Here is a 72,089-nt window from a genome sequence, read left to right on the forward strand (position 1 = left end):
TTTCAAGTTCTGGGTGAGATTATTCTAAAGCCTGTGCTCCTCATCCTGGCTGACAAAGCCCTTGCTATGATCTTGCTTCTTTCTTACCTCTCTACCCTCCCCTCACATCATGTGCCCCGGGGCTCCGATCAACTGTCCTCTTTCTGGGACTGAGTGTGCAAGCAGGGATGCCAAGCTGTGCTCTCCCTCTGCCCAGGCCCTCGTGTGGTTGGCTCCTTCTCATCTTTCTCCTCTCTGTTCAGATGTCACCTCCTCAGCGAGGCTGTTCTGCTCTCTTCTCTGAAAGACCCTCTACCAAACGCTCTTGGCTCTATTCCTTGTTTTTTCTTCATTGCTCTTCTAGTATCAGAAATTAGTTTATGTGGTTGATCATTAGCTGCCTCCTATGGATAAATGTGTGACCCCAAATTCATATGTTGAAGCCCCACTCTCCAGTGTGATGATATTGGAGGTGGTGCCTTTGAGGGGTAGTTAGGTCATGAAGGTAGAGCCCTCATGATGGGATTTGTGTCCTTCTAAAAAGAGATGAGAGAAATGATTTCTCTCTCTCTCTCTCTCTTTCTCTCTCTCTCTGCCTCTCTGCTGTCTGAAGACATAGCAATAAGATGTCTGTCTGTAAACCAGAAAGAGCTCTCACTAGAACTCAACCATGCTGCAACCCTGACCTTGGACTTCCAGCTTCCAGAACTGAGAAACAAACATCTGTTGTCTAAGCCCCACTGTGGTGTTTATTAGAGCAGCCTGACTAAGAGGCTCTGTCCTCACCAGACTGTGAGGTCCAGGAGAGCAGACCTGAGTTGGCCTTGTTCCTGCTCTTTTCCTCAGCATCTAGAACGATGCATAGCACATAATACATGCTCAAAATGATTTACCGGCTGCATTGTGAATGGCGAAGAGTTCCAAGTCTCAGTCAGGATGCCCCTTCATTCCCTTCACATTTAAATCCCTCCTGGTAACAAGTTGGACCTCCCTATCACTCCCGACCAGTCTGTGTTGCCAAATCGTTCACCTCAAAGGCTCAGCCAAATTAATGACCCTTCTGATGGTGGCTTAGGGTCTTGAAGAAAACCATTGGGAAATTATAAAAGAAAACTCAAAGAACATTTGGAGAAGGAAACTGTGAGATAAATATTTGAATTTTAATATTTATAAAATGACAGGTGTACAAAGGGTGGGTGGGGATATAGGGAGGTGAGGACCGATCATTTGTTATGGTCAGGACTTGTCCCTGTGTTGGACCCATGCTGTGACGCTGCACCCATGTTGTGAAGTGAGAATTTGTATGACTTTACAGAGAAGCAAACTGTAACACAAATTTGTCAGGATCATACAAAGCGAATGTGCAGAAGCCTGGTTTGGGCGGAGGTCCCGCTGACTCCAAGCCTGTGTGTGTTTGTTTCCCCCTCCCACACCCTTGCCTTGCCCTCTCTGGTCTGAGGACAGGGCAGGGAAGATGGGGTGCCGACATGACACAGGTGTTAAAAGACCCATGGGAAACCAGACTGAAGAACGGCCCCGGTGCTCTCACCATCTATATTGATTTCAAATACCCTTTAGAAGCACCTGAGTCAGAACCACCTCCTCAATTTTGAAACAAAGGGTCTAATTCACTGTCATTTTTACACAATAGAGACCTCCATAAATTATAGCTTTGGTCTTTCAGCCACAAAGGAAACAGAGATGGTAACTGGGCCATCAATAATCCCCACCTCACCCCACTCCCGGTGCAGAGGAGGCCGACTATAAGCAGCAGCAGGTGTCTGAGATTTCACAACTTGATTGCTTCCCGAGTAATCTTTACTTGGCTGCGTTAAATGTAAGTGTTGTCATGCCCGTGGCTTCAGCCCATTTTGAAAATGAGATAATGCATCTTCAGCGTAGAGAGAGAGTCCTTTGCCCGCCCCCCCCCACCCCGTCGTATTTTACATAATAACAACAGAGGCTTTACAGGGAGGCCGGAGCTGACGGGGAGGGTGGGGGGGGGCACTCAGAGTTGCTGCTTTCTTTTTGAAGTAGCAAACTGTCCAAGCCACACGCTGCCTCCAGTGCCCCTTCTAAAATGCTAGGGGATGAGCTACTGGCAGAAGCAGCTCAGGGTCCCTTAAAATCAAGAGCTCTTGTCATATCCAGGTGGGGCTCTGTAAACTGCCAGTGTCACTTCCCGGGTTAGAAGCCATTTAGCTCCGTGGTACCTTCCCTATTAGAGCCTGAGCCACGGTAGGAGGTGCTTACCAGGCATCCTTGTTGGTGGATGCCCTAGAGAGAAAATTACATGGCCACGAACATGGAATAAAAGCTCCTAGCTAGACAATGATCCCAACATACGGGAACACACAAGGAAGTTTTTGGTTTTTGAATTATATATGCATCCCTGCTTTTTACATGTCAGGGAGAAAACAGATGCATATTGCACTTTTTTGCTGAAAAAAGATCTTGAATGGGGCTGGTGTTTGTGTGCCCACTTCGCCTGGAAACCCCATTACTAATTCAGGGAAAGATGCCAACCCCCTTCCACAAAAGAAAGGGGGTGCAATTAATAGAAGGCACCAGAAACAGGAAAGGAAAGGAAGGAGACAGGTATACGCCTTAATGTGAAGAGGCAAATGGGGATAAAAACAGCTTTAGCGTCAGCACCCTAAGATTCTGCTGCCACCTGTTGCTGGCTGCTTTCTCTAGAACATTGCAAGGCACTTCGGACAAACATATCTTCTGTTTCCGCCCAGAGTCATTTTTCCTTTGTAGATCAGAGAAGTCTGAGAGCTAGAAAAGAACTGATAATCCTCCTATCTAGTGTTTCCTAAATTCTCCTGTAGGGCAGTCATCTGGGAGGTCCATTCTGGACTCTGCCAGCATTTCTGGAGCACTGGCTGGGCTCTGTCTGTTGAACAAACTCCCTTCTTATCCTTTAGCTTCCGCCAGTCTGGTGACCTGCCTAGCGCAAGTCTGAATTTTACAAAGGAGGACGCTGAGGCCCGCAGAAATGACACACCCAAGGGCACAGCAGAGCCAGGACTGAGCTCAGGTCTTAGGCACATTAGAACTTAATCTCACTTAATTTCCATAGTAAATAGGCACAGATCTCACAGGGTAGACCTCAGGGCTGTAGAGTTGAAGATTTGGGGTTATTTAGGGCTGGAGGCAATTTGGATCAACGCCCCTTCCTGTTCAATCTGCAGCAAGAAGTTCTTTACCAAGCTCCTAACAGAAAACATCTCTGAAAATTCCTGTTAGTACCTCAGCTGAGGTGACTTGAACTTTAGCTCATAACTCTATTGAATATAACAGTTCTCTGTTCTATTGATCACTGTGTCTGACTCACCACTGATATATATATATATATATATATATATATTTCTTAATATTTATTATTTATTTTTGAGAGAGAGCGAGAGCATGAGCAGGGGAGGGCAGAGAGAGAAGGAGACACAGAATATGAAGCAGGCTCCAGGCTGTGAACTGTCAGCACAGAACCCGATGCGGGGCTCCAACTCTCAAATGGTGAGATCATGACCTGAGCCAACGTCAGATGCTTAACCGACTGAGCCACCCTGGTGCCCCTCTCACCAGTGATATTTTTGGGCCATTATATGAAGTACACTTGAAGTGAAGGGGGATCTAGGGAGAAGAGAGTTTGTGGTCCTACAATATCATGGTATACTACCCATCTGGGGGATGCTTTAGGAGTCCACCAGAGGATATATTTTTAAAAAATACAATGTGGCAGGCTTTTTGTGGAAATTGATACCAAAGGTAATTCAGAAGCAGCCTCAAGACCTAGACAGGGACCTGTAAAGTTAGTTCAGAGCTTCCTTGCCTGAAGTTGTGGAGACAGCAGGATGCTACAGAAACTGCAAAAAAGGAAAGGAAGTATGATTTATCTTTAAAGGGGCCCTTTTGGGTCCCTTCAATGATGATTTGTGATTTGTGATGGAGAAAAAGTTGTAGACTTCGTTATGTGTTTTCTGCCTAATGTGTTAAAGATACTCATTCCCTTTTTTCTTTGTTTTTTCCTTTCTCCTCTCTTTCTTTCTTTCTTTCCTTTTTTTTTTTTTTTTTTTTTTTTTATAAACTTTTTTTTTTTTTTTTTTTTTTTTTTTTTTTTTTTTTTTTTTCCTCACTTTTTTTTTTTTTTTTTTTTTTTTTTTTTTTTTTTTTTTTCATAGATAATATTCCTTTTGCGGTTTTGAGGTGAGGTCAAGAGGCTGTTCTGAAGTCAGAGAGAGTGGGTTTCAAAACTATGAACCCACTGGGAACNCTCATTCCCTTTTTTCTTTGTTTTTTCCTTTCTCCTCTCTTTCTTTCTTTCTTTCCTTTTTTTTTTTTTTTTTTTTTTGGTATAAACCTATGGTTTCTTCATTTATCCTTAGTAGATCCATAAAAGAATCCTCACACTTGCCAAACTTAAATTAATGTTAACTTATATTTGTGCACATAGATAATATTCCTTTTGCGGTTTTGAGGTGAGGTCAAGAGGCTGTTCTGAAGTCAGAGAGAGTGGGTTTCAAAACTATGAACCCACTGGGAACACATAAAGAGTAAGACAAAAGAGACAAGCAAATCCCCAGTTTACAGAGGACTTTTGCTTTTTGCCGAGGCCATGACATTTCATGAGGAGAGATTTGTGTGAGGCTGGAAAGCCCTCCAAACACACACTGATGCCTTAAACTCAAACTGATTTTTTTTCTTTATGGTTAAACACTCTGAGCTCCTCCTTGGCAATTCCATTAACACCTGAGAGAGGAACACAGCCTTTAGCTACACTGAGTCTGTTTCTCAGGCAGAGAGAGAGTAGAGGCAGGAACCAGCATGGGTTGACTTCTATTTCGTGCCTGGAAGAGATGTGAAGTTTCCAGCATATTATCTCAATTGGTCCTCTCAACAACTCAACAACAGTGAAGTAGGTGGGATTATCACCCCTTTACAGATTTTCTCCTGGCACAGGAAGGTGAACAAATTGCCCTGAGTTGCACAGCTAGAAGGTGGCATCATTTTAGTCAGCTGAGGCTGCTATAACAAATACCATAGACTGGGGAGCTGAAACAACACACATTTATTTCTCAGCTTTCTGGAGTTTGGGAAGGCCACGATCAAGGTGACAGCAGATTTGGTTCCTGGCGCAGGCCTAGTTCCTTGTTTACAGACCGCTATCTTCTAACTGTCTCCTCACAGGCCCAGGGGAGAGGAAGCACACTCTGGTCTCTCTTCCTCTTATAAGGACACTAATCTTTCCTACAGATGCCACCCTCATGACCTCATGTAAACCTCATCACCACCCAAAGGTCCCACCCGTAAGTACCGTCACATTGGAGATTGGGGCTTCAACATGTTAATTTGGGGGGATAAAAACCTTTAATTCATAGCAGGTGTCCTCACTTCCAGCCCCCTCAGGTGGTTGAACCATGGCATGGATGAAGAAGTGCTGTAGAAAGGACTGGATGGGTAGGGAATCTGAGAACACTGGTTTTGCGATGGAGAGGCCACGAGTTGTAGGAGCCTGGTGCCCAAGGACGAGGTGCAGTCTTGAGGACAAAGAAAGTTTCTTTTCTTTCTTTTTTTTTTTTTTTTTTGGTACACCTAAGTCACTGTGTAAATTTGACACCAGAACATACACACACTCACATTCACACATACACACACGAACAGAGATATCGAGAAATCAAATTAGAGGCTACTGAGAGCCTAGATGGGGAAATTATGAGTTATGTTCTCTTTTTTCATTCAGTTGTAGTATTTATATAATTTATACCAAAAGTCCTCCCAATATATCTTTTCACAAGATGTCGGTTGTTTTTCAAAGGTCACTTGTATTGTGTTGGCACATCACACAGTGAGTTGTAAAGTCAGGCATTTAATGTTAACTCTTTTTGTTGTTCTTCTCAAATCGACGGAAGATTTGTTGTTCTTGCTTATTTGTTCTTTGTCCAGAACTGACTCGTTCTTTTGATATCCTGTAGGTACAACCTAAGTAATATAACTCAGTTAAGTTGGCAAATAAGTGTTTTTCTGACAATTTCCCCTAGCCTTTCAACAACATGAGATTTATTGCCTTTATAGTGACCAGACAGAACTGACGGTTTTTTATTGAAACTCTCATTAGAAAAATAAAGTCCCACTGAGGCTTCCCACTCTCCCCATTCCATAGATGAGTGCTTCATCATTACCGTTTCCAAAGAAAAGCCATTTATTTATTCATCAAAGTTTTAAAATAAAAAGGAAATGAAGCTAGATTTCTTTTTGTTGGAGGTAGGATTTGGGAAGAAAGACTTTAAAAGCCAGGAAAACAAAAGCCTTTAATGAGTCTTTGTAATATTTAAGACTTATATAAAGCAACTCAGGACCAGTGGGAGCCGAAACTAATTAGAAATCAAAATTATATTCACTTCATCAATATTAAATCTGAGAGAAAACAAAGAGCTTTTGTAATTAAACTTAATTTAGTGTAGTAATCTTCGTTCCTGCCATTTGCCACCATGGGAGTTTTCTTTAAGAGAATGCTTAAAGATGTATTTTGTAAAGAGTCAATAGCTTGCTAAATTTTGTGTACAACTGAGTTGATTCAAAAGAGAGAGAACAGAGAGCATCAGAACAGAGAGACGAGGTGAGATCCACGCTGTGGCTCAAGACCTGCGTCGTTGGTGGCATGACTCAGGGAAGCCAGGCAAGAAGCCGGACATCGGCTGGGTCCTTAGGGTCAGGCTTCCACTCTCCTCTTCTCAGCTGTGTTGCTGGGCAGACTTTAGTCTCCCTCAAGGGACCACAGAAGAAGAGAATGTGCTCCTAGTGGGGTGTTTCCCTGACAGGAGTAGTGAAGCAGGGAGAATCCTACCTACAGAGTGTCGGTCAGCCTCTTCCAGAAGTAGTGGAACAAGCTTGGGGGGTGGGGATCTTTCCCTGGACAACCTGAAGGCACCTCAGAGCACTGAATAGCTGCGGAACTGATCCTATCTGGACAGCATGAGCCTTGGTATGTAACGACGCACCCTCTCGCACACCCCAGGCAATATCGCCGCCGACAGCAAGGAGCAGCTCCCTGTCAGGGAGGCGGTACTGCCACCTCCTGAACTTTTGCTGCACGCCAGACCCTGTGTTACACCCTTCTCAAACAGCTCATTTGATGTTCACAACCTTGGAGAAGAGGAATTGTTATCCCCATTTTTAAATAATACAGCTTGTCAATTCTCATTTCTTCATGGCCACATCTTTCTTTTTACTGTGGTAAAATATACATCAAATGAAATCTACCACTTTTAACCACTTTTAAGGATACAATTCAGCAGTACTACAAACATTCCCATTGTTTTACGACCATCACCCCCATCCATTTCCTGAACTTTTTCATCATCCCAAGCAGAAACTCTATACCCATTAAACGAAAAACTTCCTTCCCTCCCCTCAGCCCCAGTTAACCACTATTCTACTTTCTGTCTCTATGAATTTGCCTATTCTAGGTACCTCATATAAGCAAAATCCTACAATGCTTGTCATTTTTATGTCTGGCTTATTTTCCTTAGCATAGTGTTTTCAAGGTTCATCTATGTTGTAGTATCCCTGTTTTGTTTTGTTTTGCTATGTAATGTTATTTATTTATGTTGCCCACCCCACTAAATCATCATCTTTGCATTTTTGTTTATTTATTTTTTAGTTTTTTTTAAAAATGTCTGTTATTTTGAGAGAGAGAAAGAAGAACAGCAAGACTGAGGGAGGAGCAGAGAGAGAGGGAGACACAGAACCCAAAGCAGGCTCCAGGCTCTGAGCTGTCAGCACACAGCCTGACACGGTGCTCAAACTCACAAACCTTGAGATCATGACCTGGGCCAAACTCAGATGCTTAACGGACTAAGCCACCCAGGTGCCTAATCTTTGTATTTTTTTTTAAATTTTTTTTAATGTTTTATTTATTTCTAGGAGAGAGAGAGAGACAGCGTGAGCAGGGGAGGGTCAGAGAGAGAGGGAGTCACAGACTGAAACAGGCTCCAGGCTCTGAGCTGGCAGTCAGCACAGAGCCCGACGCGGGGCTCAAACCCACAAACGGCGAGATCATGACCCAAGCGAAAGTCGGACGCTTAACCGACTAAGCCACCCAGGCGCCCCTAATCTTTGTATTTTTAACAAGATCCTGAGTTGATTCTCATGTAAAACTAAAGTTTGAGTATTACTTCATGTTTCTTTTATTTTTTTAATGTTTACTCATTTTTGAGAGAGAGAGAGAAAGAGAGAGACAGAGACAGAGCAGAGATAGAGAGGGAGACACAGAATCCGGAGCACACTCTGGGCTCTGAGCTGTCAGCACAGCGCCCAAAGCAGGGCTCAAACCCACAAACCGCAAGATCATGGCCTGAGCCAAACGCCCAACCGACTGAGCCACCCAGCCACCCTACTTCATATTTCTTTATTGAAAGTCCAACTGAGAAATGACTGTAGCAGAAAAAACAAATGCCCAGTAACAAACTCAAGAGTAGGTGATCTCACTAAATGGAAGAAATGAATAAACAAGATTGCAGGCATTCTCAGAGCCTGTATATTCAGGTGGGCTCTCCTGGATGATTTCCAGTGTGTCCATCCTAATGAAGAGCCAGAAATTAAGTCCTCCGTTAAGAGAAACCTCGGGCTGCACGTAGCCCCAATCCCAGTCCCAATCTCAGACTGTTCAAGGCTAAAGCCATCCTCGGACGGCCCTCAGTTCAGCTGATCAAAAAACATTCCTATGGTCTGAGTCAAGGCTGGGAACTGCAGATACAAACTAGCCAATTTCTCACCGCTCGCCTGAACCCCACATGGGCCCTTTGAACTCACCTCATAATTGGTCATTTTCAAAGGATTCTCAAAAGTCATGATTGGGTCCCACCAAAAGTAATGAACACCTCACAGATACTGAATGGTCAAAGCTGTAATTGAAATTGGTGCTTATGTGATGATGCTACATGTACTGTAACACCCCCATCCCTTACTCCTTAAAAACCCTGTTCGCTATTGTTCTTTGCTTCACCTTGCTGCCATGACACGGGTAGGCAGATGCGCCCCTGCTCGAGCTTGTAATAAAGACCCTTTTGTATTTGCATCGGTGTCAGCTCCTTGGACGTCTCTGGGAACTCGCAAATCGGGCACAACACTGTAACACCTCTGCAGCCTCATGACTTATCCTCTTCTCCTTTTTTTAAGTGAAAAGTAAAATCTTCCATAGTTATGCTCTGTTTTCGTTCTCATTTTTACAGATCTTGCCAACTTGCATTGCGTATGAAAAACAAACTAGCTTATTGTTCAGTGCTGTGAAAATGTAGCATCTGATGTGTGGCATAAAAAAGAAACATACCAATGGTGAGTTGAGATACTGGCAAACCCATGCACAATGTAGCCTGAAGACATGCCACATTTCGTATGGGACTGAACATTCACCTTCAGGAAGACTTTCACCTTGAAATTTGATGATATGTGGAACAGATGTTTTAATTTACCTCTGATAATTTGCATAATCAATTTAGCATGTGGCTTATCAAACCTGCCAAAGAGCAGGTGACAATATGGAATTAATATGATCACTAATTTGACACATCATTGAGATTAATTTGACCTTTCCTGCTCTCAAAATACCCAGGGGTCTTCATAGACAGGCATGTTGTGCTATGAGATGCCATATGTAGTGATCTAGAATCCATCATTTCGTCTCACAAATAAAGCAACCCCTTTGTCAGTCTGCCTCATGTTTTTACTCTTTTCCTTTCAGGCTCTATTCTCAATTGAAAAGAATGCAATGAGTGAATACTAGGGGAGGCATCCAACTCTGAGTGCTCATGACTTTATGAAAAGTAATTGACATATTTCTCCTCCAATACTATAAGTAGTGTTAACTTCTCCATGCTCTGTTGGTTTATTCTTGATCCCAGACACAAAGAGCTGTCACCTTTAAGAGTGAGGATCTGTGTGAAACTTTAGCATTAAATCTAGAGAACCAAAATAAAGGATTTTAAATTAGGCATTCATTTAGTTACAGTAGTAAGTTATTAGAAACAGTAGAAATGTTCACCCATAGGGGCACCTGGGTGGCTCAGTTGGCTAAGCGTCTGTCTTCTGGTTTCAGCTCAAGTCATGATCTCATGGTTGTGAGATGGAGCCCTGTGACCCATGTTAGGCTCTACACTCAGTGTGGAGCCTGCTTAAGATTCTCCTCTCCTCTCCTCTCCTCTCCTCTCCTCTCCTCTCCTCTCCTCTCCTCTCTCTCCCTCTCTCTCTCTCTCTCCCCCCTTTCTCCTCTCTCCCACTTGTACTCTCTCTCTCTCAAAAACACAAAAACTCAGGGGCATCTAGGTGGCTCAGTCAGTGAAGTGTCGGACTCTTGATTTTGGCTCAGGTCATGATCTCACAGTTTCCAGGATCAAGCCCTGCGTCAGGTGCTGTGCTAACAGGGCGGAGCCTGCTTGGGATTCTCTCTCTTCCTCGGCCACTCCTCCACATGTGCTTTTGCTCACTGTCTCTCTCTTTCAAAATAAATAAATAAAAACTTAGGGAAAAAAAATGTTCACAAATAGATGATTGCTTAAATAAAATGTCATGACAGTAGAAACCTATACCATTTAAGGGATGTGGGGAAAGCATATTAATAACATAAAAAACCTGGTTATAATATATGACATGAAGAAATCATACTGCAAAATAGTTTATGTGCTCTAATCTCATTTTTGTAAGGAAAATTATGTATATATCTCTCTGGAAGTCCAAATACTAAAATGTTAACCATGGTTCTATCTACATGGTATGATTAAGGGTGATTTATGGCTCTTCCTTTTTATTTGCCTATATTAATGTTTTTATTATGAATATGTTAAAGAAAAATGCATATTTTGGTCATTGTGAAGGATGGCAGATTGAACTCAGCGTCCAATTTCACTCTCTCCCAAAACTCCATTAACTTTCCTGTAAATGGGTTCACACACACACATTGTGAGAATGGGAGGAGGAAGAGAGAGATAGGCTGAACGTGGAGATGGGGAAGAAGAGGGGGAAGGAAAAAGGGAGCAAAAGGGAAGGGAGGGGATGGAGAACCAACTGTAAAGAAGACAAGAGCACCGACACTTTGGAAGCCAGAAAACAGATACGAGAAGAGTAACTGGTTTGAGACTGGAGAAAGCAGAGTCTCAGGGCAAGCAGTGGAGGACACTAGAGACCAGCCTGCTGAAAGGGGTTGCTGGTGGGGGTGGGGAGGAGGCAAAGACACCAAAATAAAAAGCACTGCTGAAAGCCTTGGAGAAGCTGCTAGATCTGAAGATACAGTTTCTCATAATTTCTCAGCCCTTGAGACTATTATCTATTCCCCCTCCCACAGAAGTCTGGAGGTTCATTCTCTGCCGAGGGTCTCAGTACTATGGACACCAGGCAGTTGAAGGCCTAGCACCATACCAGAAACAGAACAAATGAGTGCTCTTTGGCACACTGACCCTGAAATGCAGAGCCCGCCCAGATCTTTCCACTTAGCTCCAACACACCATCACCCACAATCTAATCTGGCCCAGTCTCAACTCCATAACACTGCAAGCGTGCATCACGTACACTTTTCGTTTGGCTAGTCCCTCCTCTCAACATAACTTTTTTGAATTCATTCATGTTGACACATAGGTCAATAGTTCTTTCTTTTTATTGCTGGTTACTTTTCCTTTACATAAATACACTACAGTTCGTTTGCCTTTACATTTGTTTTAATGTTATTGTCAGTTTTTTAAGGTTAATGTTTCATTTTTAATTTAGAAATTACTGGATTTTTGGGGCGCCTGGGTGGCTTAGTCGGTTAAGCGTCCGACTTTCGCTTGGGTCATGATCTCGCGGTTCGTGGGTTCGAGCCCCGCGTCGGGCTCTGTGCTGACAGCCAGCTCGGAGCCTGGAGCCTGTTTCACAGTCTGTGTCTCTCTCTCTCTCTGACCCTCCCCTGTTCACGCTGTCTCTCTCTCCTAGAAATAAATAAAAAATGAAAAAAATTAAAAAAAATTAAAAAAAAAAAAGAAATTACTGGATTTTTATGTCATCCTTCTATTTACCCAACTGTGGGATTTGAATAATACCTGGAAAATGTAGCATAATCCAGGTCTCCTTTTTTCATTTTTCTTACATTGGTGCGGCTACTGTTTTTCACATGGCTGGGTATATAGCGCAGTGATGGGACAGGTGCACACTGCACTGGCTCTACTCTAGGCCACAATAGTTAATAGCCTGGCTAGAGCCCAGAGGCACTGGATCTAAGACTTTTGCATTAGTTTCTTTGCATATGAGCTTAGATATCTTCACAGTGCATTTCATGAATGGTGAATTTTAGATTACTGATTTATTATGAGAGGATACAACTCAGAAAGAACCAAGTGGAAGGGATACAGAGAGCAAGCTGTGAGGAAAGGAAAGGGCATGGAATTTCCATGACTGCTCCAGCGACTCCACTTTCCTCAAATCTCCACCTGTCATCAGGGTTTTTTGGGTTTCTTTTGTTTTTGTTGTTGGTGGTGGTGGTTTTTTGTTTGTTTTTGTTTTTAGTTTTAATTCAGCTCTTTAGTGCATATGAAGTGGTATTTCATTGTGGTTTTGTTTTTCTTTTCCTGCTGGCTGGTGATGCTGAGCACCTTCACACACACTTACTGGCAATTTATATATCTTTCTTTGTGAGGTAACTTTTCAAGGCATTTATTTGCCCATTTTATTTTACTTTATTTAATTTATATTTTGCCCATTTTGTTTTTATTTTTTTTATGTTTATTATTGAGACAGAAACAGAACATGAGCAGGGGAGGAGCAGAGAGAGTGGGAGACACAGAATCTGAAGAAGGCTCCAGGCGCCGAGCTGTCAGCACAGAGCCAGACGTGGAGCTCGAACCCACAAACTGTGAGATCATGACCTGAGCAGAAGCCGTACACTCAACAGACTGAGCCACCCAGGTGCCCCTATTTTGCCCATTTTAAAAATAGAATTGTTTTCTTTATATTACTGGTTTGTCAGATATATGAATTTATAGTATTCTCTCCCATTCTGAATTCAAAAAAGTTATGTTGAGAGGGGAAACAAGCCGAACGAAAAGTGTACATGATGCATGCTTACAGCATTACAGAGTTGAGGCTGGGCCAGATTAGTTTGTGGTGAGAGAAATAAGAACAGTATTTGCCTCTGGGGTTGGAGGATTGATTGGGCACATGGAAACTTTTGGGGAGGTAGGAAATGTCTTTTCATTTTCTTAATGGTATCTTGTGAAGAGGAGAAGTATTTAATTTTAATGAAGTTTAATTTATCAGTTTTTTTTTTTTATGGTCTGTGCTTTCTGTAACCCAAGAAATATTTGCCTATCCTGGGATTGCAACAATATTCTCTTAAGTTTTCTTCTTTATGTTTTAGAGTTTTAGCTTTTATGTCTATGTCTGTGATCCATCTCAAATTGATTTTTGTAGATGGTATAAGATAGGGATCACATTGTACGTGCGTGTGTGTGTGTTTTCCATAGAAATATCCAGTTGTGGCAGCACCTCATGCCTTTAAGCTGACTCAATGTACCTCCATCCCTTTGCCCATCACACAGAAAAGTCTTCTAAACCTAAACCTGCAATCTTGGGATTTCCATCTGTGTCTCTTACATCCTGTTGCTTCCCTAAATCATAGCCAATACCTTTAAGTGCAAATGATTGTATCCTCCAGACCATTACCAATAATTTGCTTCTTTAGAATCATATATTTCAAATTTAGAGAGAAAAAAAGGTTTTGTAGGAAAAAACGTTTTCAGCTTTTCTTTGACTCTGCCCTTCCAGTGTTAAAGATGCAGACAAAATCAGATGCTGAGTTTGGTGCTGCAATACATAGTGAAATAATATGAAATAAAATCGGCATTTAAATCATTTGGTGTTTTCAAAGTTAGCATATATCTGACTCTTTTAGAATATCAAGTGTACCTAAAATCAGAGGAATAGGAATTCCAAAAGAAAATAGGAAAGAGACCAAAAAATTGCAGAGAAGTCATGGAAAAAGCAGAAGTGATCAGCAGATGCAAAAATGACGAATGACCTCAGTGAGGAAAGTTTCTGCTGCATGGTGGAGGCGGAAAACAGAGCAATGAGGCTGAGCAAAAAACAAGGCATAACTAGGTATGAATAGAATTAAGAGCCAATTTTTCAAAAGATAAAAGGCCTGAGAAACTTTGGAGATAAAACTTCTATGGTCTTAACCTGGCAAACATCAAATGTACTATGATTCTAGAAAGCCCATATATGGATGCCCACTTTTTAAAATACAGTATTTTATTATTATGTACTATTTTTTTAAGAATACTTTTGGACAGGGGCACCTGGGTAGCTCAGTTGGTTGTCTGATTTGGCTCAGGTGATGATCTCAGGGCACATGGGTTTGAGCTCCATGTTGGACTCTGCGCTGGTAGCGCAGAGCCTGGAGCCTGCTTCAGATTCTGTGTCTCCCTCTCTCTCTGCCCCTCCCCTGCTTGTGCTGTCTCTCTCGCTCTCTCTCTCTCTCTCAAAAATAAATGAAAACACTAAAAAAGGATACTTTTGGATTTAAAGAAAAATTGAGCAGATACTATAGACTTCCTATATACTTTGCATACAATATCTCCTATTATTAACATCATACATTTATATGGTATACTTGCTACATTTAACGAACTGATATTGATACATTATTCTTAATTAAAGTCTTTGCTCACATTTCTTTAGTTTTTACCTAACGTCTTTTTCCATTTCGAGATCCCATCCAAGATACCACATTACATTTAGTTGTCATCTCTCCTTAAGGCCCTATTGGCTGTGACAGTTTCTCAGACTTACTTTGTTTTTGATGACCTTGTCAGTTATGAGGAGTACAGATTAGGTATATTGTGTGATGCACCTGTATTGTAATTTGTCTGATGTTTTACTCATGATTAGATTGGGCTATGGGTTTATGAAAGGAAGCTCACAGAGGTAAAGTGCCTTTTTTTTGTAATTATTTTTTTTAATTTAAATTCATACTGTGTGGTCTTGGTAGAGCCCAGTGATTCATCTCTTACATATGACACCTGGTGCTCACCCCAAGTGCCCTCCTTAATGCCCATCACCCATTTAGCCCATCCCCCCACTAGCCTCTTCTCCAGCAACCCTGTTTGTTCCCTGTATTTAAGAGTCTCTTATGGGGGCGCCTGGGTGGCTCAGTTGGTTAAGCGTCTGACTTTGGCTCATGTCATGATCTCATGGTTCATGGGTTTGAGCCCCGCCTCAGGCTCTGTGCTGACAGCTAGCTCAGAGCCTGGAGCCTATTTCAGATTCTGTGTCTCCCTCTTTCTCTGACCCTCCCCTGCTCATGGTGTCTCTCTTTCTCAGAAATAAATTTAAAAAAAAAAAAAAAAGAGTCTCTTATGGTTTGCCTCCCTCACAATTTTAATCTTATTTTTCCTTCCCTTCCCCTATGTTTTTCTGTTGTGTTTCTCAAATTCCACATATGAGTGAAATTATATGCAATCTGTCTTACTCAGGCTTATTTTGCTTAGCATAATACACTCTAATTCCCTCTATGTTGCTGCAGATGGCAAGATTTCATTCTTTTTCATATATCCCATTGTATATATACACCGCATCTTCTTTATCCATTCATCACTTGATGAATGTTTGGACTATTTCCATGGTTTGGTTACTTTTGATAGTGCTGCTATAAACATTGGGGTACGGGAGCGCCTGGGTGGCTTAGTCGGTTAAGCGTCCGGCTTTCGCTTAGGTCATGATCTCATGGTTTGTGGGTTCGAGCCCTGCGTCGGGCTCTGTGCTGACTGCCAGCTCAGAGCCTGGAGCCTGTTTCAGTCTGTGACTCCCTCTCTTTATGACCCTCCCCTGCTCACGCTGTCTCTCTCTCTCTCTGTCTCTCTCCCCTAGAAATAAATAAAACATTAAAAAAAAAAAAAAAAGAATCNCTCAGAGCCTGGAGCCTGTTTCAGTCTGTGACTCCCTCTCTCTCTGACCCTCCCCTGCTCACGCTGTCTCTCTCTCTCTCCTAGAAATAAAAACAAAACAAAACAAAACAAAACAAAAAAACATTGGGGTACGTGTGTCCCTTCAAATCAGCGTTTTTGTGTCTTTTGAATAAATACCTAGTAGCACAATTGCTTGGCCATAGGGTAGTTCTATTTTTAATTTTTTTGAGGAACCTCCATACTGTTTTCCAGAGTGGCTGCACCAGTTTGCATTCCCACCAGCAGTGCAAAGGCGTTTTTCTTTCTCCACATCCTCACCAACATCTCTTGTTGCCTGAGTTGTTTATTTTAGCCACTCTGACAGGATCTAGAGACCTACTAACCTCAGAGGCTAGACATCTTCCCCTGGTCCCTTCTCTCCTCTCTCACCCTCCTGTGGCCTAGGAGACTGGGTGACAGCTCCTCTCTGCTCTTAGTCCTAAAATACTGCACCCTCCCTTCTTGGTGCCCTGTATTCTGCCCACACCTTTGTTTAGTCCTTTTATTGAACTCTCCCAAAATTACCCTTTTGAGAGTGACATCTATTTCTTGCTATAATCCTCACAATCACACCTCCCTCCTCATCTTAGAGATGAAGTATAACTCTTCCAAACTCCCAGTCAGTGCTGTGGGACTTGGGACACTTAATCTAGAGCCCTTTGTTTCTACTCTATTGCCAACACACATGGAAATAAGAATGAAACCCCTACAGTTTTTTTCTTTTTTAATTTGAGAGGGAGAAAGAGAAAGTGGGAGAGGAGGCAGAGGGAGAGTGAGAGAATCTTAAGCAGATTCCACGCTCAGTGAGGAACCCTGTGCAGGGCTCAATCCCATGACCCTGGGATCATGACCTGAGCTGAAATCAAGAGTTGGATCCTCAACTGACTAGCCATTCAGGTGGCCCTTAACCCCTATAGTTCTTGAGTGAGTACTCCTTTGGAGTGTTGCCCCCACAGTGCTGTGCTGGGCCAGAATGGAGCCTGAGGCAAAAGAAGTATCACTAACATTAAGGGCATATTTATCTAAACCCTTGTTATTTTGTTCATCATGGGGTGGGGAATGTTTGCATTAACTTTCATTTTATTATGTATTGTATTATAACCTTATTTATCATGATGGGTGAGCCTTTGTGCCCCACTTGAATCCCAGCCCGGTCCCTCGAGCTTCCCCTTACCTGTCTCACTACCACATCACACAGCTGGCTGTGGTCCTGGAGGGTCAGCTCTGGGAATTGGTTCAGCACACCTCTCTTCCCTTTCCTCCTGCTTTACCATTTGACTCTCATTACCTGGCTGTGGCCACATCTTTGGATGTGGTCAGCCAATATTGTAGTGGCGACAATTCTTTAATTTGTTTTTAAGAGTTCCAGATGTGGGTATGCTGATGTCAGAGAGGGATAAGCCACAGGGCCAAGCTTCCAGGAGTTTACACTTAGAGTTGAAGACAGGTATATTAAAAGTTATAATAAAATATGATAAAGGCTACTCAGAGTATGTATAAAATACTATGAGTGTAGAGAAGCTAAATCTGTTGCTCACAATTTGTGGAGGGAGGGAGGGAAGAAAAGGAAGGGAGCAAGAAAGGAAGAGAAGGAAGGAGGAAGGAAAGGAGGGAGGGAGGAAGGAATGAAGGAAGGAAGGAAGGAAGGATAGATAAAAGAAAGGGTTGACAGAGAGAAGCAAGCTGGCCACTGGCAGGGGTCTCACAAAAGTGCACTAAGAACCACCCCAGAGAGCTCACCACTGCCTAGCTTGCAGTTACCATACCGATTTCCTTATTTAGAACCTCTCATGTCACTCCACATAATTGGCAGAATTTTCTCCTTTAGATTTATTTTAAGGCACTAAGAAATGAGACTCTTTACACTTCATTTCTCTTCCGTCAGAGAAGCGCCTGATGTTATGTGCTGATGCACGTCACCACTACCTAACGACAAACACACCAACTGATCTGGACACGGCTGTACTTTTCCCTTTGATGCAGGCAGTGAGGGATTATTAAATTGCATTTCATCATGATCTATTGGCTAGATGTTAGTCATGGCATATTTTGGAGTAAGCCCGAGGGAAGTTGAGATAATGATGTCAGTCCAAAGTCAAGGAAGACAGCGCACAGACATGAACAATCCCCAGTCTCCTTTGTACTTATCAATCTGCCAGTATCTTGCTTCAGGCTGTGACATCTCACTTTTTGCTGGTAGGCTAGTAATTCTTAAAACCAAAAATGTAATTTTTGGGTCAGTTTCCAGGGCTGTTGTCTTCAAAACAGGATCAATTACCTGGCTGGATATAGAGAGATCTTTTTTGTCTAGACTTTGTTTCTGACTCATGGTGATAATCTGGGAAGATCATTTAATCTCTCTTATTTTCTCCTATCATCACTGTTTGGAAGCTTTCCTTTGCATGGGACGTAGAGTGTTTAATTCCTAAAATAATCCTCTTCATAGATCATCATTTTACAGTTGAGAAAACCTATGATCATAGAGGGCATTAAACCAGGGCTTTTGTTTTGTGTTTTCAGTCTCTTGAAGATACCTATTATTCTGTGAATCTAGCATCCCTCCTGGAAACCTCTTCTTCCTTCTCTGTCCATATGTCCATACCTTCTCTGTCCATATCTCCCTTCTCTGTCATGAGAACAGTCATGTTACAACAAGATCCCATCCCCTGAACTCTGAACTTTTTCCCACAAAGTTATGTGGACTGGGGGTTATGAGAACATTGATTCGGGGGGGGGGGCGGTTATGGTTTTTAAGTTGTGCTGAAACTATACTGGCTCGCCTGGATAATCTCTAAGTATGCCAATGGAACTTTGTAGTCACCCACATGATCTATGATGTGACTGTGACAGACAAGTGTAAATTTATGGACTCTGCAACATCTTATATACAAATATAAGTATATAATATACTGAGGTATCAGGAGAAGCAAGGGACTACATCATCCCAAATATGTCTATTCTAGGGTCAATCCCAATGCTTCTTAAGTACTCCCTGCTTGTAGTAGTAAACTTTTTCTTTTGTTAATCACTTCAACAGAGAACACTTGCAACCCCCCCAAAGTCCTAATCTTTCCTGACTGCTGGTCATCTGAAGGAGAACAAAAGAAGATCATGAATCTGTGTTGAAAATCAGTGACATATGAGGCTTTCATTCAAAGGCTGGTTTATATTAGTTCCCAAGTCCAGTTGCCTAGTTTCTTTCTTCCTGATCTCAAACACATCTGAAAAATTAGTCTTATCTATTAAAAGGATTGCATTAAAAATAGCCAAATTTAATCAAAGAGGAAATCATCCTGAAAGCAACTGAAAATTAGTTTTTTGTTGTTATTGGCTAACAATAAATTTTATTCAGTTTATTTTCTGTATTTTATAGTTCTGATTCTGCTTTTGTTTGTTGAATTTATTATTTTTTGCTTTAGAGTCCTTTTGTTGGTAGAACCATATGGTATTTGTCTCTCTCAGTCTGACTTATTTTACCTAGCATAATACCTTCTAGTTTCCATCCATGTGGTCTCAAATTGGAAACCATTTCATCCTTTTATATGGCTATGCAATATTCCACTCTGTATATATACCACGTTTCTTTATTTATCTGTTGATAGACAGTTAGGTTGCTTCCATGTCTTGGCTATTATAAATAATACTTCAATAAACAAGGGTGAATATCTTTTTTGAGTTAATATTTTCACTTTCTTTGGGCAAATACCCAATAGTGGAATTATTAGATCATATGGTATTTCTATTTTTTGTTTGTTTGTTTGTTTGTTTTTTGAAGAACTTCCATACTGTTTTCCACAGTGGCTATACCAATTTACATTTCCACTAACAGTGAACGAGAGTTCCTTTTTTTCCACATCCTTACCAGCACTTGTTTCTTGTGATCTTGATTTCATCAATTCCAACATCTGGGAGGTAATGTTTCATTGTGGTTTTGATTTGCATTTCCCTGATGACAAGGGATGTTGAGCATCTTTTCATGTATCTATTGATCATCTATATGTCTTTGGGAAAATATCTATTCAGCTCCTCTGCCCATTTGATTTTATTTTACTTTATTAAGATTCTAGTTTTAAGTAATCTTTACACCCAGTGTGGTGCTCCAACTTACAACCCCAAGAATAAGAGTAGCATGCTCCACCAACTGAGCCAGGCAGGCATCCTCTGCCCAGTTTTAAATCAGATTGTTTGTTTGTTTGCTTGTCTTGGAATGTTTGAGGGGTTTTTTGGTGTTGATTTGTATGAGTTCTTTATATTTTTTGGATATTAATCCCTTATCAGATAGATCATTTGTAAATATTTTCTCCTGTGGTTACTCTTAATTTAAAAAAACAGAAACAAGAAACAATTTCTATTGGCTTAGTAGATATTTGCCAACTTGGAGAAAATAACACATTTGGTAGGAATAAAGTTCATCCATATGTGATAATTTGTGGGATGCTATGTAAAATGGAATCTTATCTATCTGTGGTTATATTTGTCCTCATTTATCCGAGCTCTTCCAGTGTGTACTTCCTGAGGGGAGAACATCATGAATGCATGTAAGGAACATCAGTGTTCTCTCTCTCTCTCTCTCTCTCTCTCTCTCTCTCTCTGTGTGTGTGTGTGTGTGTGTGTGTGTGTGTGTGTGTGTATACATGAAGATTGGAAAAGAATGTCTCCACAGTGATGCTACAAAAGCCAGACCCTCAAAGTGGGATAAACAAGAATCTCCAAGCTGAGTGCCGGGCTGAATCCTGGGGGCAGGCCAAGGCTATGGCGAGGTTGATGGTAAAGGAAAACTGGCCCATGGCATGTGGCATGGTGTGCCTGAGCTTCCTCAAGCACAAATAGGGAGGGAGCCAGGCCTGAAGATGGCCTGGTGTGTTTCAGACCAAGCAAGCCAGTGTTAAACCATTTATTTTTGTATTGTTTTATTCCTCTCTTTATGCCCCCTCTGAAATTCAGACATCTAAACAGTCCCAGGAGGGAGAGAAGAACATGGTGGCCAGTGTTCATGACCTTTGGGTACCCTTCCCCTTCACACTGTGTGGTTTGAGGATTGTTTCCAAAAATGGAGTATGGTAGGAAGTTTCCCACTTAAACAAGTAAGATGAAAACATCAAGTTCTAACACCACTAAGTAAATTGCTGCTTAATTTTGAGTATTTATAAACAAAATATAACCATTTCCTTGGCTGAAAATTTGTATTAATGTCTCATTATTTGCACTAATTTTAGTAACAGAGAACGCTAAGAGTAGTACCATGTTTTCCATCGGGCAGAGGTAAAACAACACAATGTTTTTAGAATTTGTAGTTTCCTTGCTTAGCACATAAATTGGAAAGCCAGAAGTTAAGAATCCCCATATTTCTCACAATTTTTGACATGAAGGAGAAGAAACTATATCTAATCAGCGAAGATACTTCTTTCTGGATCTCGAAGTCATTTGTTTAGCCCTGTGCAAGCCCTTTACTTGCTGATAAGTAGTTATAATAAAGCTTCTGCGCAGTTCTTTCTACCAGAATATTAAAATAATGCAAGCATTTGAACGTGTGAAATGGAATGACTTCAATTCTCACTGGTTCAGATGGATGCCAAGGTCATGGTTGCAGTTAGCTGGCCCAAATGTGTCCTACGGTGTATACATTTGGCTAAATGACAAAGCTCGGCTAAAATCCAGAAGTTCACAGATGCCAGAGTTAGCTTTCTATTAGGGAAATGCTTACAAGAAACTGGACCAGGATAAAGCAAAGACCAAAGGACAGAAAAAAAGTTTGAGTTGCATTGTTGCCATATTCTGCAAAATCAGACTTTGGCTTCTGTTTACCTCTCTCTGCAGCTAAAAATGTTTCAAGTTTCTTCCCGAGAGACATGAGCAATTGCATGAATACTATTTTCTCTGACAATTTCTAGCAAGATTCCATCAAGGTTCTGTGACAAGCCTGCCTGATAAGATTATATGTGTTTGGCTATTTTATGCATGTGTGTAACCTTGTCACTTGGCTTTGCAACACCGAAAATCCCCTGAATATCCACAGGAAAAGACAATTCAGCATTTGGCAGGTCAAGCAAAATGCCCTCCCTTGTTTTCTATCCTTACCTTGTTCTTTCTCCTACAGTTTAGTTCAATAAGTTTTAAGTGCCTAAAACTTAAAATCACCTAAAATCATTCTTGGTGAATAACACCAGACCACTCTGAAAATTTGTGGCTGAGAGCTGGACCCTCGTCATCAGCACGCACTTTGTCACTGAGACAGGGTAACCCATGGTTACTGAGCTCAGATCAGTTAAGGGGCAGAGAGCCTCCCCTCTTCACTGCTCTATATAAGAGACCCAGCAAAGGGACCCTACCAGCTTCTAGCTCTCAGCCTGGGAGAAGGCGTGGGAGGCAAAGCCTGAGACCTCCAGAGCCCAGCCTACTAGCTGCCGAGGCAAGGCCAGCATGTCTCCTTCCTTCAAACTTCAGTGTCACTTCGTTCTCATCTTCTTGATGGCTCTAAGAGGGGAGAGCCGGTACCTAGAGGTGAGCGATCTCCGGACTGACCCGTCACATCTTCCGTGTGTGAGTGTCCAGCCTTGGTGGGTGGATCTGCTGCCTCAAGCTCTTAGCCTGTGTTGGGGTTAGCTCTTTCTTCCCTATCTTTTGTCCCTTCTGTCTCCTGGTTTCCCCTAGACTGGTGTTCCTCCTGGCCACTACAGCTTTCCCTTGGCCCCTGGGGAACCCCGGTCTCCCGCAAAGGGTCTGAGACGTCTACTCCGGACGCGGGAGACCTGGACCCGGTCACTTTATTCTCTTTGCTGCGGGGCAGGGAGAGTGCCCCTCTGCGGATCCCCTTTCCCCGCAGTCTTGAACTCATCCCGGACTAACTGGTTTTCGCCTCCAGCTGCGGGAAGCCGTGGACCGCGATCCTCTCCTGCTCCTGGGCGCGAACCTGAAGCGGGAGCTGGCGGGGGAGCCGCTGTACCGCCGCGCGCTGCGTGAGTCGGGGTGCCGGCGCGCGTCCGCGGGCAGCGGGGAGGTGACGAGGCCGCGCTCTGCGCCTTCGCCGGGAGGGGGCTGGGAAGGGGCTGGCCTGGCCGGCCGGGGGCGCGACTCCAGTGCCCAGGGTCCCGCCGGGGACTGGGGACGCGCTCCGGGTGGGGAGCGCTGGGCGCCGCAGACCGAGGAACAGGGCCCGCTGGGGGGTGGGGGTGGGGGGGAGGCCGGCCGGGCCGGGGCCTCGCGGCCGCAGCCCCGGCCCCCTGGCCCCACTGCCCCTCCCCCAGGGTGCCTGGACATGCTGAGCCTCCCGGGCCAATTCACCTTCACCGCCGACCGGCCGCAGCTGCACTGCGCCGCCTTCCTCATCGGCGAGCCCGAAGAGTTCGTCACCATCCACCTCGACCTGGTCTCCATCGACTGCCAGGGCGGCGACTTCCTGAAGGTGAGGGTTCCTCGCGGCACACGCTCCCGCCGGGGGGCGCCGTGCCCCGCGCGGGTGTGCGGAGCGTGGAGCCGGCTGGTGGCCGAGCAGGAGAGGCGCCGACCGCGCCCGGAGCCTCCGCCGCTGCGGTGTGAGTTCCCCTCGGCGCGCTCCGCTCCCGGCCCCCGGGCACCTGCAGAGACTTGCCTCAACTTGCGGCGAGAAGCGCTGTGTTCAGATGGAAACTGATCCAGACGAACTGGCGCTGCCGTCTCGGGGCCACGAGGAGGGCCGGCCCCTGTCTCTGGGGAGCTGTCGCCGCTCGCAGGGGCGGTCTTCACTTCTCCGGGGGACCCGGTTTGGAAGCGCTAGGGCACCGGCCGCTGGGCGGGATGCTGAGAGCCGGTCTGGTCTGAGGCAGGTGGGAGGCGAGGACCAGTCCCGCAGCCCTAGCTCATGCCTCCTCCTAGTCCGTCTCCCGAAGTCTGCCCGGTCCGCCTGGGACGGTTGATGGAGTTACACAGCCCCGTTAAAAGGATCATGATTAAAACCTCCCAAGTGGAATGATTTTGGAATCTGTCAAACTCCTTTTAGTAGGGGACCAGTCTGGCGAAGCAATTTGTAGCTGGTGCACTAGGCTCGACCCGTTACGTTCCAGACCTGTGGTGATTTTAACAGTAACGTCAACAGACTCTGACCTTTTGTCCAACAAATAAACATTAACAGGTGAAGTGGCATAGCAGCCATTGCTGTCTGAGTGTTGGAGCAGTTCTTGATATTTTAATATAAAAGAAAAGTTACAAAGTGAGGAAAATGGGCACCTATAACCATGGGCAAGTAGGTGAATTTGCAGCTCCAGTCTCTTTCTTTTGTCAGTTTTGAGATACTTTGTTTATATGTCAAGGCGAGAAGGAAGAGACAAACTGAAACCCGAATGATGCTTGTGTGGAATTCTTCTGATGATGGGATGTGTGGAAAATATGATCAAGATAAAAATGTATATTGTCCGCAGTTTCATGCACCATGGAGGCTGACATTATAAAATAGAGTATAATAAAGTTTACTTACTTTGGATACTTTAAGGTTTATGAAGAAAAAACCCAGTCATTAAATAGTAATACTACTTGTAAACAACCTTCATGGTCAAAAAATATATAGCTGAAAAGCAAGTGGGCGGGGAAGTGCAGGTTGTCACTTGATCATGGACGGACAGAGGACAGAAGGGGCATTGCTAGGTAACATTTCAATACACCCATGACTTCAAGAGTTGGTGGAAATGATCATCTCTATCTGTGTTTTTTTGTCGGAAGGTATTTGACGGTTGGATTCTCAAGGGGGAGAAGTTCCCCAGTTCCCAGGATCATCCTCTCCCCACAGCTGAGCGGTACATAGATTTCTGTGATGGTGGTCTTAGCCGAAGGAGCATCAGATCCTCCCAGAACGTGGCCATGATCTTCTTCCGAGTTCATGAACCAGGAAACGGATTCACAGTAACCATAAAGACAGATCCCAACCTCTTTCGTAAGTGACCTCCCTCTCTTCTCAGTCGGAAGGAAGGACTTGCAGCGAGTGCTTTTCATAGGTAGTGTGATTGCACCAGACTTAAGAAGTTTGAAGTGAGGAATGATGTGAATGGAAATGTTTTGTCATTAGAAATGACCTAAAGGATATTTCCTATTCGTTGCTCTGAAAATCAATTCACAGTTTTTAATTTATTTCCCAGGCTAGGTAGGATATTAAGTTTTGGTGGGTAGAATTTTACTTTTTCTTTAGTCTTATTCTTATCTTCTGAGGCATGACAATGGATTCAGTGACAAACTAATCCCTCCATGTCATTCCATTAATCTTGGATAAGCTTGAGGGATCAGATCTGAAATTGCAGTCTTAAAGATATTTAGGCAAAGGCTGAAAGACTGTGTATCTGGGATGTGGTAGAGACATTTCATGTCCTGAGCAAAGAGTTGGACCAGAGGACCCCTCAACATTGTCCTCTACTTCTGAGTCCCCCGCCTAATTTATTCCATTTCTGATGGATACAAACATAGATGCTGTATAAAGCTGAACAGCCCAGGCCTAAAACATGCTATTCTAATCAAAATAAGTTCGTTCATCTGCTTATTATTTTCCCCATTAAGAGAAATAGATAGATATATTTACAGAGTTAAATGAAGAAAAATATTTTTTTAATCAGGAAAAGAAAACATCACTCATTTTTGGTTGCATACAATAGTATTAATGTTGACACTTCATACGGTGGAAGAATGGGGCCTAATCTGCCAAAGAATAATGCATTATATTCTAGTTTTGTTTTTTTTTTTAAAGAATGTTTGAAAGACTCTCTCCTCTCCACAAAGGCCATTTTTGAGAGCTAGAATAATCCTAGAAAGCAACATGAAATGCTTCTCCTGTGTTTTGTGTGGTTAGAAATCAGAAATCTTTGGGGTGCCTGGGTGGCTTGGTCAGTTAAGCCTCCAAATCTTGATTTCAGCTCAGGTCATGATCTCATGGCTTGTGGATTCAAACCCTGCATTGGGCTCTGCGCTGACAGTGTGGAGCCTGCTTTGGATTCTTTCTCACCCTTTCTTTCTACCATTCCCTCCCCACCTACCCCCAAAGAAAATAAATAAGTACACTTAAAAATATAAATCAGAAATCTTCAGTTCTTTCTGAAATTAAGTGTAAACATAGGAAGAAGGGAGAGGCAGTTCTGACCTTTTCTGATCAATCAGAAACTTTTTTCCATAATCAGCAAAAGTCTGATGCTTCTAGTTTCATAGTTAGGAGAATAAATTTATTATAAGTCTAGATTTGAAATACAAAATAAATATTTCAGAAAGTCTTTTGATTAAGTTAAACATTAATATTTTACCTTTTAGTCAATTTAGCATTTAATACCCAGCAAATATTTATTCAGATATAAACCTGCTTTCTATTTTTCTCAGTCCATTTTGATAACTATTTTATTATTTATTTACTTCATTATTTAAAGAATATCATTGTGGTTCCAAGTTCAATGAATGAAGGTTTCAGACAGGCAAGTTTTGAGTTCTAGCCTCAACTTTGAGCTTTTATTCTTCTAGACTTCCAGGTGGAACCTGGATCCTAGTTAATGAAGTGTTTCTAGAACTTCTACTAGCTAGTGTTGTTTGCTTGATTATTAATTTAAGTCTTGTTATTGTTGCAAACAGGGTAACTCCCTGAGATTGAGATTAGAAGCACTCTTGCTCCCTAGAACCTTCTAACTATATCCACACATCACCAGTGATTTTTATCCCCCCACCACATCGCACACCCCCTCCCCACCCCTGCCCACCACTCCTTCCCCATCCAAATTGCCCTTGTGATACATATTCTCTTCCAGGCCACATGGCCCTAGACCATGAATAGGCCTAGAATAAGGATAAGATAAATTTCTTTTTTATTACATTTTAAAGATATCTATTTTGAGAGAGAGAGAGAGTGGAGGAGGAGCAGAGAGAGTGATAAAGAGAGAATCCCAAGCAGGCTCCACACTGTCAGCATGAAGCGCGACACGGGGCTCGATTGCCTGAACCCGTGAGATCATGACCGGATCCGAAATCAAGAGTTGGACCTTTAACTGACTGAGCCACCCCGTTGCCCTGGATAGGATAAATTTCTCTAAGAACGCAGCGTACCCCATAGTGACAGTGTGATTTTGTTTTTCCACAAAGCCTGCAATGTCATTTCCCAGACCCCAAATGGAAGGTTTACCCTGGTAGTTCCGCATCTGCATCGAAACTGCAGCTTCTCCATAATTTATCCTGTGGTCATCAAAATATCTGATCTCACCCTGGGACGCTTAAATGGTTTGCAGTCAAAGGTGAGTTGCTTTCTTACTTCCCATCATTTATGAAGGCCATAGCTTTGTCAGAGGAGGGAGAATCGTACAGGGCAAACGTGGACATTAGTCAACTATGGGACTATGCTCTTCTGTTGACTTAGTCCCACATCCGCTTGCCCTGACTGCTTTGATGAAAGCCCCCTTCTATTTCCCTCACGCTGCACAGTGCACACTCAGGTGCCCTTCTGATTACTTGACTACTTTTCTTGTGATGTAAGAAACGTTTTCAATTGGGAAAGTTGTGGCATATAATTACAATTGAACTCTCTTATACTTGCCTCTTTTACAGAAATTCTCTCCTAGCGGAACGTAGTGTGAGTCATCTACACAGCTGTTTTTCTGATTATCGGATTTTTTTTATGACATGAAGGAAGTGTCTCATTGACAGAACTGTGTTATGAAGGAATGCTAAGTGTAGCATAAAATACAAAATTGGATTTTTAAGTTGCAAAATACAGTAGAGTTTTGAAGATTTTGTTGCATCATGTTTAATTCAATTCATTTTGCATGAAAATATTAGCTGAGAATCTCCATCAACCTATATTGCCATGAATTTCTGTATGGACTTTACAATTACTATTGAACTTGACCTTTATTTGGTTTTGTTTGGTTTTGGTTTTTTGCACCGTTAGCTTCTTCCCTCTGGGTCATTCTCATTTCTTTTTACTTTCTTATATTCCTAGGTTAAAATAGCTCATATATTTGCTGACATCAAAGGCAGTCATTGTTCCTAATTAGGTAGATTTCAGTGAAAACCAAATAAATAGGACCAGGACTGAAAATAGGTGTATATTTAATTTCCTTTAAGCCCTGAATTCATGAGCTTGTGCCTGTTTTTTGTTGTTGCTGTTGTTTTGTTTCGTTTTTGTTTGTTTTTTAGTTGGACCTTAGTGGAAGAATGATCCTTTGATAAAGACCAGAATAAGCAGATATCTTTGGCATAGCCCTCTTGTCCTGAGATCACTTACACGTTATTCCTGATGTATACTGTAGAAGATGGCAAGCCCGATTGCAGGTTGGGGGATCTACACTTTGGTTATTCTAGGCTGTGAGGAGTAATTTTGGTATTTCCCCTCGAAAAATGTTAAAGTCTTCAGTGTTCTAGGCATCTATCTATTCCTTTACGAAATATTTTTTGGGCACTTTCCATGTGGAAGTCACTATCTTAGATGCTGGAAATGAGCGACGAGCAACACAGCTCCTACTCGCAGGGAACCTACATTCTAGGGGCTTGAGCTCAGCAACAATGCAGTGCATTTGCAATAGCGGTGAGTGCCCTACTCTGTAGGCAGAGTGGTGTGATAGACAAGGCAGTAGAGGAAGAGGCGGGAACTCCTTGAGATAAGGTGGTCAGGAAAGGAAACTTCTGAGAAGGAGACATTTAAAGTAAAAAGTGAGTGACAGATAAGAAGGAGCCAGCAGCCGGAGAACCAGGAACAGAGGGGACAGTAGTGCAGAGGCTCAGAGGGAGGAGTGGACTCCCAGAAATAAAAAGAAAGAAAAGTACGAGGAAGGGGGGGATATGAGACGACATCAGGGAGATGGGCAGAGCCAGGGTGTGGAGAGCCCAGCAGGTCATATTAAGGATTTGGAGTTTATTCTAAGTGCAGCGGAAACCACTGAAAGGGCCCAGACGGGGAAGCGACATAATCCATTGGATGATGCTCAAATGGAATGAGGGTGGCTGGGAATTGCTGACTTCATGACCAAATTAATTAACAAGGTCCAAGGCAGGAGGGAGAGGATTGATTACCTCAAGGCCATTCTGGCTTTGCTGGGCTGTGGGGGCCACAGTGGTACAAGGAGTGCCCCTAAGGGCCATTGTCACAGTCTAGGCAAGAGATGACTGTGACTTAGTCTAAGGGGGCAGAACCTCGACAGAGAAACCTAGGGGGTCCCTCCTGGGGAGCTGCACACAAAAGGGTGGTGTAGTACTTCTCATGCCTAAGAATAGCTGCAAGGTTTGGGAAGAAGAGAGAAAAGTCGTTGAATGTCAAGGAACAGTCATGTCTAACTTCTTTGTTTATTTGTTTGGTTTCCCTCATTTAGTACTTACTTCGTTCCCCTTGCCCCCCACTTCCCATTTCTCTCTCAGGGGCTTGCCTTTTCCCCTTCACCACCTCCTGCTGAAATTTAGAACTTAAAGAACCAAATGGTAAGTTTAGTCTTAACAGAAGTTCCCCCTGGACATCCTCTCCTCAAGGGAAAGGCAGTTAAGGTTTTTTTCTTCACCTCTTATTCAGCTATTCATACAAGAACATAAGCCCTGTCCACAGCGGGGGGCTAGTTAAGCCTCTCTTTCATTATTGGATAAAATGATGTGTACAGCATCAAAGCAGAGGACGCAGTAGGCACTTAAAAAATGTGTGTCCTCACCTGCTTCCTTGTATTGGCCAAGCAGTTGGTATTCTATTATTTTCTACTTGATCGATTAGTTCTAGTTGCATCTCAATGTCTTCCGCACGTTTGAATGTGTGTGTTTGTGTGTGTGTGTGTGTGTTTAACATTGTCTTAGATGTTGTTCTGTATGTGGCAGTGTCTGTCTCGCTCACTTCTGAGTACTTTGCCCCTCTGCACTGGATCTCTCGATGAGTATGCCTCAGTAAAGAAGAGGATCACAGACAAAACTGGATGTGTAATTGTGGGGGACAGTGCAAAATGAAAATGTGGGGGGTTCTTATTTTAGAAGTATTAAGAGTTTCAAGATGGTGATAGCAGAGCATTAAGCCAAGCAACAGGCCCTTGTATGGCTCTGTGGGCACAAGTCGCATGCCCACAAAGGCCAGCAGCCCTGGCCTCATGAGATAGGTAGGCCAAAGTACAACATTTGTGACTGAGAGTGGCTGTTTTATTTGTGTGGGAAAAGTAAAGTGCAGGAAGTGCTGTGGACATGGCAGTGTGGACAGGCAGTGTGGACAAGGCAGTGTGGATAGGCAGTGAAGACAGGCAGTGTGGACAGGCAGTGTAGACAAGGCAGTGTGAATGTGGACAAAACAGTGTGGATAGGCAGTGTAGACAAGGCAGTGTGGACAAAGCAGTGTGAATAGGCAGTGTGGACAGGCATTGTAGACAAAGCAGTGTGGACAAGGCAGTGTGAATAGGCAGTATGGGCAGGCAGTGTAGACAAGGCATTGTGGACAAAACAGTGTGAATAGGCACTGTAGACAAGGCAGTATGGACAAGGCAAGTGTGGATAGGCAGTGTGGATAGGCGGTGTGGACAAAGTAGTGTGGAAAGGAAGAAGGGAAGCAGAAAGCAGTTGTTACAGTGCATTGTACAAAACGTCTAAGAATACGTTCTGGTTTTGAGTAGCTCAAAATAAATTAGTTTTAGTTGGGAAGAGAAAGACAATGGTGGCTCAAGCTAGCTCAACCCAAATTAGGGTTCTCCTCTTTCTTTGGCATTCTTATAACGAATCTAAATGCTTGTCAATAGAAATGATAAGGATCATCCCAATAGCAGGAAAAGTCCTTTATAAAGAAGAGGGAAAAAGGTGAGTTGAAGGAAAAACTGATGTGAAAGACCTATCTATTAATAGAAATTCTGACTGCATGTGTTAGCAAATTTAAATAATCCCGTATGTATGTCCAAATGATTTACAGAGCAAAGCATTTTCAGATTCGATTTTCATTCATTTTATGTGGAGTTTACAGATTCCCATTGCATCATCCCAGCCCTTGAGCTGATAAATTTTTTTTAATGCACACATTTTTAAAGAAATGATGACTCAACTGATTTAGAAGAGCAGTTCTTAGGATTTTTTTTTCTTTTAAATGTCTTTTAATTTCCGGAGTCCTGGATGTTAAATCAAATGGCCCTGCCAGGATGTCCAAGGCGGATGGAGTAAATTCACCAACATGCAATTGGTCAGATGGTTTGACTTCCATAACTGGTTGAAATACACCTTTCTCTGCTGCTTGATTCTTTTAGAACCCCTCAGCCGGCTGTGGGGGAATAGGAGACTTTGTAGAGCTGCTGGGAGGAACTGGACTGGACCCTTCCAAGATGGTGCCTTTGGCTGACCTCTGCTATTCCTTTCACGGCCCTGGTGAGATGTGTCTTTGATTACTATTTATGCGCCTGTCAAAATTCCTTAAATAAAACTGACACTTCCTTCAACCAAACATCTCAAGTTTTTTATACTTGGGAAGGCAAGTTTCACCCAGAAAGCTTCCATTTTGTACATTGAGCCAATGTAAGGATTTTACATTCGAGCATACATATGGTGAATGGATTATCCAAATAGCTGACACTGGGAAAGAAACCTCTGAAGGAACACAGGTGCATGTTTAAGGTTGGCCCCGAGGAAGACCATGTAAAAGACAAAGCTTTTTTGTTCTGTGCTCTTTCCACCTTCTCGAAGGTCCCTGCTTTTGTCCTCTGAGACGAAAGAGTAACCAAAGAGGTTACTAACTAAAAACTATAGTTCAAATAGATATACCATTGATTAGTAATAATGTGATAATAAAGTCATATCTAAATAACTTTCCTATATATGTGTGTATGTGTGTATTACTCACAGTACATAAATTAAAAAGTAATATGCTTATTAGAAATTCTCAGAACTGGTGAAATTCTCAGAACTGCCCCAACTTCTAGGAGCAAAACCAGCCTCTGAAAGACCACTGCAAAAGCAGAAATACATTCTAAAACCTAAAAGTGGTCACTGCAGGTCAGTGCACAGCAGGCCATACAGAACTAGATATTCTTTGTTAGGGATCAGTGAAGATTTTCCATTTGATTATGCTCAGGTATGGTGAGGGTGGCTAGAAATTGCTGGTTCAAACCATCAGTATATGTGGCTTTTCTCACCTCTTACTATGTTCTCTGCGGCACTGGATTCTTCCCTGCAGGAGGGCACCTGTGAGGAGATGCATTTGTACTAAGTAAGAAGAGTAGATTAAGGTCTAAAGAATACTCTTGCCTTAAAATGTAGGTAATTAAAGCCAGAGTAATTTTGGTGCAGTTATGTCTAATAAGAAATTTGATGCACATTAACAAAGGAAAAAGAGCATGTTACATATATTAAAGTTTAGAGTAAGATCAGAAAAAGAAGGACCTTTTAAATCATTTAAAACAAATCAAATTTGGACCCCTCATAGAAGCTTAACCTAGACTCCCTGGTGCTTATGTAAATATAAGTATAGGTTTTATATTTATTATGTCTCTAAATTGGATTTTGCCTCAATAAGTCTCTAGCTGTTTCACTTCATTTGAACCCAGGCACAGGTTTCTGAAGTACCTGTTATGCAATGGTAATATTCATATTTCTCAGAATGATGTAGGCCTTATAGAGAGACAAAGTAGGGGGAAAGATGAACAAAATTAAATAGCAGAAAAAATTATCATAGGGCAGATAAATCTTGCCTCGGGGACCAGCTTGACAGTGGAGAAATGAAAGAAAATTTAGATAAAAATAGTATGATTTTCAATATATAATTGTTGGTCACATCTGCACTAGAAGATAGACATAAATGTTGCCAGATACTTATACAAATAATGAATAAAATTGGATTTAAGAGAAGGATATCAAAAGCCATTCCACGTAAGAAGCACAGAAAAAATGAGACTGAAAAGGTGTAGGTGAATAAGAGAACAAACACATGTATATTCATGTATAGCTAAACTATGCAGATTATTTTTGTTTATATAAAAAAGAGTGTTGCGTAGGCTCAGAAAATAATAAACAGGTGATTTTTGTTTAGTCTACATAAAGTTCACCGGTACCCTCTGTCCTCTAGCCCTGTCCACTAACTGCCACTTGCATCCTCAGATGCTATGACAACGAAAAACTACCCCTGCAAATTTCCAACCTGTCCCTAGAGGACGGTACTGCCTCTGCTGAGAACACTGAGCTAGAGTAGAGGTGTGGGGTAGACAGATTGCCTTCACTGCCTTTACCACGGAAGTCTCGAAGGTAGGAGAGTGAAAAGTGCAAAGAGACATCTTATTGCCTCTGCTAAATAACAAAAATTCAAACTGAGTAAATTTTCAAGATTTCATTGGCTTTACAAACTAATTCATGAATCAGGGCAGCCATCCATCTGGCAAGTAGAAGGGTCTCCAACGCGTTGTACAAAACGGAAAGTTTTTATAGGAAGGAAGGACAAGAAATCTGGCAAAAGAAAAGGAATGTCCAGGCAGGTCGCTTTCCCTGAGGAGGAAAAGCAAGGTGTCTTATCCTGCAGATTATCTCGTCTTCCTTCTGGGGGATGGAGAGGGCCCCCATGGTAGACTCTTTGACACTGAAGGAAAAATTCCTGACTGACTGGTTAAGGCTGTCTTTCTGGGGGAGGTTGAAATTACAATTAAAGTAGGTATTAAGCCCCAGTTTGGGACCTTGGTCTAAGGGACACCATTTTGGGCCTGCGATTTTCTTTTTAACTCCTCTTTCCAGCCAGTTTTATATGGCTAACAGTGTTTTTGCCCATGAGGAGAATTGAGTTCAATCGCAGCATTCTACAATTAATTATACATTGTAATAAAAATGAAAACAAAATGTTTTCCCTGATGGCAGCTGCGTGGTTTGAGTATGTGGGAGGAAGATACAGCCCCTTGCTTTCTTTGTGTTTAAATGATCTTATCCACAGGAATGGTTTCTAACCTGCAGGGAAACTTTTACTTTTTCCATGAATTATAGCCCAAATGAAAATTGGCTGTGACAACACGGTGGTGCGCATGGTCTCCAGCGGAAAGCACATAAATCGTGTGACTTTTGAGTACCGCCAGCTGGAACCGTATGAACTGGAAAACCCAAATGGAAACAGTATCCAAGAAATCTGTTTGTCTACTCTTTGAGTAAACAACCCAATGATTTACATGCTGCTAGCTAAGTGAGTTTTTAATGGCTATTATATTTGATTTTGATGACCAGCTAGGTAAGAGCCTTTCATACCAGTCAGTATTCCCAAGCTTGAACACACATTACACATATACACACACACATACGTAGACACATACATGTGCGTGCAAGCATGCATTTATTTTTGTACCTTGTTTCTTTTTCATTTGTAATGGATAGAGGACCATGTTAAGCCCTCCTTTGCCTTGGTAGTAAAACAGTTTTCTGTGATTCTTTGGTATGCTACAAACCTGCACTGGTAAGACAAGTGCAACGCAATGGGCACTAAAAAATTGTATCTCAAGGGAAAATACAACAAAGATATAAAAATGGCAGTGTTCAGATCAGTCTTAGATCAGAAAACAATTAAATGTATGTATACCAAAGTAGTTGTATTTGTTTATTTTCTGTATATTATTCTGTTTACAATAGATAATAGTTGTAGCTATTATTTATTGATTTGTAACATCTTGTTTCTAACAAAACTCTGGAGCATGGAAAAAATTTTTCCATCCACAAATAGAAACATGAATAAATACATCAGAATGTTGGCGCCTTGACATTGTGCTTTGTTTTCCTGAGTAGCCCCCTCCCTTATTACCATCAGAAAATAATGTTCTCATGTGATGGAGAACCTAGTGCTGAGCTACATCATGTCAGGTGTACTTGCGGTAGTAGAACTCTGGGCCTCTAGAGCAGAATGACTTAGAGCAGAAGGCAGAACTGCACTGTTTGCTCACGCAACGCTGACTGGTCCTGATAGGGAAGCAAGATGCAGGAGTCCCTTTTCCACTGTCCAAGAAAACTGGGAATTCATGTTTTTGTCACAATGGGGTGGAGTTCTTAACAAGGACAACTTTCATAAATGTTTGGAGAAATCTGAGGACTTCTTTGGGACTAAGGGCAATTTACTGTTGGCTTAAGACTTGTCCATGCTTGGCCGGGGACTAAGCATGTGGTCTGTAAAAGACAGGCTGGGGCCAGAACTGAAGTCCTGAGCAAAAGAGGAAATACTCCTAAGTGAACTCTTTATTTTGGATTAATGGATGGAAGGTGCAAATGATACTGTACTTAATGGCCTGATTATGATTCCCAAAACATATTTTTTAATTTTCTTAATGTTTATTTATTTTTGAGAGAGAGAGCGCTACTAGGGGAGGGTCAGAGAGAGAGGGAGACACAGGATCTGAAGCAGGCTCCAGGCTCTGAGCTGTCAGCACAGAGCCGCCCGTAGCCAGGCTCAAACCTACCAACTGTGAGATCATGACCTGAGCTGAACTCGGACACTTAACCAACTGAGCCACTCGGCGCCCCTTGAAATATATTTAATATAAAGGCCATTTTCTAATGAAATGTGCTGGAATCTCATACACTGGGCTTGTTAACAAAATTTGAAAACCAGGCAGAAAGAAAACTACTGAATGAAGGTGCTAAAAATACCCAGGATTTGGCACAGATTTTGGCTCAGTAGATATTTTGGAATGAGTAAATACTTGAGCAAATGAATGAATGAATGCTTGAATGGATAAATGATTGGATGGATGAATAAATGGTAGTATAAAGGCGGGGATGAATGAATAAATGCCTGAATGGATAGAATTCCTGGTTAGTTACATAAGACATTGGATTCCTTATTTCATAGGAAATGAATTCTCTGAAGTTAAACCCTTTTCTTTTTCACAGTCCCTTTAGCAACATAAGAATGAGTGCAGTCACATCACTACTTACAGTTTCTGGCTTTTAATCCCTATATCCCCTTATGCTGAATACAGAAAATGGTCTGAGGTAAGGAGGCAAGTATTTTACCATGGAGCTTTGGACCACCGGCTTTTATTCCTCAGGGACAACTTGCAAGCTAGTCAACCTCCTGCATTAAAATGGGTGGACTCTGTTGGCCCTTCTAACCCTGATAATCTGCAGTCATTCATTTGTGGCATATTTTACTTCAGAGCTTATCACTGCAACCGAGCACACATTTTTTGAGAGGACAGCCCCTCCAGTGACCTGCCCAAAATATTCTTTGGATATCGTGACTTAGTCTGCATTCCAAAAGGATGGGGCCGTTTTTCTGGAAACAATGGGAGATGGGATCTCAGGGAGAGAGTTACATGGTGTGTCCTCACTGGCACCTTCACTAAGTGAGTAAACGCTATCTGAAATTCTGGCCAATTTTGTTGTTGTAAGAAAGGCAGTATGCACAGTGCTTAAGGTCGTTGACTCTGGAGCCAGACTTCTTAGAATCCCGGCTCTGCCACTCACTTGAGCAAGTTACATGTAAGTCAAGCTGCTCAGTTTTTAATCTGTAAAATTGGGGTAATAAAGGTACCTCTTTCAAATAAACATTTCTGTCAAGATTAAGTGGCTAAATATGTGTAAAGCCCAAGAGCAACATCTTACACATGTCAGCTGCTACTTTTATTATTTATTACTTATAAGCAAATATGCCACCCCGGGTCCTCTATACTCTAAGAGAAGCATTGGCTCTGTTCTCTGAAGGGTTTGTGCTGATCCATTGCTCTTTACATCCCAGGACATTTGTGAGGAAATGAGGGTTAATTTGGGTTATTGTCTGTGCCTGGGAAGCAAGAGTATAAAGTTACTGGTAGCATGTGAGGGTGGACCATGTCAGGTCTTAACAGGTTCGACTATCTCCTTAGAGTTGATCCCAGTCTGGACGTTCTGCTCATGAAGGAGTCACCTCACAAGCAATCTGTCTTGACTCTCCCTTTGTGTACAGCCCTCATCTCTGTGGTGTAGGCGGCCTGCTCTTGGCTGTCTCACTTCAGGTCTCCCCAGAACCTCCTCTTACCCTCCACTCCTACCCCTGCTTCTTCCTGAGTACTAGTTAGGTGACTCAGGCTCTCCTGCTGATCCCTGAATTCCCAAGTCCCGCCTCCCTCCATGCCTGACATTTTGAGCATTTGCCCTCCTAAGTTTTACGTCGCTGTGCCTGTCCTATCCTCTGGACACTTTTCTGCTTCCTGCCTCTTTTGCCCACTATTGTTGAGAGACGTTGGTCACCAATAACAATGGACTTTCAACTAGTATAAAGCAGCTTGTCTTCTTCACCTCCAACCTCTTCCAGGTACTGTTGCTTCATATAAGAGGAGAGCGCAGAAATGCTGTTTTCACCAAAAGTCATTTCTTCTACCCCCTAAATATACAGCTACTATAGTTAGGTTTGGTCATGGGGCTGAATTTTGCTTGAAGGAATGTGGGTAAAAATGATGTCCAATGCCCTCTCTTTCCTCCCCTACTTACTGACAAGATATCAAGGTTCTAACGGAGGAATCCAAGACCATACAAGAAGACAGAGCCATAGGTTGCAAGGATCATGGATCTCTGAATGACTGCATGGAAGGCTGCCCATTGATCAGAAATTGGACTTCGTGTGAAAGAGAAGTACATTTTTATTATGTTAAGTTACTGAGGTGGTGATGATGACGATGATGATGACTTGGGCATCGCCCTGAGTGTTACCGTAGTTCACACAAGGGGCTCGCCTCAACCCACTCAGCTATTCTCTAATCTGCCTGTCACATTTTGTTGCAACTATCCAGACAGGCCTGATCTCATTGTCTTCCAGAGAAAAATACCTCAAATGCACCTCATTGATCTCATTAGCACCAATGTTTAACTAAAATCATTGTATCTAACTTTTCCATATTCCTTAAAGAATCTTCTAAAACACTGATTCTTAGATTTGAAAATTTGACAGACACTATGGAACATTTCCTAGGGACAAAAGCATAATGTACCATCAGAACAAGCCTAAATTCCTGAGCATTCATGGGACCCTGAAGCCCATCCAAAGTTTCAGGATAAGAATCCTTGCTTCAAGAGTAAATAATGGAGAAAAGTAAATTTTAAACTAGTCTTCTCAAACTGGGCTGCCCTCTCCTCAGTTTATAAGTTAAAAACATTGATTGGTTAATTCAGCTGCAGAATAAGTCCATAATAGCACCTTAATGTTTCTGCTTTTCTATTTAACTTCCCAATTTTTAAAAATTGTTTGTTCATTTTCAAGAGGGAGAGAGAGAGAGAGAGCACGAGAGAGAGCAGGGGAGCAGTGGAGAGAGAGGGAGACACCAAATCCAAAGTTGTGTCTGTCAGCACAGAGCCTGATGTGGGGCTCAAACCCACAGACCATGAGATCATGACCTGAGCCAAAGTCAGATGCTTAACGAAAACCGACTGAGCCACCCAGGCGCCCCTTATATTTGACTTTTTAAATTTGCCTTTCACTACATGTGTGTTTATGGCCTGCTATGTACTTTTTCCTCAGGGAGGAAATGAGGAAATACACATTTGACACAGAACAATTTTTTGTAACAAAGATTCTTCCAGCCTCTTCTCTCTCAACTTCAGCTTTTCTTTCCTTGCTATTTTAATAGGTGGGCAATGTTGCCAGAGTTTGCCTGCAAAGTAGAATCTTTGTGAAAGAAAAATAAAGATTTGATGGACATGATTTATTGGTAAGCAGTTTGTGTGCTTAACAACACCTGATAGAGAATCGTGGCTAGGAGCGCCTATTATAAGATAATCACATGAAATTATATCTGAATACACTCTTATCTGTTCAGTATAGTGTTTCAGAAGAGAGATACGCCTTTGTATGTTCAAATAAGCAGATTAAATGGCTTCACTTCTAATGGGTCATTTGTAATGATTACCATCCATTTATCTTTTTGCATTTAAATGTTTTCTCTTTGTGTGGTAAGATAAACTATGCAGAAGCAGGGAGGCAAAAGAGGAAATACCGGTAAGGAAAGAAGGCTTGATTTGAGCGTTTGAAAACATCATGAAAATCAAGGTCTTCAATTTGGGCTCTGGGCTTTGTTCTTGGTAGCAACAGTGTATTCAATCCCTCTGCAGCTGAAAAATTGAAAATGAGAAGTGTTTTGTGCTTACAGAGGAAGATGTAAGATCACAACTAGGACATAACAGCTGCATGGGCTAGAGAGCTGCCATCTTTGTGACTAGATGGGTTATTAGATACAGGGTTTTTGTAATAAGAAGATGGACCCCTCTCTGCTGACTTCCCTCCCCTCTCCAGGTTTGTGAAGTGTAAGAAAGTGTGTCCTATGTTATAAATGGTTCGGATGTAGTCAAGCGAGCCAAAGCACAAGCCCATCTGATGACTGACTCTGTGGTATGATTTGAGGGACAGCAAAAGACACACCAAATATCACCAAAATTTGCACCCTTAAAATCCTTCTCCTTCTGTTCTTTAGGATGTGTTTTTAATTAAGCAAGTAATTCATGAGTTCTTTATTCCTCTAAAAGATTCAAACCAGGTAGAGGTAATTAATGACATAACTTAAAATTAATAATGAATTTGACCGTATAAGATATTGCTAAGCATTATAACCTGACATAGAATTGGCAGGTAAGCTTTGAATAAAGGAAAGTGTGGTGTGTGGGGGGTGGGGGGGGAGTAAGACTGTAAGATGCTGAGAGAAGGGCTCAGATGAATGCCATGCTAAGGCTCTTGGGGAAAGCCAGCAAGGAACTGATGACACCATTAGTTGGCTAAGAGTCTGTAGAGGGAAACAAAAGAGAGCTTGCTGTGGAGTAGGGGGTGTTGTCAAAGACAAACTTAGTACACTTCCTCAGTTTTGTCTAGGACCAGCTCGGAGTGTGATCTTGCCTATGTAGAATGAGAGTGCTGAATCCTAACCACTAGACCACCAGGAACACCTTGCCTATGTAGAATGGATGGACCAGAGATGCGGCTTTAGAAATAAGATCTATGTCTTGAGTTCTAGGAGTGCAGGCATCAGAATGGGGAGTGGGGGTAGGAAGCCAGATTTAGGAATCAGACCTGAGGCTGAGTTCTAATTCAACCACTAATCACCCATGGACCCTCGAGCAAATCATTTTCCCTCTGCTAGCATCAGCTTCCTCATACACAAAGTACAAACAGGAACATCTACCTCTTTAATTAGATAGCTTCCATAAGTGTCAAAGCTCATGCTAGGCCCATGGCAGACACTATGAGTGTATTTTTCCCCAGAAAAGTTGTTTATAAGTCAAGGCTTTGGTAATAGAACTTCATCGTAGATACTGTAAGGAAGTGTACTAAAGGAAATAAGAGGCGGGTCTTTTAAATGTTAAGAATTTATATGGTAAAAAGGAAATAGCTGATTGTTTTTGTAACATCAAATTGTTATATACATTTTTTTCTGCCCGTGGCCTTCCTAGCGTGTCTGGGTGGCTAAGTCAGTTAAGCATCTGACCCGTGTTTTCAGCTCAGGTCATGATCTCATGGTTGTGAAATCAAGCCCCTACATCAGGCTCCACGCTGGGTATGGAGCCTGCCACGATTCTCTTTCCCTCTCCCTCTGTTCCTCCCCTGCTTGTGGGCTCACTCTTCGTCTCTCCCTCTCTCTCTCTCTCTGAATAAAAGGGGGGTACCTGGGTGGCCAGGTCAGTTAAGCGACCCACTCTTGTTATCAGCTTAGGTCATGATCTCTCGGTTAGTGAGATGGACCCCTGCGCTGGGTTCTCTGCTTGGGATTCTCCCTCTCCCTCTCCCTGCCTCTCACCTACTCATGTGCATGTTTGCTCGCATGTGTGCACATTCACTCTGTCTCTCAAAATAAGTCACATTAAAAAAAAAAAAAAAGAATGGCCTTCCTGCTACAGTATTTACTCATCAATTTATTTAAATGGGGTGGTTCATTTGCAGGGTTGGAAGGTTGCCATGTATGTGCTCAGTGAAAGCCAATCTTCCACCTATCCTGCCCTTGCTTATTCATAGGAGCCTCTCCAGTTCTTCCTTCTCTTGACCTTCCTTCCTAGTGAAAAACAACTTGCTTACATTGAGTGCCCCTTAAGGGACACTGAAATGTCAACCCCAGGGTAAAGGTAGGAAGGGGTGAGGCAGGTATAACTTTCTATAAGGCTTATAGGCTTAGAAACAAAACAAAGAAACAAAAAAACCTCTCTAAGATGGACAAGCATTAAGGAATGTTTGGCTTTGTTATTAATTTTAGGTAATAATAAAAGCTAATATTTATTGAATACTTAATATGTACTTTGTACCCTTCCACAAACTTCCAATGAGTTAGAACATTTAAGCCTGTCTCCATTTTTAGATGGAGAAACTGAAGCAGAGAGAAATAAAAGTAAGTTGCCTCGAATCACAAAGAAAGCAATAAAGTCAGGATTCAGACTCAGTGATCTGACGCCAAAGCGTGACTGCCATATTACTGCACCACTCTGCTCGAGACTGTTATTAGAACAAAATGTGGGGGCACCTGGGTGGCTCAGTCAGTTGCGCATGTGACTTCAGCTCAGGTCATGATCTCACAGTTTGTGAGTTCGAGCCCCGTGTGGAACTCTGTCAGCACAGAGCCCACTTAGGATCTTCTGTCCCCCTCTTCCTGTCCCTCCCCCCCAGGCTCACATGCTCTCACTCCAAAATAAATTAAAAAAAAAAAATTTAAAAAAAAAGAACAAAGTCTGAGACACTGCTTTCACAGAGGGTTTCTGCCCACATAGCAGTGACTTGGAAAACTGTCTGGTCATTATTGCTTTATCAAAACACAGCATTCAAAGTGATTTGAGGGCATTTGTCTGAGGATATTATAACAAATCAGTCCCAATTCCAATTCTCAGGGTGGCCAAATGTGACAGCTAATATTTTGTGTCCACTTGGAAAGGTCATGGTACCCTGGTAATCTGGTCAAATACTTGTCAGGATGTAGCTATGAAGGTATTTATTATATGAGATGAAGTTTAAATCAGTAGACTTTGGGTAAATCAGATTACGCTCCATAGTGTGGTGGGCCTCATCAGATCAGTTGAAGGTCCTAAGAGAAAAAAGATGGAGGTCCCCTGAGGAAGAGAGAACGTGTTGGTTCTGTTTTTCTGAACCCCAACACACTAAATACTACTAACTTTTTTCTCTTAAAATTTTTCTCTTATATCCAAGCCATAATATGCTGTAAGCAAAGCTGTTGCCAAATCACGGAATACGAATGAAGGGTCTGAAGTGATTATGCCTTTTCTTTCTCCTCATAGTCCCATATGACTTTCTGGTCACAATCAAACTGACTTTCATATACAGGAGCACAAAAGGGCCCTTCCCATATCACCCCTGTCTCCTGACTTGAGAGGCAGCTGTTGAAGATGGCAAAGGCCAAAGTTCTCACCCAAATAAGCTATCTCTGAAAAAGAAATCCAAAATAAAAATGGTTGTGAGATGCCTTATCCCATTTTTAGGAGGAGGCGTAGAAAGAGCAGCCAGCAGTCACACAGACACTTAAGATTATGCCTACATAAATTCCAGGCAATATTCTAATTATAACTCATGCTAATTATGTTATCACTTCACATTCATGATTAACAAAAGTTTTCTGGCTGTTGTCAAATCTTAAGTGAAAAGCTTTTAACTTCCTTCATTTCTTATCAGTGAAACCAATTTGGAAGACTCGTTCAAAGTAATGTATTTAATTGGCAAGGACTCCCTCGTGCATGAATGAACAATGTGTCTCCTCAGGTCACTAATGAAATGTGCTCTATTTAGGATTGCAGAAACATCTGGAATGTATGTAATAAGACAAGAGGGGAACATTATGGGGGGGGGACTCGGAAGATTCATTTGTTTTAATGTAAGAAATGAAGAAAAGAGACAGTAAAATGTAAAACTCATTGAAAGGGTTTCATAGCAGCTGGGACAAGCTGAGCAAAATCAGTTCTGGAAGAAGTTAGGAGACATGGACGTAGAAGGAGATGCACTGAGTGTTAGGCATTTTGTTCCTCCTTGTTACTAAAGACTAATACTCTCAGTACTCTGCAGATTTTTAAAAATGGTTCTCTTGAAAATTACTCTCTCAGAAAGGGAGTTCTCTAAAGAGGCTGTGCAGAACTGATTACTTCTATTAATTAAGTGAATGAGGGTGAACCAAACTAATATTTCCGGGTAACCCTTCTGTTATGAGGAGTTTGTGTCCTTCCTCCCCCCATTCATTTGTTGAATCCTCGGCCTCAGTGTAATGGTACTTTGAGGTGGGGCTTTTGGGAAGTCATGGGGATTAGTGACCTTATAAAAGATGCTTGAGGTGGCTTCCCTGCCCCTTCAGCCATGTGAGGTTACAGTGAGAAGACGGCTCTCATCAGACACTGAGTATACTGGCACCCTGGTCTTGGATTTCCCAGCCTCGGCACTATGAGATATAAATGTTTATTGTTTAGAAGCCACCCAATTTATGGTATTTTTGTTGTAGCAGCCTGAACAGGCCAACTCGCCCAAGCCTGATCCATCTGCTAATTCCCCTAGTCATTTCGTTAAAGTACCTCGATTCCTCATTTCATTTCTTTATGTAGCTTTTAATCTAAATGATACTCACCTTTTTGCACTAGGACATTCTTTTAGTCTCAGAATTTACTTCATTTCTATGTAACAATAAACCTCACATTTATTCGGTGTTCATTATATGCTAACCCCTGTGAGATGGTGTACATTCACATATTATCGCATTTAATCTTACAGCAGTCCAAAGAGGAGGTAGTACTATTATCTCATTTTACCAGTTAAGAAATTGAGGCAGAGGTTCAGTCATTTGCCCAAGGTTATGCAGCTACCCATCCGTAATGGGAAACAATTTACATTCTTTTGTCAAGGTTAATCCATGGCCACAGTGGCTCATCCTGTCCTAATAGCCAATCATTCTTTAATAGTCAATCATTCTTTTCTACTACCGGTTCGCCCTCTCTCTCCTCTTCTATTACAATGCATCCCGTTCCATCATTCCTTCCCCCAAATAAAAAAGTACAAACTCTGGTAAACAAATACCTAGATAATTCAATGGGTTTGCTTTTATTATTTGATTTTTAGTGGAAAGATCTGGGAATGAAGGAGAGTCCTTGAAACTGGGTGTTTTGCCTATCAAAACATTTTCATAATGATCCTTAAGCTAGGGTTAGACAAGAAGTTCAGTGCTGTGATGAATAGGAAGCAAGAGTAGGACACTCCGTCCTGGCTAAAAGACATAAAACTTGCTTTTGAGTTTTTCTTTGGTAAGGTTCCCAGACAGTATTTCTAGAACAAAAGCCTCCTCCTTTTGGTGCTACAGGGCCGTGGTGCCGGATTCGCTGATGGGAGTGTCTGAGGTGGCTGGGTGAGCCCAGAGTCCAAGGGACGTGTCTCCTAAACCTAGGCAGGGCACAAGAAAATCCTGGGGACCAAATACCTGGCACAGCTTGGAAACTTGTTTTTATGATAACTTAGCCTAAATTGCCAAGATTTCCTCTTACTGCAGAAAACAGTGACGATTTTCCACCTAAAAAAAAATCTTATCAGGCCACCAAAGCTACTGAAAAAAAGTGGTGCGTCCGAAGAGAAACCCTTTGTAGGCAGCTGCTGGTGATGTTATTATTTAAAGGAAAATTCATATTTGGCAACGCTTCTTAAACTTTAATGTGAATGCGAATCTCCTATGAATCTTATTAAAGATCAGATTCTGCTTCTGGGGTGGGGTCAGAGATTTTGCATTTCTAACAGCTCCCCCAGGATGCTGACGCTACTGGTCCACAAACCACAAGGTATACAGACCCACCTGAAGAAAGGAGATTACCTTTCAGTGAAGCTGGCCCACTGTTAGTTTATTCGTTTTTCATTTTCCTGAAGGCTTGTGCTAAATAATAAAATCTACTTCGCTTTCTTTCCACCTTGTCACTTGTGTTTGGAGCAACACAATGGAAGGGCAAGCTGGCGCTTGTGAACAACAGACACATTAATAAAAGAAAGCTCCAGAGGGAGAAACTCACGACCAGCCTGTTGCCATGACGCCAGGTTAATGACACTGAGCTGGAAGAGTGATTCTCCCTGGACTAGGTATCAAGTGACACCATCTTAATTGCTCATGGAAAAGACTGCCCCTCTTCCAGCAAACAATTATTTCCTGATCGATACCCCTGTCTTGTTAAATACATTTCCTGACCATTTATAACTAAACATCAGATACACTTTCCCTGAGAAGGAGAACAACTTCTCGGCTATCGCTGCTCATCAGCAGCCCCAACCCAGAGCACACACAAAAGCTTCTACGTGTAGCTGGTCTCGATTGTTTGAAATGCCTCATTATTTGTTATGCTTCAGTGACTTTTGACTATAGATGGAGAACTAAGAAGGGCACACAACTTCCCTTCTAGCAGCTTGTTTTATGCTGGCAGATAAAGCCTCAGCTTGGGGGAAGGAAAGAGGATTGTCTCAAGACCTCTCTGAGGCATCGCCTAACCTCGGCCGCTGCCACGCAGCAGTCCTCACCACGCTACTCACTTCGTGTTTGGTTGTGGCCCAGAGGACTCATGGACTGCTGTTACACCTGACACCAGAGGAGATGTGGGTTAGTAGGGCAGCACATCTCTCACTTCCCCTCGTGGTTCTCTGTTTTACTTCCCTCCATAACATCATCACACTGCAGTGAAAATTCTATTAATGAGTGTCCTGGGTTGCATAGTGTCTCCCTAAAGTAATAGCTACCAGTTACCTGACAATGGAATCTTGCTTGGAATCAGTCTTTGTAGAAGTAAGTAGTTAAGATGATGTCACAGTCAGTTAGGATGAGCCCCAAATCCAATTGTTGTTTCCTTATAAGAGGAAAGGATGCCCACGTACTCACAGAGGGCCATGTGACAGTGGAGGGGGACACTGAATGCCATCCAAGGAATTCCAAAGATTGCCAGCAACTACCAGAAGTGAGGAAAGGACAAGGAAGGATCTCTCCCAGAACCTTTAGAGTGGTTGGCATGGCTACTACCTTGATTTCAGAGTCCTAGCCTCCAGAATGATGAGAGAATAAATTTCTATTGTTTGAAGCCCCCTATAGTGTATGGTACTTCATCACAGCACCCATAGTAAAGTACAGAGTGAGGGAAATCAAAGGAATTAAAAAGTATGCTGGAAAGAATTTAAAACTGCGGGGAAATTTGACTTATAAAGAAAAACTCTGAGAATTAAGCCCTTCATAGGGTTCCATTTCCTTGCTTTGCTGATGGGCTTTTCCAGTCTGGGCTTTCCATGGGAACATTTTCTTCAAACCTTTACAGTTCAAGTCTCCATTCACCTTGGGAAATCTCACACACAACCATTAGGGATTGGTTTGCCAATTTCAGTCCCAATACCAGAAGCAGAAGTAGGTGCTGCAGCCTTAACCAGCTCCCACAATTGTGTAGCGCCTAATCCCTACATATAACTCATGGTGGTTCTATTTCTCTTATTGAATAGTGACCAATCCAGAATTTCATACCAGTTGTAGGGTGTCCTGGTTACCTAGTGGTGTATAACAAAACATCCCAACACTTTTTTTAAGGGAGAATTATTACTTTTTAAAGACGATTTTTAGAGATTAATAAACTAATCATTTTATTAAATCTCATAATTACTGTGGAATGGGTATTTGGAGAGTACTCAGTGTGGAAGTTCTGTCTTGGTCCTTGCTTTTAGGCTTCTGCTAATGGTCTACTCAATGCCCTTCCAGTTGCCCACCAATGCCAATGGCAAATGCTACTTGTTTTAGGATTTTGTTGTGGCAGCATTCAGCTTCCAGGTACCAAATCTTCTTCTTCTGGTATCTATCACTGGCTTAAAAATCACCCCAGAACAGCAATAATCATTTCATTATCTCTCACAGTTTCTGTGTGTGAGGGATTTGGGAAAAACTCAACTGCCAGGCTCTGGTTGGGGGTCTTCATGTGGCTGCAGTCAAATGATGGCTGGAACTGGAAGAGCAGGGGAATGGGGCGGCTGGGGGCTGGCCGGGCATCGCTCTTTCCACCTGTAGTCCCAGGGCCTCCCTACATGGTCTCTGCATGGACCAGCTGAGAGCGTTGTGGCTTTTGGCAGTGAGCCATTCATATGTTGGGTGAAGGCTTTGACAGCAAGGGGCCCAGTGAACAGGCAGCACATGTAGCTTATTTTTGTTCCAAGAATATGTCTTCTCTTCCTTCTCCAAAGGTATTAATAATACTTTTCTTCCTTCTGTAGTTTGTTGCCTCCAAAATTTTTTGTTTGCTCTCTTTTGTAAGTCTCATTATTGTTTTGTTTTGTTTTTAACTTTGAGAGAGAGAGAGAGAGAGAGAGAGAGAACGGGCACAAGCAGGAGAGAAGAGCAGAGGGAGAGAGAGAGAGAACCTTAAGCAGGCTCCGTGCTCAGCACCGAGCCTGACACAGGGCTCGATCCCACAATCCTGGTATGACCTGAGCTGAAATCAAGAGTCAGATACTCAACTGCCTGAGCCACCCAGATACCTCTCTATATTTTTTTTTTTATCACAAGTGTCATTATTTTAATTTGTATCTATTTCATTAATGATGAGGTTAAACATTTAAAAACTGCTTGAGGGTCCTGGGTGGCTCAACTGGTTACGTTTCCAACTTTGGCCTCAGATCATGATCTCATGGTTCATGGGTTTGAGCCCCATGTCAGGCTCTGTGCTGACAGCTAGCTCAGAGCCTAGAGCCTGCTTCAGATTCTGTGTCTCCCTCTCTCTCTGCCCGTCCCCTGCTCACACTCTGTCTCTGTCTCTGAAAAATAAATAAACATTGGGGGAAAAAATATTAAAACCTGCTTATTGATCACATGCATTTTTATCCTTTTTGAATTACCTTCCTTCCTTCCTTCTCTCTTTCTCTCTTTCTCTCTCTCTCTTTCTTTCCTTCTTTCTTTTTCTTTCTTTCTTCCCGTGTGAGAGAGAGGGAGAGAACACAAGCCTGGGAGAGGCAGTGAGAGAGAATGCCAAACAGAGTCCACACCAAGTACAGAGCCCGACTCGGAGCTCTCTGTCTCACAGCCATGATATCATGACCTGAAAATAAGAGTCGAACACTTAACAGCCTGGTGCCCCAACCTTTTCATTTCTTTTGCCCATTTACCTATTGTGGTGATTGTCTTTTTTTAAGGTTTTAAAGAAGTCTTTATATGCTAATGATACTTTTTGCCATTTGTATTGTACATATTATTCTCCCATTAGTTGTCTTATTTTCCAAGCTAAAAACTAGGATAAACGCTATGAAAAAGGATGTTTACCTGATTTATAAATGTATATATATTTAAAGATTTATAACAATCTATAAAAATAAATTACAGTTATAATTTAACAATTTGCCTTTAAATAATAAAAATTACTGAAAGAAGAACTGGTCCTGAAGACCCATTCCTATTAGATCACGGTTTTCATTTCTGCCTGCACATCAGAATAATTTGGGGAACTTACAAAAGTACTGATGCCTGGGTCCTAGCCATACTGAAGATTGGTCTCGAGATGGTAATGTGCAGCCGGCAGTGAAAAATCTTTGCTATAGGGGGGCGCCTGGGTGGCTCAGTCGGTTAAGCGTCCGACTTCGGCTCAGGTCATGATCTCGCTGTTCGTGAGTTTGAGCCTCACGTCGGGCTCTGTGCTGACAGCCAGCTCAGAGCCCGTAGCCTGTTTTAGATTCTGTATCTCCCTCTCTCTCTGACCTTCCCCTGCTCATGCTGTCTCTCTCTCTCCCTCTCAGAAATAAATAAAACATTAAAAAAAAAAAAAAAAGAAAATCTTTGCTATAGGTAATCAGTACTCTTGATCAGAGCTGGCTTCCTGTGGGTCACGATTCCTTCCAGAGAACTTGGGGCTGAGCATGACTCTTGGGTCGTATCCTTCCTGGGTTCTTCTGAGCAGCCCTTTTATTGATAGGTTACGAAAAGTCCATTTTCTCATAGGCATCTCTTGTCCTCTTCTGTCACGAGCTGCCTGAAATTCTCAATATCATGGTTAGTCTTTAAGGGTTCTTCGCTTAAGGTGTCCTGTTGGTTGGAAGTTTAACACACTGGTTACCTACATCCTTGCTACTCAGAGTGGTATTCTGGACCAGCAGGCCCCCAGCTCCAACCCCAGACCTAATGAATGAGAGTCTGCATTTAAATCAAATTCCCAGATGATCGTATGCACATTAAAGCTTGAGAAAGACCAATCCACAGGGAATTGTCCACCAGGATGTAAATAAACTACAGTAGGGCAGGGACCTTGTCTATCTTGTCCGCTGCTGTGCTACTGGACCCACAATTATATATGTTGAATGAATGGATTTGCTTATTAAAGGAAGTTAAACGTATTTCTCCTATTTTTGTATACTAATATGTTTGGGATTGAGTAACTAATTAAAGCCTACTGCAAAACCCCAAATTGAAGACTGACAATATAGGCCTGTAAGGATTTCATGAAGTAAATTTGAAATAAAATTGTATTGGGTATTCATCAGAAAACTAACATGCAATCACTTGCCTTTTATAGCTCTATATCCTTATGAACTGGGAAGAGAACACATTCTTTTTTGTGGAACTGTCACTTTATTTTTTGTCTCAGAAAATAAACCTTCATTCCTTTTTGGTGACACCCAGAATAATCTCTGATCATCTAATTTACTTTTCGGTTCACCAGAGGATATTTGTAGCGAAGTGAACTTCAGAGATGGATGTTTAGGATAATGTTATGACGTTAGAGGCAAAGTAGATAAGAGGCATTTGGAAGGAATTCATGACAACGTGATAATCTTTTATAAGTGATTCCTTCCTCACCTATTTTTATATAGGAATGCCATTAGGTGCATTCAATTATCTTCAACAGACTCTGTTGTTTAAACCTAAGAGTGAGAACTGGTTTTCAGTTGTCTTCGTGTCCCTCAGAATTTTTTACATGACACTGCCTTGTATTTGATAGGAGTTCCTCAAATATTTGTTCAATTGAATTACTCAACTGTACTGTAAGGACTTTTTTTACATTCTTTAGACGTAGACCCCCCAAAACCTAAAGTAATCATGATAAACACTAAATTCAGTCCAGGTTCTTTATCCTCAAAGAGATTAGAATGGGATGTTCTTAAACTGTAAATTTAACTTCTACAAAGTTCTGCTTTAGGGTGAACACCATATATGGCATTCCAGCACCATTTTCTCTCTAGAGGTTTCTTCATCCCTCTACCCTTGGTCAAAGTAGAAAGACAATTTTGGACATGCTGAGTGGGTCATGCACCACAGATCTGGATGTGTTTTATTCTAGAAATGAGTAACAAATGTAAGCAAAGTTTTACCTGAAGAGACCTGGAAAGAAAAAATAATGAAATAATGCCCTCCATATACTGAGAACTTGTAAGTATTGGGTGCTATACTGGATTTTTCTTTTCTTTTCGTTTTTTTTTTTTTTTACTTTTTAAAAATTTAATTTGAGAGAGAGAAAGCACATTTGTGTGCATGGGAGTGGGGGGGAGGGGGGAGAGAGAGAGACAGAGACAGAGAGAGAGAGAATCTTAAGCAAGCTCCATGCTCAGCTTAAGGAGCCTGCTGTGGGATTGATCCCGTGACTCTGGTATCATGACCTGGGCCAAAATCAAGAACGGGATGCTCAACTGACTGAGCCACACAGGTGCCCCATACTGAATTCTTTATTAAAAACAAACTCCACTATTACTGCCTTCTACTTACAGATAAGGACAGATGGGGAAACTAAGACAAAGAACTTGTGAGTAACTCTTCTGAGCTAGTGAGGGGCAAGGCTGGGATTTGAACTCAGACTGTCTGGCTCCAGACTCATCACTCTCTGTGGTACAGTGCCTCCCCAGAATGATTGTTAAAGTTTCTTTTTCTAGTATAATGAATTAAGACCTTTTCCACACCCATTTAGAACTAATTTGTCCTGCATCCCATTCTTCCTGCACTGGATAAACTTATTCATAAAACCTATCATTAGAAACCCACACCCTAAAATGAGAATGGGAGGCAAACAGTTTAAGGGATTCCAGTAGCAATTAACTTTCCCCAAATAGCACATTTTGTTTAGCAAGGACTCTGGAAAGCCAAAGAAGTCATGCTAAATCACCATGATATTAGGGGCCAAGATGTTTCTGCATAAATGGGATGCTCCATGGGTACTCAAGCAAATGGTTTCTCTCTTCTGGTCTGAGCGTCCCTCTCTATATAATAGGGAATTTGGACTATATGATGGCTAATGTTCCTTCCCTGCCTATACTACCTACCTTGGCTTACCACTCTTTCTGGGGGATATGGGGGAGGGCACGTGACTCCCCAGGACTCCCTGATATTCATCTACAATTCTGGGCAGCTCTTGAAGCTCGTGTGAAGGATGAAAAGGCCAATAAAGTAAAACATATATATGTAGTGACAAAGCAAGACAGAAATGATAGAAAATAATGCAAAGACATTTCATGAAACCCAAAGAAATAAACAGATAAATGATATGGGCATTCGATGGTCCTCGTTGGTGTGACAAATGAAACAGGCATTAACATGGAGGACAAAGCCCATTATAGCTCTTTGTCAATGACCCTGTAGAGTACTGGCTTCTACTCCTGATCAGAGATCACCCTTTTCTGTACAATAAATAGATATAGAGCACCTACTATGTGCTGGACACTATTCTAGACATTGGAATTATGTCTTAGTTCATTTGGGCTGCTATAAGAAAAATACCATAAGTCAAATAGTTTATAAGTCACAAAAATGTATTTCTTATGTTTCAGAGGTTAGAAAGGTTAAGAACAAGCACTGGCCAATTCCATAGCTGCTGAGGTCCACTTCCTGGTTCATTGATGACCTTCTTTTCATTATAACTTCACATGGTGGAAGGGGTGGGCTAGCTCCCAGTGGTCTCTTTTATAAGGGCACTAATGCCAAACATGAAGGCTCTGCCCTCATGACCTACTCACCTCCTGAAGGCCCCCAACTCCCAGTATAATCACCTTGAAGGTTGAGATTTCAACATATGAATGTAGGGGGACACAAACATTTAGTCCATAGTGGTATAAACAGAACTGACAAAGATCCTTGTCCTCATGGAGTTCATATTCTTTTTATTTTTTAATTTTTTTCATATTCACTTAAAATGGAGCCACTGTTTGTTCTTTTTGTCCAGATACTTCTTTATATTTTTAGTCCTCTTAGTGGGTAAAATGTGGCAAGTTGCATAAAATAGAACAACAAAAGTATTACACTGCAAATGGTGAGGTTCCCTGACCATTAAAGGCACAGGAGACATCTGAGATCAGATGAGCGTGAGGTGAGGCCCCAAGGCATCTCTTGGGCCAAATTCTGCCTTGGTACTGCTTCAGGTTCAGCTTTAGAGCTTTTTTTTTTTTTTTTCTTCTTGGGACAAAATGGCCGACGAATGTGGACTTTTAAACAATGTCCTAAGACGTTTTAAGTCCAGGTTGAAGAGCAAAACCCAAACTCACCTCAGCAGGTGGCGGCTGAGATTCCCCTTGATGCTCCTCCTGAAATAATTGCCCACTAGGCGCCTCCCCACTCCCATTCTTGCCCCATCCTGTCCTCCTCACCATGTCCTTCCTTTTTCTGCTGTTGAGCTCAGTGTAACAGAATGAGCAGACAATAAACAGGCCTCCAGACTCCCCAGCCACAGAAGTCAGCAGTGCAACAGGCAGGAAATACTCAGTGTCAATTGCGGTTCAGAAACAGTGGCTGAGTTTAGCACTTGTGGATCCTCCTCTTGCTACGGTGATGCTCTTGTTTGTCAGACTACAATCTTGTCCTGGGAACCTGTGATCTCTCTGCTCACACAGCCTGGGCCAGCAAAGCTGCGGCCTGACTTGTTAAGCATCGCTGAACTTGAAAGAAAACTGCTGGGGACACTGATTATTTCACAGTGCGTACAAGGAATAGGGCGTGAAGTCACTCTTCAGGTTACTGTTGTCCTCCATTTTCCTCAATGTACTGTCTTCAAGCCATCTCCGGCAGCCGCAGTCCCTTACGAGTGAGACCCCCTGTGGGCTTCATCATATCTCCCCTACTTTCCTAGCCAAGTTCTGGGGAGGAGCTTCTCCAGAGTGCTTGCAAACCATGGGGCTTACCCGTTCCTAAGACCTAGAAATTATGCACCCAGCAACTCTTCCACTTGCCTGTCCCTAACCCTAGGGCAGGGGAAGAGGGTGTCTGGAATGGAGGGTTGGGCATGGGAAAAGTCTCTTGCTTTTAGAATTAAAGAGTGATGCAGCCGGTCCAACGCCTACAGGATATGACTCAGTGGAGGAAAGTGCAACACTTCCCTCTCTTGCTGCTCTCCTTGGTGCTGTTTGCCATCACTCAGGGCAGTAAGCAGCACCGGCCCCCAAATTCCTCCTCTACCTCTGCTTACATCTATCACCTCACGTCTCATTCCTTAGGATCCCCTTCCTTGTGACAACAGTGGGAAGTGGGTTTTAGGTGGATCGCCTTTGAATTTATTATGGGAGTGGTTGTCAGCAGAACAGCCAGAGGGATCTGTACTTCCTTATTTGGATGACTGTCAGAAATTAGGATTCCAAGACGTAGACCACAACACAGCTGTGGGTCGGAAATGACAAACACGTCCCTGAAGAGGCTGTTACGCATTAGGTAGTCTGAAAGAATCTTGTTTGAGCTGGAAGGCCAGCCTGGACGTTCACTTTGAGAAAAAGAAACATCTGATACATTCAGGGAGTAATAAGGCAAGTTTGTTTTTCCAACAGGGTCCATCTGTTACTCAGAGTCATTTAAGCCAGTTTCTGAGGTTCCTCTACAGACTGTTTTGATTCAGCAAGTCTGAGTTAGGACCCAGGAGTATGCGTTTCTCACAAACTGCCCACCTCCTCTTTCCCTCTTCCAGGTGATTGTTATCATTACAGAAGTGGAGAAAATATTGATTTAAGCCAGGGATTCTTAAACTGTAGCCCTCCCTCAGAAAAACCAGAAGGATCTGTGAAAATACCCCTTCCCCCTAGAGTTCCTGATTTTGTAGATTTGGGCAGAGCCTGAGTATTTGCATTTCTGACAGGTTCTCAGGTGATGCTGATGTTACACTGCCAGGGACCACACCCTTTGAGAAGCACTGTTTCAACCAACACAGTTTCCCTATGCGAATCCTTTGCATCGGAAACCCTTTTACTACTCAGGTAGGTCTGAGCGGTGGGCAGTTCAGGAGTTGTACTACATTCTGGAAATGTGCTCAGCAGAAACTTCTGGAGTTCATGGCCCTCTCACTACTGCTGCCTCCGGTAAGGAGTCTGAACCAAGCAAAGCCTGGCTGTAGCTTCCCAGAGCCAGGGCAGAAGCAGGAGTCTAGCTGTTCTCTGAGCATTTTCTGCCTGTGTATTTTCTTTATTCCACTGACCTCTGGACGGATCTCTCTTTGCCTGACTGTTAACAACATCACCATTTTTGTTTGTCTGCACTTGTCAAGAGTTCTCAAGGGTAGGGGGTGATGGGCATGGAGCAGGGCACTTGTGGGGATGAGCACTGGGTGTTATATGGAAACCAACTTGACAATAACTATTCAAAAAAATAAAAAGTTCTCAACAGCATGTTATTTGCAATACAAGAAAAGGTGGTTTGGGGGCGCCTGGGTGCCTCAGTTGGTTATGCCTCTGGCTCTTCCTTTCGGCTCAGGTCATGATTTCATGTTTGGTGAGATCAAGTCTCACATTAGGCTCTGTGCTGACAGTATGGAGCCTGCTTGCGATTCTATCCCTCACCCCTTTATCCCTGCCCCTCCCCCACTCAGTTCTCCCTCTCCCTCTCAAAAATAAACACTCTTTAAAAAAATTTTTTAAAATGTTTTATTTATTTTTGAGAGAGAGAGAGAGAGAGAGAGAGAGAGACAGCATGAGCAGGAGAGGGTCAGAGAAAGAGGGAGACACAGAATCCAAAGACAGTCTCCAGGCTCTGAGCTAGTTGTCAGCACAGAGCCTGACATGGGGCTCGAACCTACGAACCGTGAGATCATGACCTGAGCCAAAGTCGGACGCTCAACTGACTGAGCCATGCAGGTGCCCCAACACTCTTTTAAAAAGAGAGAAAAAAAGAAAAGATGACTTAATAAAACAGTTCGCTTTTAATAGGAAAGTCCTGACTTGCCAAAACTACCATGGCATAATCCCCCCTGAAAGTACAGCAGCAAATACATTTTATTTTTTTTAAAGTTTTTAAAATATTTATTCATTTTTGAGAGACAGAGGGAGACAGAGCATGAGCAGGGGAGGGGCAGAGAGAGAGGGAGAGACAGAATCAGAAGCAAGCTCCAGGCTCTGAGTTGTCAATACGGAGCCCAACGTGGGACTTGAACTCACAGACTATGAGATCATGACCTGAGCGGAGGTCAGATGCTTAACCTATTGAGGCACCCAGGTGCTCCTTACCATTTGAGTTTTGAATTTGAATGCACTTTTAAGAAATTAAGCTCACCTTGGGGTGTCTGGCTGGCTCAGTCAGTAAAGCATACATCTCTTAATTTCAGGGTCGTGAGTTCAAGCCTCATGTTGGCTATTGGAGCCCACTTAAAAATAAGTAAGTAAAAGAAAGAAAGAAAATAAATTCATCATCAAAACATGACAAAAACAAAACCTTTACATTGCACCATAGCACTGACTGGTGTAAACATGAATCCAGCCCCTGTTTTTCTTTAAATATTTTATTTTTGAATACGGAATACATTCATATCATTCAGAAAGTTTGAATATGTAAAAACATAAATGATATGGGTTTTTATTTACAGTACGTTTCTGATTCTCATCCCTCTTTTGACTGAATTCTTACCCTCCATCCCTATGTCTAACCACTTGTATTAGTTTCTAGTATATCCTTATAGAACGTTTTATGCCTCCCCCCACCACCACCCACCCACCGTCCTGGCCGCATTTCACTTCTCAGCCCATTTACACTTTCTTGGGTGTGCAATCAGAAGTGTTTTATGTGTATCCAGAATATATATGCATGGCTGCAAAAAAGTTTGGCTCTCCCAGAATTGGAACCTTAAACCAGTTTATCAGGAATTACTTGATCAGTACTAGTTAGTTAATCTGCCTGATAGACTCCCTGCTGTTCCCTAAAGGAAAGTAACTTTGCAATAACCAACCTACTTTCTTGTTTGTTCCCCCTTCCTTCTGCCTATAAAATTCTTTCACTTTGTATGTCTCCTTGGAGCTCATTTCTATCCGCTAGATTGGGTGCTGCCCGATTCATGAATCACTCAATAAAGCCAATAAGATCTTTAAAATTTACTCAGATGAATTTCTTTTTTTAGTAGTGCTTTAAGATGATTTGTATAAACGGATGCAAAGGATGAATTGAAATGGAGTAGCAGGTATTGCTATAATCCCTAGTGAGGGTGTAAGAACTTGATTAAAACCATGGGAATGAGAATGGAAAGAAAGGGGTCGGAGAAAACTGGGTGCCTTACATGGCAAAGGAAACTTCGCAGATGTGGTTATAAGGTTAAGGACCTTGAATGAGAGAGGATCCTTGTTGTCCAGGTGAGCCCAGTGCAATCAGTGAGTCCTTAAAAATGGAGATGCTTTCCTGGTTGTGGAGAGAGGGAGATGTGACTATGGAAGAATACAATCTCGCAGTGTTGCTGGCTTTGAAGACAGAGGAAGAGGGCCACAAAGCCAAGGGGTGGAGAAGGCTTTTAGAAAGAAGCTGGAAGAAGCAAGGAAATGGATTGTTCCCTTGAGTCTCCAGAAAGGACTACAGCCCCGTTGACACCTTTAGTCTGGTGAGACGCATGTTGGACTTCTAACCTACAGAACTATAAGATCCTACATTTTAAAAAAATGAAGTATAATTGACATACAACATCATATTAGTTTCAAGTATACAACATAATGATTTTATGTGTATATGTTGTGAAATCACTACAGTAATTCTAGTTAACATCTGTCACCATACATAGTTACAGAATTTTAATTTTGTGACCAGAACTTTTAAGATTTACTCTCTTAGCAACTTTCACATATGAAATATGCCAGGCTATACATGGCATCCCTGTAACTTACTTATTCTATAACTGCAAGTTTGTATCCTTTGACCTCTTTACCCATTTTACCCTCCCCAACCCCCAACTCTGGCAACCACCCATCTGTTCTCTGTATCTATGAGTTTAGGTTGTTGCTGTTTTTGGATTCCACATGTAAGTGAGAACATACCATTTGTGTTGCTTTTGACCATTGAGTTTGTGGGAATTTGTTACAGCTCCAATAAAAAAATCAATATATGGGGCTAATGACTGTGTACATTACGAGGTATTTCTCTTTGCCAAAAGTCCTCCCACTTTTGTATAAATCAGGTTCAGTAGTGTGGTAGGAACCCCTCCCTAAGGAGAAAGAAAAAATTGAAGAAGAGAGAAGAGGAGACTTCAAGGTCACCTAGATATGAGTCCAGCTGCCTACATCCCCCATGTTCTTGTAAACTGAAACAACTTAATCAGACTGCATGTTTATGTGTATTACCATATATGGGAGACAAAGAAATAGAAAATGCATAAAAAAACCTATGCCATATGATGTGGGCCGCTCAGTTCTTTTGGGTACGAACCCAACTGAGCGGTGCCGGCAAAATAAAGTTGCTTCCTGGAAAGAAAAGTCTCGGTGTCACGACTCTCTGAACGAGAATCCTGCAACAGTAGTGACTCAGATATGTTCCCCAGTGCTCTCTCCATTCCCGTTTATTTATCTATCTCTTTGCTTATTTATATTTATTTATTTATACTTTTTAAAATTTATTTATGTTTAAATATTTATTTACTTTTGAGAGGGAGAGAGCACACAGGGGAGGAGCAGAGAGGGACAGAGACAGAGATTCTGAAGTGGGTTCTGAGCTGACAGCAGAGAGCCCAGTGTGGGGCTCAAACTCAAAACCTGTGAGATTGTGACTTAAGCTGAAGTCAGATGCTCAACCAATTGAGCAACCCAGGCACCGCAATTTATTATTTTTTTTAAAGATTTTTTATTTTTAAGTAATCTCTACACCCAACATTGGGCTCAAACTCACAACCCTGAGATCAAGGATCGCATGCTTTACCAACTGAGCCAGTTAGGCACCCCTCTATTCCCTTTAAATATTATCTGTCAGTCATGTTCAGCTGGAGACTTACTTCTTCTCTCCTCTCTCTCTCTCTCCATCTGTGCCTCCCTCCCTCCTCTCTCTCTCTGTCAAAATAATTAAACTTTTAAAAAGAAATAATTTAAAGTTAAAAAAATCTAAAGGCAAAGTGTTATCAATTGAAGAATAATCCTCAAACTCTATTAGGTGCCCAGGTGGCTCAGTCGGTTGGGCGTGCAACATCAGCTCGGGTCATCATCTCACAGTTCAAGCCCCACATCAGACTCTGTGCTAACAGCTCAGAACTTGGAGACTGCTTCAGATTCTGTGTCTCCCTCTCTCTCTACCTCTCCCTAGCTCCTGCTCTGTCTCTTTCTCTCTTCCAAAAAAAATAATAATAAACATTAACAAATTTTTAAAAAAGAAAAAGTCTTTGAACACTAAATTATAATACAATTCAGCGAGGAAACAATCCAACTGTTAAGTTTTTGCCAGTAATGTACCCACTGCATTAAAGAAAGGCGTATCTTACCATGTTTTACAGCTTAGTGGCAAGTTAAGCTATAATTGAAATAAATGAGCCATCTGCAGTTGCAAACAAGTTATGCATACTTTACAGATGAGTAACAATATAATACTTTCTCACCAGCTTGGGAAAGAGATCAGCCTGCCTTGTTGAGCAGAAGGGACAGGTTTATGGTTGTGATTGAAAAGCACTTGGCCTGGGAGGATAAACTCCAGGTGTGCTGCATTCACAGCTCTTCGCCAACTCCTTTGTTCACAGCTTCATTCAATTTAATTTCATTTCTTGGAAGAGGAAAATTCAACCTTTAATAAATTGCTACACTTGGGGCACCTGGGTGGCTTAGTCGGTTAAGCGTCCGACTTTCGCTTAGGTTATGATCTCGCGGTTTGTGGGTTCGAGCCCCGCGTCAGGCTCTGTGCTGACTGCCAGCTCAGAGCCTGGAGCCTATTTTTCGGAGTCCGTGTCTCCCTCTCTCTCTGGCCCTCCCCAGCTCACGCTGTCACTCTCTCTCTCACCTAGAAATAAATAAAAAAAAATAAAAATAAAAATAAATAAATAAATAAATTGCTACACTTGACCTCCTGCTCAGTATTAGGCCTATGAGGAAATGATCCGAAACCTGATGTTTTGTCATAAAATATATGTACATTTAGCATTGGCCAGATGATCAGGAGGGTTCTTGAACCTTTTAATTGAGGAGAGCAGGATGAACAATGAAGCAAGCCTGAGGTGAGACAAGGATGAGATTATCTGATGTTTTTATAATATTGTTAATAGTCTGATACACTTATCTGCCTATCTCTGTTCCAGTTTATTCTTATGAGAACAGTTATTATCATAATCCTTTGGATTCTGATGATTTGAGTAATTACCGGTTCCATTTGCATGTTCTTTTTAGTTATGTGAGTGAGCTCCGAGGACAGAGCAATATTTGCAACAGGGTCTGAAATTGAGCAGAAGTTTACCGCCGTATGAAACACTTGGATAAGTGGGGAGAGAATGCAGAGTTTGTGTTACTAAGTAACAATGAGTCCCCTGGTGGAATGTCAGTGGTTGTGATTTGGAGATGACATCCATACCTTGTCAACAGCCATGGCTCTCTCATCCCACTGACTTTTTCTCTTAGTCTAGTGGGCATCAAAACAGTTCAAACCAGATGGAGTCCCCAGAAAGAAATAATAATCTTCCTGCTTCCCCCAAACTGGTAGTCAGGCTACTTATTTAAGCATATCTATATAAGTCTTCTATGCTTTTCCGCAGCTTGTCGGCTAGCCATCACTTTACTATTTATGATCCATTGAGCACATTGGTTCAAGTGATGAAAAATACATTTTACCCATTGAAGGAAAACACATAGTTCCCCATGAAAACCTAATACCAGACTTTAGCAAGAGCTCTTGCTTGTTTTGATAAGTTTATTGCTAAAACAGTTCAGGAGCCTGAGCATGAAATTGGTATTTTATTTAAGTAGAAGACAGGACTTACCTCTGCCATCAGAGACCCTCAGCTTGATTTGGTTGCAGTGCCGAAGCCTCACCCCGAAGCATGTCCGAACAGGTGAATGGGTCACCTTCTTTGGCTGCTCCTGTGTTTGTTTGTCAGTGTTTTCTCAGCAGTCGTTGACTCCTTCCTCTAACTTCCCACAATCCCTTGTCTGTTCTTTTCCTGTGTCTTTCATTCTGCCTCAGGATTCATTTTCATTGTTTATATGGGTGACTTTACCTCTACTAAGATTAAGTCCTTGACAGTAGAGAATTTGTTAACTCACATTTAAACCTCCCTCAGGACCTAGCAAAGTTCTGTGCATATAGTAGATAGATAATAAACATTGGCTGAGTATTTTTTGAGGGGAATAATGCTAATTGAATTAAGTGTTAACTTTCAAATTCCTTTTTAAAATTTTTTTTTAATATTTATTCATTTTTGAGAGACAGAGTACAAGCTGAGGTGGAGCAGAGAGAGAAGGAGACACAGAATCGGAAGCAGGCTCCAGGCTATGAGCACAGAGCCTGATGTGGGGCTCGAACTCACAAACTGTGAGATCATGACCTGAGCCGAAGTTGGCCACTCAACCAACTGAACCACCCAGGTGCCCAACTTTCAGATTCCTATAGGTTCTGCTACTAAAGGTTCTCCCATTTCTTTCATTTTATTATTTAAAGTTTCATTAATATAAACTAATTTTAAAACCTGGGAACTTAAAAAAAAACAAAAACAAAAAACAAAGCTTGGAGCTTTACCTAAATAAAAGGGGGTGTGTGTGGGGGGGAAATTACCTATTATTTCTCAACCATATATATGACCCATATATATAATGGTGTTTACCCAGGCTATCTTCTATGCATATGTACACATATATAGAAATGAAATACAGTGTTTTGCAATTTGATTTTTCACACTAAAAATATGTAATCTACATGCATTTAAATATAATCAATATATCCACATATTACTATCTTGACAGCTACAGAGCATTGTATGGATATACTTTATAGTTCTGCACTTATATTACTTTTCAATTTTTGACTTTTCAAAGCCATCTAAGATCTTGTTTTTTGGCCTCAGCTATCTTGTTAGCTTGAGACCCACTTGTCAAAGAGACTCACTATGTCCTGTGTGGTTACAGCAACCTTTAAATCCATCATCACCTAGATGGATTTACCTGGTGGTTGATTGCATGAGATCTTTTTTGTACCCTTAACTAAACTGTGTGGTTAACAAATAAAGAAAACTGTGCTTATTCATTAAATCTACCTCATTTTTTAAAAAAAGATTTTAATTTTTTAATGTTTATTTACTTGAGAGAGAGAGAGAGAAAGAGCAAGCGGCAGAAGGATAGAGAGAGGGAGACAGAGAATCTGAAGAAGACTCTACACTGTCAGCACAGACCCTGATGTGGGGCTTGAACCCACAAACCATGAGATCATGACCTGAGCCAAAGTTGAACACTTAACTGACTAAGCCACCCAGGCGTCCCTACTTCATTCTTTTGATAAGGAAAATGTATCCGAGAATATATTAGACTTGAAAATGACCATGTCTTATGACACTTTGTATCTGAGTGAGATTCATTGTCTATAAAAATCTCTTGGGAATTTCAGACTCTGGGTCACTTATAAAGAAACACTGATGAAATTGAAATCAGTCACAATGAATCAGACATAAAAAAATGAAGGTGAGAATTCATTCAAATACTCAAAAATGTTAATGATTTCACACTGGTTTCCTTTTTTTCTCCCTCTTTGAAAATGATCATCAGTTAATCTGTGTAGTCTTTTGCATAGATAAACTTAATCCCCACTCTAAATACTTTATTTTTAGTCATTGGCTGATTAAATCAAATCTGCTGGGGGTGCCTGGCTGGCTTAGTCTTGATTTGGGGATCGTGAGTTTGAGCCCCATGTTTGGTGTACCGGTTACTTAAATAAATAAAGCTTAAAAAAAAGCACCCAACTCTGCTTGTTTTCTTCACTACGGGTAATTAGGCAGGCCAGGGTGGAGTTGGTGATGGTTATCAGCTAGCCTTCCCTGCACTGGGTCACCCCCTCCCTGTTACAGAAAAGCCTGCTCTATAGAGACAGTTTAGGGTGAGGAAATGGAAACTATGGCAATAACCAGCTGAAGAAGATGCATCATCATCTCTTCCTGTCCATTAGCCTAGTCAGAGTATAGCCCATGTCACAGTAAACCATGGCCTGCCCCAAGCCTCCTAGGATACCCAATTACCAAGAATCCAAAAGACCGTATCGTAGTAAACTAAATAAAAGAAATAACCAAAGGCAAAATAGTGGAGAATATTTGGGAAATGGCACAAAGTGATTAATAAACCTGTAGAGATCATTGATTCATACCTTATGAATTAAATTCTATAGGCGCACAAGGGATACAGGAGTGCTGATGCATAGGGGCACATGTACCCCACTGTTCATAGCAGCACTTTCAACAATAGCCAAACCATAGAAAGAACCTAAATGTCCATCAATTGACAAATGGATCAAGAAGATGTGGTTTATATATGCAATAGAATACTACATAGCAATGAGAAAGAATGAAATCTGGCCATGTGTAGCAACATGGATGGAACTTGAGGGTGTTATGCTGAGCGAAATAAGTCAGGCAGAGAAGGACAGATACCATATATTTTCACTCATATGTGGAACAGGAGAAACTTAACAGAAGGCCATGGGGGAGGGGAAAGGGGAAAAATAGTTAAGGAGAGGGAGAAAGGCAAACCATAAGAGACTCTTAAATACTGAGAACAAACTGAGGATTGATGAGGGTGGGGGAGAGTGGAAAAGGGGTGATGGGCATGGAGGAGGGCACTTATTGGGGTAAGCACTGGGTGTTATATGGAAACGAATTTGACAATAAACTATAAAAGAAAAAACTTCTATAGGTGCATAATGTATTAAAGAAAAGTTCTTGGGTCTCTGAATACCATGTGTTTCTGACGTTTTCCAGACCTTGAGATCAGATATGAGTACTCAGTCCATCCAGCACTATACACTGACGCTGTAATTAAGACTAAGTGAAGTGAAAAGGCTTGTCACAGATGTGTCATAGAAAATGTTATGATTCATCTACCTACAATGCAATTTAGAATCTGGAAATATGTTGCCAATTTCTTTGCCATTAGAGAGGACCAAATTGTACATAATACATTGTCTGTTATTTATGATTCACGTCTAAAATTTTTCTTGGTAAATGAATTGATTCTTTGTGTAACTATTAATCTGATAACTGGTGTTTTACAGTAGTAAAAAAAAGAAGGTATTGATATTCTACAATTGTTGCTCAAGGAAGCCCATAAAATGGAATGCTGTCATTTCATTGTTTCTTGGTAAAGACCTGTTCCATTTCCTATACCAAGTGTGCTATAGATTAACTTTCAAGCAGTGTAGGGTAACTGAATTTATTTCTGTATTTTTCAAAAACTTATTGGAACCTAGAAACATCCTATGAGTAGCAGGAATCATTATTTTATCTGAAGATTCTCTCTGTTGGAGGGAGATTGATAGTACATCAGCTCTGGATTGGAACCACACGCATTCTGTCCCTTACTTGCTGAGTGACCTTAGGTGGGTTACTTCACCTCTCCAACCCGTTTCCTCCAGTGTAAAATGGGGATGATAATAGTTTTGGCTTTGAAGGACTTTTAATTTTTTATTTTGAAATAATTGGAGATTCACAAGAATAGTATAGTGAGATCCCATGTATCCATTACCTAGCTTACACCACCAGGGGCATCTTATTTAACTATAGTCCATGATCAAAACCAAGAAATTAATTTATACAATACAATTAATTAGACCATAGTTCTGACTCAGATTTCACCAGTTTTTGCCTACACTCATGTTTTTTAAATTTTGTTTTTGTTTTCTTTTTTTTAAGTAAGCTCTAGGCCTAATATGGGGCTCACACTCACAACTCACAACTCCAAGATTATGAGTAGTATGCTCTTATGACTAAGCCAGTCAGATACCACTTAGATCCTCCTTTTTTTCTCTTTAGAGCTTTGTCTAGAATTCTGTAGCACTTTATCACATATAAGCATCGCTACAATCAAGACACAAATATGTGGATTAAATACAGTTAATCATTTAAAGTGTGTAGCACATGAGGTAGCATATGGAAAGAACTAAGTAAATGTTACCTATCAAGATTATTAGGTGAAATGAGATGATCTTACTTATTCATTGCTTCCTAATTTCATGAGGTGCTTGGTTGGTTGACAGAAATAGTGTTTTAGAAGCTAGAAGCAAAGCACTTGTATAACCCATGTTTCAAAATTGTTTCTTTTTTTATGGTGTGTTCATATCCCCAAGACTTGGAAGACATAGGGACATAACCTTCCTTCCAAGGTTAACTAATTCCTAGAGATAGCAAATAACTTGATTGTGGAATTGCCTTTGTTATGCAGACCACACCCCCACAGGTCTCCTTTCTTGAGTCTCCTGAAATTATTCACCCCACCCTCCTCATCAGCTCCTTGACTATAAATCTCCACTTCTCCTTGTTTCTGGAGTTGAGTCCAATCTCTTTGTTCTGTTGTAAGAGTCTTGGCATCTACACCTAGGGCAGCAGTCCTGAATAAATTCTTCCTTACAAGTGTCAGAGTAACCTTTTTCTTTTAAGAACTCCAAGCCCAGTCGATACTAGAGATCATCAATGTGCATTTCCCAGCATTAACCGAGTCTTGAGGAGGCTTCCTGATTGCTTGGGGTAAATGGTAAGGGGGCCAAATTAAAACATATACCATTCCTCCCAGTATTTCATCATTCCTTATATGAAGAACAAAGAGAAATCACATTTTAAGATGCAGTAAAATTGGTACATGGAAAAACATTATCAAAGACTTAAAATAAGATGATCACAATATCCCAGTTATCATCCCATTTATGTAGTAAAGTTAACTTAAATGAGGATTCTAAGATGGGGATATACTTTTCTGATAAATGACTTTGCTCCCAGAGCCCTATGTGTTTCTGATGCCAGCATTTATCAGAGTATGTCCCCATAATCTCTTGTCTGAGAATCCTCCAGGCCAGAGATGGGACAGGTGTGGGAGGTGCCCACAGGATCTGGATGATCAGAACCTCCAGGCAATATTTGGTCTCCTATGATATATGACACCTACCAGAAGTTAATTCTCTGGCAGGGGCAACTTTGGGAAATACTAATGCTTCACTGCCACCTTCTGGTCAAAATGTGTTTTGTAATCTATCTTCGTGTTTTTTGGGTTTCCATAAAAAGGATTTTAGAGAAGTTAAATCCCTGTCAGATTAGCGATCCTATGTTGCCCATGGCAACCAACATGGATAGAATAGTATATATTTCTTGAAAATTTTTCCAAAGATGTGCATGCATATGTATGTCTATTTATATCACTGAATACTGTTCTGAATCTGTAAGGGTATAAAAACCAGAACATTGTAACTTGTATTTCTAGAGGTTTTAAAAAAATAATTTATAAAATGCTTTCACATTTGACCACTCTATTAATTTGAGAGACCAGTAGGCATGATTAATAAAATGATTTTACAGCAATCCCTTAAGAAGATGGGCTTATTAACGAGCCCTTAACTTCATTACAGATATTTTGTCTTATTAATCTTTTTAACTTTTCTAGAACAATTCCATATATGCTTTTTTTCATTAGTAAGCCTATTTTTGCACTCAAAATATAATTTTGTTTACAAAAATGACATATACATTTTATGAAAACATCTATTATGTAGAAGAAACTTTAATAATCATATTAATAATCATATGCTCCAGGCATAGGAGCGCCTGGATGGCTCAGTTGGATAAGCATCCGACTTCGGCTCAGGTCATGATCTCACGGTTCATGGGTCCAAGACCCGCTTTGGGCTCTGTGCTGACAGCTAGCACAGAGCCTGGAGCCTGTTTCAGATTCTGTGTCTCCCTCTCTCTCTGACCCTTCCCTGCTCACATTGTCTGTCTGTCTGTCTGTCTGTCTCTCTCACTTTCTCTCTCTCTGAAATAAAAACATTAAAAAAATAATCAACACACATATATATTAATGCCTTATGCATCATATTCAGTTTATGGTTCAAGGTAATGGTGGTGTTGGTGGTGGTGACAATGATGATGATGATAACGTGCAGAGAACTGATGGCATATGGCTAAGAGCACTGTTCCTGAAAGCAAATTGTCTGAATTTGAGTGTCAGCTCTGACTCTCGCTGGCTGTGTTATTTTAATGAGGTTACGTAATCTGTGGGCTGTAATTTCTTCATCTGTAAAATGGAGGTGATCATGATAATAATAGTACCTATCCCACGGGATTGTGATGAGAAACAGGTTAATATGTGCACAGTGCTCAGAATACTACCTAGCATGTAATAGTACATAAGTGAATTATTTTTGTAAAGTAATTAGACAATGGCTGGTACATAGCGAGTATTATGTAAACATTAAGGAAAGCAATAATCATAATAATTAATATTACCATGTGCCAAGTGCTAAATCTGGCACCTTACATGCATTATTGCTTTTCATCTACCCACCATCCTATGTGAAGGGTATTATTTAATCTCCATTTTGGGAATTAGGAAACTGAAGCACAGTATGCTTAAGTAACTTGCCCAATGTCACACAGTTAGCATATAGCACAGCCAAAATTTAGTTGACCTGTCTTTTTCTAATTTTTTTCAATGTTTGTTTATTTTAAAGAGCAAGGGTGCAAGCTGAGAAGGAGCAGAGAGAGAGGTAGAGAGGATTTGAAGAAGGCTCCACACTGTCAGCACAGAGCCCAACGTGGGGTTCAAACTCACATTCCATGAGATCATGACCTGAGCCAGAGTCAGATGCTTAACTGACTGAGCCACACAGGTGTCCCTAACCTGTATCTATCTAAAAGTTACTTTACTCACCCATACACGTCCCTGTATATTTATACCACTTCAGTAATTTATCATGTTAATCGTACACTATTTGAGGTCCTCTCTAATCCTAATGTGCTACCTAAACGCCAAATTTTGTCTTTCTCTTTTAGGGTTTTGGCAAATATTCAAATGAGCCTTAGTTTATCAATAACTATGTTACATCAGGATACATTTAATGCCAAACTAAATACCATGACTGTTTAATCAACATATGATGATAATAAAGAAGTGGGTAGGCACACAATCTCTCCTTTTTCTTCAAGGGACCATTTCAACAAAATAATGCCATGACTTTTGTGATTAAAGAATCCGTCATTGTTATCTTCCATTTAATTCTCATGAACTAGAGCAAGGGAAGGGGTGCATGTATTATAATCAATGATAGGATCATGTCCAGACCCTGCCTGAAAATATCAAGAAAGTAAATATATATTCTTGACACTCTAATACTTCCTTTGCTTAATTTTAATTTTCTGTCTTATATTCTTAAAAACTTTTAATTATTACAAGAGAATTGTCAATAGCTACTTCTCTATCTTGGGGAGAGAAGGGCAGGGAGGGAGGAAGGCTCTTCCAGCATCACAATACATCCAGCTGGCAACCTGCATCTCAAGGACAAGTGTGCGATGCTTCTACACAGCCACTCTGCTTGGGTGTCCAATATAAGACCCCATCAGTCCTCTCGCTGTAAGATAGGTTTCTGGTTGTCTTGGGAATATTGTATGCACTTGGTAGCAAAGTGAGGAGAAGGGGTGGTCTGCAAGGCCTCCTAGGTAGTCAGTGGTGGGGAGAATACAGTAGGAATGAAATTCTTATAGATTCCAAGGGAAGGAAGTGATCAGAGTCCTCTGGTGCAGGAGGTGGAGACATTCTCTTGAATCAAAGCAGGGCAAATGACAGGTGATGATGGCTCAGTTTCCAGTCATTTCTTGGGCCCTGCATCCTTCGCCTTCATGGTGGTCCTTCCTGTGATCTACCTGCCCAGCTCTTCCAGGGAAAAGTGCACTCTCTCTTCTAGAGCGATGTTTCCTTGCTTCCAACCCAGCACCTAAACCTATCCTTTAGTTTAACTCCTTAACTTCTCTAAGGATGTTTCCCTTACTATATTTTCTATGATAACTTTTAGCATTTTTATCCTTTAAGCATAACTTCCATTGTATTTTTAGACTTGTAGTTCTATGGAATAAATTGCATTCAATGAATGATATGGCTCTAGGGATACAGTAATCTTGTTTTATCATTAAAATTTCGTGTGATTTCTTAAGTAATGTCTCTCTCTCCCACTAGACTGTAAATGACAGTGAACTGACTCTATTTTCATTCGCCATTGTACCCCCAGAGCCCAGTAGTATGCCTGGAATGTGCCTGGTATCCCATAAATATTTGTTGAACAAATAGATGTTACCTAATTTTGCCTTTAAAGCCAACCTTGAAGAATTTTTAAATGTTTATTTATTTGAGAGAGAGAGAAAGAGAGAGAAAGTGAGTTAGGGAGGGGCAGAGAGAGAGAGGGAGATAGCGAATCTCAAATAGGCTCTGCACTGACCGTGCAGAGCCCCATGGGGGGCTTGAACTCATTAACCATGAGATCATGACTTGAGCTGAAATTAAGAGTTAGGTGTTCAATTGACTGAGCCACCCAGGTGACCCCAACTTGAAGATTTTATTAATATTTTAGAAATAAAGATGAAGAAGAATATTGGCAGAACCATACTAAAGACCTATGTCTTGTTCTGTGTCCAAGTCTCCAGTTCTTACCCAGATGAGTTAAAGCTTTATTACACATGATTGTTTCATTGATGGGTTATGGTGACCTGGAGTAGCTGTGTTGAGAATTATTAAGGATAGGGAGAAGAGGAAGAAAGAGAAGAGTTGAAGATTTTGAAGTCAAGCCTGGCCTCAACAGGATCCTTCTATCCTTCTGGTTTGCTTTCCTTAGGGTATGGTCTTCATGTTCATGGTTGCTTCATGGTCACAATGAGGCTGCTCCACCTCCAGCATAATATCCACTGTCCCGGTAGGAAAAAGAAAAAGAAAAAGAAGGGCAAAGATAGAAGGCTGAATCTGTCATTTTTTATTGGAAAGCAATAGCTTTGCCAGAAACCTTGCCTCTAGACTTCTAATGACACATCATTGGTCATAACTATGTCACATAGTCACCAGCTGCAAGGAAGTGTGAGAAATATAGATATTAGGTATGTTGCTACCCTGAACAAAATTTGCGTTCTCTTGTAAGAAGAAAGGAGGATGTCTATTGGGTTGATGACTAGCCGTGTCTGCCACAAAAAAAACACATTTTAAAATTAAATCCGGGAAGGATTTAAGTCTCAGGATCTTTGAAGGCAACATTTTGAATGAAGTCAACGTTTTGAATAGAAGTTTTTTACAGGCTCAGTCTCAGGACAAAGATATCTACATCCCCAGCATTGGACAATTAGACATAGTTCAGAATAGGCTGGCTTAAGTGATTTTTAAAGAACTAGCCAGCCATCTTCTCACATATACTATAGGATGTCTGAATGTCACCACCAAGCACTGAATAGCCTCAAAAGAATTTAGCAGGATGCATGGTTGCTAGTTTTTGCATTTTTAAATTTTTTTAAATGTTTATTCTTGAGAAGGAGAGAGACAGAGTGTGAGCAGGGGAGGGGCAGACACAGAGGGAGGCACAGAATTTGGTGTAGGCTCCAGGCTCTGAGCTGTCCACACAGAGCCTGACGTGGGGCTTGAACTCACAGACCGTGACATCATGACCTGAGCCAAAATTGGACACTTAACTGACTGAGCCACCCAGGTGCCCCAAGTTTTTTTCATTTTTTATCCAATTTTAACACTAATAATTCCTCACTTGATGACCAGGTGCATTCAAGGAAGCACTGCTCAAACAGCCTAGTAATAAAATCCCCAATTTTCAACTTGCGTACCTTGAAAACTATTTAAGGGGAATCATTTCACAATACCCAGCAACAGCTCTTGCATCCTTTATTCTCTCTTATTCGCCCACAGATTTTGTTGTATTTGCAGAAGTATCAATCCCCATGGATTGGAACTTTTTAAAAATGGACCTTCAAAGTAGAGTTTGAGAAAGTATTGTTCTAGTCTAAAGCATTGATTTTGCATCTTGAAAACCTAGAATTGATCCAGTGGAGATTCTCCTTAGAGTCAGCATTCTGAGTATTAGTGATGTGTGTGGGGAGTATGAGTGTGGAGGAGGGGCACACAGGAAAATTTACAATATGGTAGTTTTTTTAAATGTTTATTTATTTTGAAAGAGAGAGAGCAAGAAGGGGAGGGGCAGAAAGAGAGAAAGAGAGAGAGAGTCCCAAGCAGGCTCTGCACTGTCAGCACAGAGCCTGATGTGGGGCTCAAACTCACAAACTGCGAGATTATGACTAAGGTGAAATCAAGAGTCAGATGCTTAACCAACTGAACCACCCAGGCACCCCTACAATATGATAATTTTTAAATTCAGTATACAATCATAAAATGAAGGTGCAAAATGTATGTATTTCAGTTGGGGATGGAGAAGAGGGGCTTGCCTCATTTCCTTTGGCTTCCTTCCTTTACCATTACTCCATTGTTGTAATGTTACACTCACCCATTCTTTCCTTGGGTCTCAGGGGGTGGAAACAGGTAATGGTCAATTGACCAAAAGTAATATGGAGCAATAAATTAGAACTACTGAAATGCTATGGCTCCCCAGATATTCTTGTGTGACATCAAACAGTGGGATCACATAAGAGAGTTGGCTAACCATTGGGTCCAAGATAAATTATGACAGGTGAATGTTCATTAAGTATAGAACTGATGACATTCTAAATGAAATTGAATATAAATCAAGTTTTAAGTACTTGACAATATTCATCTGTTGCAGAATACAGGAATATCTCTGGTACTTGGACTCTAGCCTGCTGAAACTCACAGGCTCCTGGAGTGTCTCTAGATCAGGTTCAGTATCAGTTAGTTATTACCACATACAAAATACCCCCAAACTCAGTGCTTCCAGTGAACATAATTTGCTATTTCTCATAAGCGTGGGGTGAGGGGGGCTCTGGCTGATCTCTGCTGGGATTCCCAACTGTCTAAGGGTTTCCTGGGATCTCTGCTATAGGCTAGCTTAGCTGGAACAGATCTGTTCCGGGTGTCCTTTATCCCCCACCTGAGACCAGCAGATATACCTGGGCATGTTCATCTCATGGCAATGGAAGAAATCCAAGAAAGCAAGCAGAAATACTAAGGCTTCTTGAGATGTAGGCTCAGAGCTGGTCCACTGATCTGGAAATCACCTCACTCAACTAGCCAACTAGCTAAAGCAAATCACATGGCCAAATACAGATTCAAAGGTGGCGGGGAGATTCTGCCTCTTTAGTGAAGGGAACATCCAGCCATTCTGGAAAGCAATCTTGTGGAAAATAATGAAATTAAATGTCTGCCCAAGGAACCAGAGGTCTCATGCCTTGCTACATATTCCAAAGAAATGAGTGCACAGGCCAACAAAGTGGAATGAACAAGGGTTTTCATTGTGGTATCAATGGAGAATAATTGATATCTCAGTAGGGGATAATTTAGATGTTGACAAGAAAATGGATAAATTAAATGTGGTATATTTATACATTTATACTTTGGAATACTACACAGCATATATATATATATATATATATATGAACTTTAAAAACATCTCTTAATGTGGAAAAATAAGAAACAGTATAAGACTTAAACCAAATATGACTTATGTAAAATGAACACACACAAAAAACATGTAAGGATAGATTTATATGTAAAGACATATAGGAGCACCTGGCTGGCTTAGTTGGAAGAGCATGTGACTCTTGATCTCAGGGTTATGAGTTTGAGCCCCATGTTGGGTATAGAGATGATTAAAAAAAAAAGTAAGTAAACTTAAAGACATACAACGGACACATGAGAGTGGGTACCCATTGGCAGAAAGGAGGTAATGGGATTGAGGACTTGGGATATAGAGTGACACTAAAACAAAAACAAAAAGAAAGAGGAGCCATTCATGGCCCAATGTTGATAATTTGTTGTGAACTAAGAACTATGACTACAACCTGAGGTATAAAATGATGACTAAGATAAAAAAATTACAAAACTAAAATGGAATTGTGAAGAGCATCAAATAGTATGCTTCTCTAGGGAACTGGCCATTACAGTAAGTAACTTTTGATCTGAAAACTACCTGTGGCAACAACTGATGACCAACTACTCACCCTATATTTTCTCTCCCCTTCTTACAGAACCCTTTATTATCGGGAATAATG

At 41.5% G+C, this 72,089-nt stretch overlaps 1 protein-coding gene and 1 long non-coding RNA gene across 3 annotated transcripts; one reads left to right on the forward strand and one right to left on the reverse strand.

Moving 5' to 3' along the window:
* The first annotated feature begins 21,243 nt into the window (after positions 1 to 21,243).
* Positions 21,244 to 34,591, forward strand: LOC120240713 (corticotropin releasing hormone binding protein). Of its 2 annotated transcripts, none has more exons than XM_039245533.1 (7): positions 21,244 to 22,487; positions 22,810 to 22,903; positions 23,192 to 23,349; positions 24,639 to 24,849; positions 27,021 to 27,169; positions 31,121 to 31,238; positions 33,831 to 34,591. In XM_039245533.1, the coding sequence occupies exons 1-7, from the start codon at positions 22,368 to 22,370 to the stop codon at positions 33,986 to 33,988; spliced, it is 1,008 nt and encodes a 335-aa protein (XP_039101464.1). In that variant the 5' UTR covers positions 21,244 to 22,367; the 3' UTR covers positions 33,989 to 34,591. The 2 variants fall into 2 exon arrangements, with proteins under 2 accessions (XP_039101464.1, XP_039101465.1); XM_039245534.1 differs by having other exon boundaries at positions 21,244 to 22,448.
* LOC120240714 lies at positions 31,178 to 45,756 on the reverse strand. The gene is made up of 3 exons (XR_005530707.1): positions 45,662 to 45,756; positions 32,003 to 32,051; positions 31,178 to 31,235 (listed from the first exon to the last, which is right to left on the reverse strand). It is a non-coding gene; the product is annotated as an uncharacterized LOC120240714 (long non-coding RNA).
* Positions 45,757 to 72,089: the final 26,333 nt, after the last annotated feature.

The sequence above is a fragment of the Hyaena hyaena genome, unplaced genomic scaffold, assembly GCF_003009895.1.
Source record: "Hyaena hyaena isolate Hyena2069 unplaced genomic scaffold, ASM300989v1 scaffold_260, whole genome shotgun sequence".
Taxonomy (NCBI): domain Eukaryota; kingdom Metazoa; phylum Chordata; class Mammalia; order Carnivora; family Hyaenidae; genus Hyaena; species Hyaena hyaena.

Coding starts and splice junctions, on each gene's coding strand:
- LOC120240713 (XM_039245533.1), top strand. CDS start 22,368: ATGTCTCCTTCCTTCAAACTTCAGTGTCACTTCGTTCTCATCTTCTTG. Junction 22,488..22,809: donor ACCCGTCACATCTTCCGTGT/GTGAGTGTCCAG, acceptor TTTCGCCTCCAG/CTGCGGGAAGCCGTGGACCG. Junction 27,170..31,120: donor TAAATGGTTTGCAGTCAAAG/GTGAGTTGCTTT, acceptor TGATTCTTTTAG/AACCCCTCAGCCGGCTGTGG.